Source organism: Daphnia pulicaria, chromosome 1 (assembly GCF_021234035.1).
Source record: "Daphnia pulicaria isolate SC F1-1A chromosome 1, SC_F0-13Bv2, whole genome shotgun sequence".
NCBI lineage: Eukaryota > Metazoa > Arthropoda > Branchiopoda > Diplostraca > Daphniidae > Daphnia > Daphnia pulicaria.
Genome location: NC_060913.1, coordinates 5,730,237 through 5,798,361, shown reverse-complemented (window position 1 = coordinate 5,798,361; position 68,125 = coordinate 5,730,237). Strand labels below are relative to the sequence as shown.

At 39.0% G+C, this 68,125-nt stretch overlaps 8 protein-coding genes and 3 long non-coding RNA genes across 16 annotated transcripts; 4 read left to right on the top strand and 7 right to left on the bottom strand.

Annotated features, from left to right (window-relative positions):
• Positions 1-14,016: 14,016 nt before the first annotated feature.
• On the bottom strand, positions 14,017-15,796 carry LOC124351974 (probable malonyl-CoA-acyl carrier protein transacylase, mitochondrial). Its single transcript, XM_046801980.1, has 5 exons — positions 15,248-15,796; positions 15,027-15,187; positions 14,832-14,970; positions 14,546-14,763; positions 14,017-14,469 (listed from the first exon to the last, which is right to left on the bottom strand). Exons 1-5 carry the CDS (start codon positions 15,669-15,671, stop codon positions 14,074-14,076), a joined length of 1,338 nt encoding a protein of 445 aa, XP_046657936.1. The 5' UTR covers positions 15,672-15,796; the 3' UTR covers positions 14,017-14,073.
• Positions 15,797-15,835: 39 nt separating this feature from the next.
• Positions 15,836-19,437, top strand: LOC124351902 (transcriptional repressor CTCFL-like). 4 transcript variants are annotated; one of them, XM_046801976.1, is made up of 10 exons: positions 15,836-15,921; positions 16,496-16,802; positions 16,865-17,051; positions 17,132-17,363; positions 17,434-17,869; positions 17,936-18,109; positions 18,237-18,597; positions 18,663-18,814; positions 18,880-18,988; positions 19,053-19,437. In XM_046801976.1, the coding sequence occupies exons 2-10, from the start codon at positions 16,509-16,511 to the stop codon at positions 19,205-19,207; spliced, it is 2,100 nt and encodes a 699-aa protein (XP_046657932.1). In that variant the 5' UTR covers positions 15,836-15,921; positions 16,496-16,508; the 3' UTR covers positions 19,208-19,437. The 4 variants fall into 4 exon arrangements, with proteins under 4 accessions (XP_046657932.1, XP_046657929.1, XP_046657931.1 ...); XM_046801973.1 differs by having other exon boundaries at positions 17,129-17,363; XM_046801975.1 differs by lacking the exon at positions 15,836-15,921 and adding an exon at positions 15,937-16,035 and having other exon boundaries at positions 17,129-17,363.
• Positions 19,434-20,433, bottom strand: LOC124352006 (proteasome subunit beta type-3-like). Its single transcript, XM_046801982.1, has 4 exons — positions 20,304-20,433; positions 19,911-20,238; positions 19,603-19,840; positions 19,434-19,542 (listed from the first exon to the last, which is right to left on the bottom strand). Exons 1-4 carry the CDS (start codon positions 20,304-20,306, stop codon positions 19,494-19,496), a joined length of 618 nt encoding a protein of 205 aa, XP_046657938.1. The 5' UTR covers positions 20,307-20,433; the 3' UTR covers positions 19,434-19,493.
• A 238-nt stretch (positions 20,434-20,671) lies between these two features.
• On the top strand, positions 20,672-22,294 carry LOC124351990 (Bardet-Biedl syndrome 4 protein-like). The gene is made up of 6 exons (XM_046801981.1): positions 20,672-20,906; positions 20,981-21,093; positions 21,154-21,411; positions 21,482-21,635; positions 21,705-21,827; positions 21,888-22,294. The coding sequence occupies exons 1-6, from the start codon at positions 20,781-20,783 to the stop codon at positions 22,113-22,115; spliced, it is 1,002 nt and encodes a 333-aa protein (XP_046657937.1). The 5' UTR covers positions 20,672-20,780; the 3' UTR covers positions 22,116-22,294.
• Positions 22,116-25,490, bottom strand: LOC124351948 (cystathionine beta-synthase-like). Of its 2 annotated transcripts, none has more exons than XM_046801978.1 (13): positions 25,337-25,490; positions 24,581-24,749; positions 24,454-24,512; positions 24,331-24,378; positions 24,118-24,252; positions 23,831-24,045; positions 23,615-23,704; positions 23,344-23,536; positions 23,190-23,282; positions 22,946-23,129; positions 22,740-22,874; positions 22,473-22,666; positions 22,116-22,381 (listed from the first exon to the last, which is right to left on the bottom strand). In XM_046801978.1, the coding sequence occupies exons 2-13, from the start codon at positions 24,709-24,711 to the stop codon at positions 22,284-22,286; spliced, it is 1,575 nt and encodes a 524-aa protein (XP_046657934.1). In that variant the 5' UTR covers positions 24,712-24,749; positions 25,337-25,490; the 3' UTR covers positions 22,116-22,283. The 2 variants fall into 2 exon arrangements, with proteins under 2 accessions (XP_046657934.1, XP_046657935.1); XM_046801979.1 differs by having other exon boundaries at positions 22,116-22,378.
• Positions 25,491-26,190: 700 nt separating this feature from the next.
• Positions 26,191-33,368, bottom strand: LOC124320854 (bromodomain adjacent to zinc finger domain protein 1A-like). The gene is made up of 20 exons (XM_046783758.1): positions 33,205-33,368; positions 32,742-32,879; positions 32,431-32,569; positions 32,036-32,371; positions 31,853-31,966; positions 31,461-31,783; positions 31,274-31,400; positions 30,850-31,212; positions 30,199-30,773; positions 29,921-30,130; positions 29,426-29,864; positions 29,057-29,333; positions 28,874-28,972; positions 28,715-28,813; positions 28,486-28,645; positions 28,069-28,421; positions 27,771-28,004; positions 26,967-27,160; positions 26,591-26,754; positions 26,191-26,519 (listed from the first exon to the last, which is right to left on the bottom strand). Exons 2-20 carry the CDS (start codon positions 32,852-32,854, stop codon positions 26,444-26,446), a joined length of 4,395 nt encoding a protein of 1,464 aa, XP_046639714.1. The 5' UTR covers positions 32,855-32,879; positions 33,205-33,368; the 3' UTR covers positions 26,191-26,443.
• Positions 33,369-34,142: 774 nt separating this feature from the next.
• On the bottom strand, positions 34,143-39,810 carry LOC124321228 (carotenoid isomerooxygenase-like). 2 transcript variants are annotated; one of them, XM_046784139.1, is made up of 16 exons: positions 39,581-39,810; positions 39,338-39,459; positions 39,125-39,267; positions 38,890-39,029; positions 37,699-38,828; positions 36,552-36,650; positions 36,255-36,479; positions 36,138-36,180; positions 35,916-36,069; positions 35,711-35,846; positions 35,506-35,645; positions 35,332-35,400; positions 35,126-35,272; positions 34,959-35,057; positions 34,666-34,887; positions 34,143-34,602 (listed from the first exon to the last, which is right to left on the bottom strand). In XM_046784139.1, the coding sequence occupies exons 6-16, from the start codon at positions 36,634-36,636 to the stop codon at positions 34,315-34,317; spliced, it is 1,608 nt and encodes a 535-aa protein (XP_046640095.1). In that variant the 5' UTR covers positions 36,637-36,650; positions 37,699-38,828; positions 38,890-39,029; positions 39,125-39,267; positions 39,338-39,459; positions 39,581-39,810; the 3' UTR covers positions 34,143-34,314. The 2 variants fall into 2 exon arrangements, with proteins under 2 accessions (XP_046640095.1, XP_046640096.1); XM_046784140.1 differs by having other exon boundaries at positions 36,552-36,646.
• Positions 39,811-48,187: 8,377 nt separating this feature from the next.
• LOC124320860 lies at positions 48,188-48,395 on the top strand. Its single transcript, XR_006914051.1, has 2 exons — positions 48,188-48,273; positions 48,344-48,395. It is a non-coding gene; the product is annotated as an uncharacterized LOC124320860 (long non-coding RNA).
• A 1,092-nt stretch (positions 48,396-49,487) lies between these two features.
• Positions 49,488-49,917, top strand: LOC124311340. Its single transcript, XR_006909795.1, has 3 exons — positions 49,488-49,595; positions 49,656-49,721; positions 49,788-49,917. It is a non-coding gene; the product is annotated as an uncharacterized LOC124311340 (long non-coding RNA).
• Positions 49,918-51,552: 1,635 nt separating this feature from the next.
• On the bottom strand, positions 51,553-52,629 carry LOC124329219. Its single transcript, XR_006916602.1, has 3 exons — positions 52,272-52,629; positions 52,132-52,211; positions 51,553-52,062 (listed from the first exon to the last, which is right to left on the bottom strand). It is a non-coding gene; the product is annotated as an uncharacterized LOC124329219 (long non-coding RNA).
• A 7,004-nt stretch (positions 52,630-59,633) lies between these two features.
• LOC124328336 lies at positions 59,634-60,414 on the bottom strand. Its single transcript, XM_046787117.1, has 4 exons — positions 60,194-60,414; positions 60,051-60,129; positions 59,878-59,976; positions 59,634-59,722 (listed from the first exon to the last, which is right to left on the bottom strand). The coding sequence occupies exons 1-4, from the start codon at positions 60,263-60,265 to the stop codon at positions 59,634-59,636; spliced, it is 339 nt and encodes a 112-aa protein (XP_046643073.1). The 5' UTR covers positions 60,266-60,414.
• Between the last annotated feature and the right edge of the window lie 7,711 nt (positions 60,415-68,125).

Genomic DNA, 68,125 nt, shown 5'->3' with positions numbered 1-68,125 from the left:
GCCTACTGTGTACTAATATGTATAATCTTGAGGTCTTTTCCGATTCCTTTGTTTGTGGTCGGCAGCAGTCGGCTTCTTGTTTCATGCAAATGAAATATGTTGAATAATTCACTTTCTTACTTTCTTCTTCTATTTTTTAGATTTTATATTCTCTGGCCACATCTTCTTCTGAATAAGTTAGGACTGTCCCGTATTAGCGCCTGTATTGGGACTACTGATGATGACCGCCGTTTTCTCCCGTATGTAGCCTACATACTATTATCAATCACACACCTTTCGGTGGTAATGAGACGTCATTACAATGATAAACACACGCGGACCGCTAGTTCAGACCGACTTTATCTTTTCCTTTTTTTAAATAAAATTTTCAAATCTCCCGCCATTTTTTTTTTTCAAAAATGCTATGATTTTTCGTTTGTTTGGACAACTAGAACCTGCATTTATTTGGAAAACCTTAAATTTTGAAAGTGTCCCCCGGAATGTGATGAGATGGTCAGAGCCCGTCACAGCGAAAAAAAGAGAAAATACATAAATTTGGTTTTCTTCTTGAAGGGCAAACCAACAAAACCCCGAGCAAAACTGCCAATTTTCCAGCTGTTTGAATTGTGCGCCAAAACCGCGCGACCACTAGCTCCGCGCATCGAAAATCATCGGGGCCTCGACGATTACACACACCGATCAACCATTAATAAAATAAAAAATAACATCAGCGCAAAAATAGCCTCCGGCTTCAAATAATAATTACATCTTTTTCTTTCTTTCAAAAAAATTGTCGGTGAAAACAAACAAATGAATAGCCACCAATTGGCAGCGGGGTCATCCTGTGCAGTTAAAAAAGAAACAAGGAGAGCGTCAAAATTCAGCTTAAGCTTTGCTTATGCGGCGTTGCCTGTCACACGAAATCGTTAATTGCGGAGTTTCAACTAATTTTTAAGTTGACACTTGACGAACTGCAAGTGTTGTTTACCAGCTGTCTAGATGTGAAAAAAGAAAGAAATAGCGAAGAATGACATTGTCTAAAGAGAAACTACAACGAACCCATTCCATCAGAACGACAGAGAAAGCAGCAATACACAGACTTTCGTATAACATGCAACGTAGCATAAGCAAAGCTTAAGCTGAAATTTGACGCCTCCAAGGCCAAATATAATAGTAGCATAACAGAGATCCGGTCGGGATATATACTGAAAAGAAAAAAAGACGTTTCCTATATTATTAATTAGATATTTATCTCCAGCGACTATGTGGACCTCGTGTATTTTTTTTCGCTTCTTTTTTCAATGAAGCTGGTCGTTGCTGTTGTTGCCATTGTGTAGACGTACTGGAGGACTTATTAGAAATCTGATGCGTGAGTTAAGGTGCGTTCACACTGCCACAAACGCAACGTTACGGAGAAAAGCGTAGCGTAGCGCAGCCTGCGTGGTGTGACGGAAGAATGTGTGTAGCGTAAGGGTGTTTTAAGCTCCTCCCCACGCTCGTAAGGGTGTTGAGCGTGGGGAGGAGTTTAAAACGCCCTTTTACGCAACAGTCCATATTCTTCCGTCACACCAGGTGGCGCTTGGCTACGCTTTGCTCCGTAACGTTGCGTTAGTGGCAGTGTGAACGCACCTTTATATATGCCGGCAGCAACTTTCACAAGCATCACTCACGACAACGATGGCGATCAATTTTTATTTCCCGTCTATCGAAATATCGCCTGGGAGGGTCGACTGGTGCTGTCGCTAATTATGTATCGAAAAGATTCTCTCCCCATAAAAATAATTTATAATAAAGATCATTTCGGTCGACGGAGTGAGGAGAAAGGATCGGTCCGTCGTTGGACGTGAAAAAAGCTGCCATCATATCGTTTTTATGCTGCCTTAGCAGCTAATTATTAATTTAATATATAAACCAATTACTAAATTGATTTATAAGTGTTAAATAACCAGTTTCAATGAATTCATAGTCATTAGGCCTATTATCCTCCAGAAACGCCAATTATTTAAAAATAAGCGCCTTGGATACAGCATTGCCGGTATCCAAAACAGCGTTGCCGGTATAAAATAACGACTGAAAGTTCATGAAAAACCCTTGCACACCGACGTCTGGTGCCCCCAAGGGCTCACATATCGACGTCTGTCTATTACCGGGATTACGATAAATCAAATGTTTCTATATTTATTAATGTAAAAATTTGATTTTCTAAACAAAGTTGAAAAAATTTACGGTTTTGTTAATTTTTAAGATGGTCTGTTGACATAATAGTCCCGTAATTTGACGTCTGTCTTGCGGGATTATTGATCAACATAATGTTAGCTTGCTTCCAAGATATAATTTGGGCTTGCTAAACAAAGTTGATTTTTTACGGTCCCCGCCAACTTCGGGATCGCGTCACGCTTGAACGCCCAGGCCGCCAGTCGACAGACTTGGCTTTTCGTGTGTGTCATATCCCCTAACCATATTTTAGCCTCAAACCTTTTGCTAAATAAAAAACATTTTTTGGTCGCCCATCTCCCAGATTATATACTATTCATTTATTCAATGAGGGTTTCTGCCAAATGGTTGGGTTACAGCCGGGCCCCGAGATTATGCAGAAACCGGCCGTTACCGAGTTCTTAAACGGACCGCTCACTTCGGCCGACAGCATCAGCAACCAGTTTCGAGACGTCCTGATGTCTAGTGCCGAAGAGAAACAGATTGATATACTCTACTACAAGAAAAGATGGTAAGTGATGATAAGTAGCCTAACTGGCACTCCTTGTCCTTCTTTTTCTTTTCTCCGCTTTTCTCCTATTTGCGTCTCTCTTCATATGGACGGCACAAAGACCTTCCCAGCTGTACAAACTGTTGAATATTAACTAATATGAGACTCGCGTTTTGTTCACTGTGATTACGTTTCTTTGTATTTGAGATTGCGACACAAGATTAGATCGAGATTAGAACGCACTCAAGTAGCAGACTGAGTTACACACACACAGAATATTCGATGAGAGAGAAGAGAGGGTAGGGAGGGAGTTGCCAGATTTACACAATTTAGGATTGACAACATAAATTCAACATCCCCACTCAAACCAAAATTGGGTGAACTGATATCTTCCTTCGTAAGTCCTGGAAAGCTGGACCAGCAAGCGCCTTCGTTAAGAGATCCGCAAGTTGTTCTTTGGTTCCGACGTGACTAACCACGATACTTCCATCCATTTGTTGCTCACGAACATAATGATAACGTACGTCAATATGTTTCGTGCGGCGATGAAATTCAGGATTGGACACCAATTTGAGTGCTCCTTGATTGTCGCAAAACAATTCCGTTGGCTGCTTCTGGTCGCATCCAATTCCACTCAACAGTCGGCGAGTCCAAACGATGTCTTTTGCGGCTTCGCACATAGCTATGTACTCAGCTTCTGTAGTCGAGAGTGACACACAAGACTGACGCCTGCTTCCCCAAGCTACCGGACCTCCATTGTAGGTTAACAAATATCCAGTAGTTGATCGTCGAGTGTCGGAGTCCCCAGCATAGTCGGAATCTGAAAAAGCAGTGAGAACATGGGGGTGGCTTGTTTCCCCGTAAGTTATTCCACACTTAGATGTTCCCTTTAAATATGCTAGGACTCTCTGAACTGCAGTCCAATGAGCCTGTTTCGGGTTGTGGCTGAATTGTGCTACCTGTCCGACTGAGAAAGCGATGTCCGGGCGCGTACACACCATGAGAAACATTAAACTGCCGACAGCTTCCCGGTATATGGAGTCATCCATGGTTGGTGAATTGGGTCCACCTTCAATTCCATTGATAGTTAATCTCACATATGGATCCGCAGGCTGCATTTTCGGGTTGCACTCCAACATCTCGAATCGGCGAAGAATCCGATTGGTGTATTGCTCTTGAGAAAGATGAATGACACGGCGGGTGCGATCCCTGTCAATTTTTAGGCCAATAAAGAAGTCTGCGTCTCGTGCTGTGATGTCTAGGTGTGTTGATAGTTGACTGATAAGTTCCAATAATTTGGTTTTGTCTGGTCCGCAGAGAAGCCCGTCATCCACCCAGATTGCTAAGATGACAATGCCATCCTCCTCACTTCGACGATAAACACACGGATCAGCCAAACTGCGAACAAATCCAAGAGCACACAGATAGCCATCAAACTTGATATTCCACGACCGAGAGGCTTGTTTAAGGCCATAGAGACTTTTTAGGAGACGGCATGCATGATTGGGAGAGTCACTAGAGATGAAGCCTGATGGCTGATCCATGAAAATTTCTTCATGGAGGTCTCCATGCAAGAAAGCAGTTTTGACGTCCAATTGAATTATCTCGAGGTCATGGGCTGCTGCAGTTGATAGTATAACTCTGACCGACTCATGACGCACAACTGGGGCAAATGTTTCATTAAAATCAATTCCTTCCTTTTGTGAAAAACCCTTTGCTACGAGGCGGGCTTTGAATCTAGTTGGCCGATTAGCAGAATCATACTTTACTGTGTAAACCCACTTGTTCCTTATTTGGCGGCGACCTTCAGGTAGTGGTTGAAGCTGCCATGTCTCGTTTGATCGTAGCGATTCCATCTCCTCCTCCATCGCCGAAATCCATTTTGCAGATTCTGGGCATGAGATCGCCTCCTGGTACGTCTGCGGTTCAAAAATTTCGTCAGGGGCAACGTTCATATCAGTGTGGCTCAGAAAGTTTGGATCTTCAATAAGCCGATTTGGCTTCTTCCGAATGCGAGACGGTCTTTGAGGTGAGTCCACACTGGGTTCGAGATGGTGATCTCCAAGAATCGGCTTTTCTGGCTGTTCAAATCCATGGAAGGGTTCCGCAATGATGTCAGAGTCACTTGCAGGTTGACCACGCTGATCGTTGGACACGGTGGCACGTCCGTTGGATGCCTCGCAGGCATCCCCACCCACTCCAATTACTGAGACAGTTTCTAGGTCAGTGCGAGGGACAGCTACCGGAAGTAGTGAAGGTGCTTGAATACTTTCATTGAAGATGACATCTCTTGAGATTTTAATTTTTCCAGATGATGAATCCCACAGTCGGAAAGCCTTTTGTGTCTCTGAGTACCCAACGAAATAACATTTAACACCCTTTGGATCTAGCTTTGTGCGCTCATCCTTTGGGATGTGGGCATATGCATCACAGCCAAAAACATGAAGATGTGAGACATTCGGTTTCCTACCGTGCCACGCTTGGTAAGGTGTCATCGTCGGGACGGCTTTGCAGGGAACTCGATTCAGCAAGTACACAGCGGTTGCTGAAGCTTCAGCCCAGAGTTTTACGGGCAGTGTCGACGAGTGCAGCATACTCTTCATAGATTCCAAGATGGTACGGTTGTAACGTTCAGCTACACCATTCTGTTCAGGAGTTTTTGGTGTGCTGGTTTGATGAATGATTCCACGTTTAGCCAGCCATTGGATCAAATCCTTGCTCATAAACTCACCACCGTTGTCAGAACGAAAAATGACAATCGATCGTCCTGTTTCAGTTTCAAAACGTGCTATTAGATCTTGAATGTGCTCGTTGGCTTCCGATTTTCTTTTCAGAAAACGAATGAAGCCATAACCAGAATAGTCGTCCCGGAAAGTCAAGAAATAGAGCGATCCATTTGGAGATGGTGTAGGCATAGGTCCACACAGATCACTGTGTATGAGTCCGCCAATTGCTGTCGCTCGAGTACGTCCACTGGTAGGGAAGGGGAGTCGGTGGTGTTTCCCAAACACGCAACCCTCACAGAAAGGTGGTGGACTACATGATTTTTCCATTTTGATGCCATCAACTAAGTTAGACGAATGCATATGATGCACAACGGAGTGGTTCGCATGGCCCAAGCGTTCGTGCCAAAGTTGCAAGGAGTTAGGAACACGATTGGCTACTAGTGCTGCAGTGACGCTTGGCGACGAACAGTTGGTGAAATGCATCAAATAGAGCTTTTTCTGAATCCTCGAGCCAGTAGCGACTATTTTTCCATTTTTCCAGAGCTCCATGCCGTTTTTGTCGAACGTAGCTGTGGCTCCACGCTCCGTTGTGGCTCCAATTGAGAACAGGTTGGCTCCTAGATCTGGGACAAACAAGACGTTACGTAACAAACCATCATGCCATTCGCCATTTACTTTGGTCTTGATGATGACAGTTCCAACTCCAGTTGCATATAATGCTTCGTTGTTCTTTCCCACGCCTTTGATTGCTCGGTCACCACGATTGATGGGGGTGATTGACTGAAAGATGGACTTCTGATCACTCATATGCTCACTGGCACCCGAATCTGCATACCAGCATTCGTTGTTGAGTTGTAGATCTGCTGACTTGAAGGCATAATCATCCTCAAAAACAGGTGCAGGTGTTTTCTCTTTTCTAGGTTGAGCCAGCATTGCTTCTTCACTTCCAGCATCTTGTCTTCCTTTGAGATAGGCCTCTTTTATCCAACAATCTTCTTCACGATGAGATGCTCTACGGTTGAGATTTCGGCAGTGACCACAGATAGGTTTAGGACGACCATGTGAAGAAAAATCTCTTGATTTTGACTCGGAGAAAACGACTTTATTCTTCTTTTTGCCTGCAAAGAATGCTCCATCTGAAGAGTCGACACTCATTTCAGTTAGCTTAAGCATGTTTTCTTCAACTTGAAGTCTGGACGTTAGTAGAGAAAGTGTCTTGATGGCATCATCAGTACTGTTCCATGCAGACATGAAGGACCTATAGTTGCAATTGCCATTTAGTGGCAGAGTAGATGTGATCTTGGCTATGATTTGATCGTTTGAGATTGGTGAATTCACATCACTTAGTTGTGATGCAAGAGATTCAACTGCTGAAACATGAGACATTATGTCGTGGGTAGGGTCATATTGATATGCCATAAACTTGCCCATTAGTAGATGTTTGTTTTCAACAGAAGCCAGCTCATATTGATTTAACAGACGAATCCACATCGAATTTGAAGTCTTACAATTCATAATGGTTCTCATTACCTTCTCTTCCAGAGTAGCAACAATGTAGTTTTGTGCAGCAGTGTCTTTCTTGTCCCATTCATCAATCTGAGTATTTCTGGCGATGACTGCAGCGTTGTTTGAATTATCAGCAAGGAGAACAATGGCCGCGGGTTTTTGTTCATCACCTTCAACAATCTTGAGTAGGGCATGATTCTTCAGTACAAGTTTAAGTTGAAACTTATAGAAGCTAAATTGGTCTCCCTTGAATTTCGTAATGTGCGACACATCTTTTGCAGAGAAAGTTCCAGTGGCCATCTTGGCTCTGTTCTAGAAACAACGTGAGTACTTTTAGCCTATTTTGCAGTTATTACAGTAAGTAGGTAGCAATTGCGAACCTGGGCCCATAACCTGTTGAATATTAACTAATATGAGACTCGCGTTTTGTTCACTGTGATTACGTTTCTTTGTATTTGAGATTGCGACACAAGATTAGATCGAGATTAGAACGCACTCAAGTAGCAGACTGAGTTACACACACACAGAATATTCGATGAGAGAGAAGAGAGGGTAGGGAGGGAGTTGCCAGATTTACACAATTTAGGATTGACAACATAAATTCAACACAAACAAATCAACCAAAACCTATCAAGAACTTAAAGGGAGGCAACTGATTTCGTTGATGAGAAGAATCATATCATGATAGCCAGCGAGGGTGAGAGAGAGCAAAAAGCAAGCAAGCCAAGTGTGTCTATATTATTAGGACAATTCCACGACGATCCTCCCGGCTAATCCCCGATGGATCTTAATGGAAAGCGCGCTATGCCATTTATTTAGATAATCGACAGTGTTGCTGTGGAAACAAATTAAGTGAAGGCGGTGGCCGTGGACGCATGCAGGCAGTCGAGCTGCTTCATTCCATCTGTATATATTATAATATACAGAGTAGGCTGCGGTAGGCTGAGCCAATCAGCCCGACCTTGATGGTGCGTTTGATGTCGCCACCGTTTTGAAAGCGGGCGCACCCGTGCCCTCCTTTTTGCCCCCCTTTCCCTCCTCGATACGTTTCCGCTCAGGATATAGTATTCTTCTCATCCATTCTCATCCGCGTGCTTATTCGTTAAACGCCGGCCTATTTAGCTTCGCATCCCTCTCGGGCCCATCTTACAGCCGCCACCGGAGGTTTCCGACCGCGATTTCGCGTATCAACTCGTCGAGTCTTTTTTGACGACGTTCAAACGAGACCTTTTTTGGCGCCTTCTTGTCGCTCCAACAGAGTATAATGTACTAAAAAATATTCGCCGGAAATAATGTAATCAATAGCCTGCACATATAGCAGACACCCTTTAGAATCGGCGTGGATGTGGGATGGCGTCGTCCGCCTCTGGCCGACGGGGCGGTCACCTCGAGAAAACGTGTGTTCTAGAGGGATCGATCCTAGATGGAAGCTATTTTTAAGTTTGAGGGAGCGGCGACCGTCGATGACCTGATTGACCTCGCAACGAGTGTCGTCCGCTTCGGTCATGATGCTGTGAGCCAAAAATCTAGGAGCGAGAAGAGGCTCCGAGATGGGTCAAATGACCCCGAATAATAGGGAGCAACTGAGGATATATATGAAAAGAGACCAAGCGACGCAACGCAAGCTTTTGTGTATCTATAGGTACGCTCGAAAAGGTAACGGTAGCCCTAGTAGGCCTAGCACGACGAGGGGAAAAGGTATCATGTGTCCGTCTAGTATGTCCAACGCGCATGGTTAAGTGGGCAGGCCAAGTTGGAATTGAAATAATGCATGACGGAACACGAAGCAATTCATCATCAAAAAACATACTTATCCGATTTCAATCTCGGCCGCCGAGCGGGAGCCGACCGAACATTTTTTTTGAATTATGTTTTTATTTTTTTGTTTCTTTTTCCGTCTTGGTCTCTCATTAGCAGCGCATTTGACACAACGTCACCAATAAACCGTAATTCAACAACTGGTGGCGGTAAAATAGTTGACAGTCTACCCTTTCTGTGCTCGGTGTGAAAGTGTGTAACACACGTCACGTCCCAGCAGACTTCCGGATGAACTCTCAGATGTTCACACAACGCCATCGATTGTTTGTTTGTTTTTTTCTTCTTCGCCTCCTGCCTGGAATTTTTTTCGTTGTTGTTTTTCAGATGACACCAGCAGCGACTCTGCCTGTTTGCTGTGTATACCTTTTTCGATGTATATTACAAGCCCAGCCAAAGGAATTTATGGAAAACAGCAGCCACTTTCCGCCTCTTCTTGTCTCTCTCCCAATATTTCCGCTTCTTTGTAGGAGCCAGAAGTCGTGACGACTGTTTTCTCTATACGTGCGTTTAGTAATTTTAATGACTTCGAAGTAGATGCTCACAATGGTCCCTCACAGGTAAACCTCTTGCTACTGTTATATACAAAGTCTGGTCAACATGAAAAACCCGAACGGCATCAATTTACTTATTCGGAAATCGGCTGAAGGTCCTTTTCAAAATTTCATCAACTATCGTTTATTAATTTCTTAATTCTTTTCGACGGATATTCTGTTAGTAAGAGTCTCTTGTATACATATTTTCTTTTTTTTTTCCATTTTTCCTTTATGAGTTGTGTAAATACGCTTATTGAAAAAATTATCAGTGACACATTAAGAAAAGTAGGTTACCAGCAGCAAACCACAAGAACAGCAAATATCCTTGTGTGATAAAAAAAAAATAAAAAGGGTTGTGAGTAAAGCTGGTTGATTGTTTATTTTGGATTGGTAATTCAATTCAAGAGTTCCTCACGGAAGCGCGAAGAAAATCACGGCGTTTTCGGTTTTTCATGGTAGCCTTTGTTGCGTGTGGATTTGACGGGTGTCACGAGTTGGCTTTAGTTTTCTTCGACTTGTGGGACTGCCTCAATTCAATTATGGCTTTCAAGGTAACAAATATCGGTTGTAAGGTTTATGATATTTGTTTCTTACTGGCAAAGATACACATGTTGATCACACATCGTCATGCTGATTGAGATTGCCAAAACCAAACTTCTTGCCATCATCATATCCATTTTCTTCCCTTACCACACACAGAAATTAATTTTTTCATCTGGTCGATTGCCAACCTAATGTAGTGTATTTGGGTACACAGTCAAGTACATACAGGCAGTTTTTTTTTTTTTAACTTTAACTACTAAATAAATTCGCAGCTTGGTAGGCTAGATGGCCGCTGCTTTATTTTGCTGTCTCTTATTAGCGCTCTCACACATACCGATACCAAATCCGACTCTTTTTGTTAGTAGAATAGCATAATCTTCTTCCTCGTCCTTTTATTTTGGCATCTGCATCCTCATATCGGAACACAATCTTTTACTCTTTCATCTTTGCAAAATAAAAAAAGAATTTGGCAAGCTTTTTCCCCTTCCATGAGAATTCAACGAGCCTTTCCTTATCACATTTTAATTTCCAATTCTATTTTTAAATTATTATTTTTCCGCTTCCTATCTTTTTCTGTTCCCAAATGTCTTCTAAATCCCCCCCCCCCTACAACTTCATCCAGAAACAAAAGAATAACTGAAGTAAAGAACACTAAAAGGAAGAAAAGACGAAATAAGGTTGAAAAAAAAAATTACGTGAAAAATATCGTAAAAGATTTACATTAAACAACAGAGCTGTAGGGATGATCGAGGTACATCATACATCGTGAAAGTTGAAACAGTGTGTTTATTTATTTTTAATTTTCTTCTCTTTCTTTGCATCGGGGGTTGCTTTTTTCTACATTATTTTTTAATTTAATTTATAATTTTCTTATGGGTCTGTGGGTCTAGATTTTTTTTTATTTGATTTATTTTTGCCTGTGCACTCTCTCAAAAATTTTCTCCTTTTCAGAATGACATCCATCCTCAGAAGATGGGAGAAAAAGTTGATCAAGTTAGTGAATTTCACTTATCCTTTTTTGGGAATTTTTCTGGGACAAAATTCAGTTGCGCTTATTAAATTCTTCAGAAGTTGTTAATGAGGCCATTTGGCGTCCGAGTTCTGCACGGTCACGTTCATCCGGCGGAACAGTTCGTCTGAGGACGTGATGGCAACATCCACTTCGCTCACGGCAGACGGCCTGCCAATGCTTCCGGAATGACCAGAAGAAGATATCATCCGCTCGCTCTGGTGGTGATGGTGCATGAAACTGGTTTCCGGATGAAGGCATAATCATGTGGCCGCCGGCCATGGAATGATAACCCGAAACTGTCGGAGCCGATCCGGATGACTGATGACCGGATTATGGACTTGCTGCTTGGTGTGGATTTGCGGTGCTTGCCGAAAAGAAAATGGAGCCCAAGCCTTTCAAAAGGAGTCCGGCCGCGTTGGCGTTCTTCTTTTTTATGCTCTTGCGCCTTGCGGCGTCTCGTTCTTGTTGTTCAACATGGGAATTCCGATATCCGATGGAGAGCGTGGCATGCGGTGGCATCATTTCATTCACCTCGACTTCCGACACTTCATCCACTAAAACGCAAAGAGAAAATAAATAGAGAAATTAAAAAAAGAGTGCTGTTCCAGTCTACTAATCCGGAATAAATCCCGAGAGTTTCATGAAATTCGACATTTTTAATCATTAATCGATTCAACATTTCAACGTTCAACGTCTGTAAACGCTTCCGGGTGGCTTACGTGTCTCCATGGGCTCTTTATTGGTGCCGTCAGTTGGCTGGCCCGACTCGTCGTAGCTGCGATTGACAGCCGCTCGGAAACTTTAATTGCAGCCGCGTCCTCGAACCAGACGGATGGCCGTCAGTGTACGCCGTAACTGTAGTGTACTAAAAAAATTCAGAAAAATTCAGGAAAAAAGCACCTGCCAACTAGCCCCCCTCTCCCCCTATACATAATTTAAGTACATAGTTAGCATGGGTCATTTTAGTATGTAATTAACTATGTAGTAAATACAGGTAAATACGTAATAGGCATGCATTAAATACGTAAAAGTTAACACGTATTTAGTATATCGTTAATATGTATTCATGTAAAAGCGAATAACCATAATCGTAATGTAAACTAATAAATGACTATTTAAAATCCCTGTAGGAGATCGCTACATAGAAATTTAATGGTATATAAGGAAAATTTTAAGGTAAAATAGTTAAATAGAAAATAAAAATACTTACCCACCAACGTTCGAACACCTACCTTTAGTATTCTTGAGTAGTGCTTTACTCAAGTGCTACACCACCAACTGATTTCGTAGCTAATGCGATTAAATAAATTGCTCTAAATAAAAGCGCATCACGCGAAAGTTAATCGCAAATACATCGCTAGTGCCACATCGCCGCATGCTTAGATATTAGTGCTAGATCTAGCTTGAAACATTTGAATTAATTATTATTCGCGTAATGAGCTGCCGAAAACAGCGAACTGGCGGGGGCGACAGCACTAAAAAAGCGGACGGATCAGCGATAAGCGCTGAAATAACGGAAGGGCTCGCGTTACTCGTCCGACCCAGTCGCCGCAATGGTTTCCTTCGCGTCGCTTCCTTCAAATTAAATTTAGAGCGATGCGGATTAAGTAGCGTTATTGAAGCGCTTGCGTGTTTTTTAATTTTATGATTAAAGAAAATTCTAAAAATTTAACGCGTCGCGCAAGAATCTCCCGTTTGTATTCAAACTGGCTATTAAAGATGTGGCAAGAAGTTCTTATTTTTAACCGCTAGGTTGCTGCCTTTTTTAACAACTTCCAATTTTATATTGAACTTTTTGGGGGATTTAATATTAAATTTTTTCTTTTTATATTAAACTCTTTTTGGTTTTCAATACTTATACTTTTTACCAGTTTTTGTATTGAATTATTTTAGTTTTATATTGTTTTCAAAATGTTATAAAAATATTTTGAAAAATTTTTAGATTGAAAAAGTAGCGGTTGTGAGCTCCCATAGCCAAGGAGCCAAATATTTAGCCTAGTATTTAGCCAAGTTTGGAGACCAAGTTGTGCAAATCACCCACCCATGACACCAGCCCCCCACTTCATCATCCCCATCTATTGTCTGTAGAGACTACTGTGCTCTACCGGCGCTGACAGAAAAACCCAATTATTCCCAGCAATCATTAGTCATTACGGTCAACAATTTGCCCCATGTATTTTATTTTAAACTTTTAAAAAAGTAGATTTAGATTCAGATTGAAAAGAAAATTTAGATTCAGATTGACAAGAAATTGTTTTTCAAACCTTTAAAAATAATATAAAATTTCAAAATTTTTGAAATTCTCTAAGAGAATACTCGACCGGTGTTATTGCAATAAAACTCAAATCGCAGAAAGCAAAGAAAATTATTCTGCGGTTTCTTCGACTTGACTCGCCGCCACTGGCCGAGTAGACTGAATCGATTACCCATTCGACGAGTCAGTATCCAGTTAGTTGCAGCCACGCCTGTGATGAAATTGGAGCGCACACAGTTGTTGTTAGAGTTAAGACTTAGCACATGGGATTTTCTTTAGTTACTTGTTTCACCTCGATGCTGACAACCAGCTGATATCTTACACTCGTCCACCAGCTCTTAACACGAACAAATGCAAATTAGATTAAATTTCAATCTCTCATAGCGAGGCGATTTTTCTGTATTATTAAGAAACATGAAATTACGACAATCCGATCGCTTTTACCGGACCTGCTGTTTGGACGATATTTTTTAAAACCTCGTTAATGTTTTCGTAGATTTTTTGGTTTTCTAAATATTTGTCGGCTATTTTCGGAAAATAAGCAAATATTTAACATATATTAGAGTCCATGCAAGTGTGCACTAGCCATTGAACCATGTGCAGCCAACCGAAAATGACATTTGTATTTACAACGTTAAGCCAAGGATTAGCTAGAGCCAATCAATCGCCTTCCCCAATATTGCAGCCAGAAATGAAAAAAAAAAAAAAAAGGTGAATAGACCGCATTCGAATGAAAACGGGCGAATTAAATCCACGTTACTTTTTCGGTTTTTAGAGTAACTGCCATTCCAGGATTAGAAATTGCGAGATAAATTCACTTGAAATTTTTTTTTTTAAGATCATACAATTTTGAAAATACTAGTAATATCGAAATATTCAATTCAGTAGAATTATAAGAAAAAGAATTTTCACGTCGTTTGATTTCCTTTAATATACTAGAAAACGTTGAAGATCAGTTTATTCTAAATTGAATCTATAATTACACGTAACATACTTTATCAAACTGAGACAGTCGTACACGTTACAGCTGCTTTGGCATTTACCATTCTTAGGATACTCTTAAGGGAACTCCCTGGCCCACATTCAAAAGACATAGGGTAATGTTGATCTTGGTTCCTTTCATATAGCACGTGCATTGTTTGTTCCCAGCAAACTGGCTTCACTACTTGTTGGGGCAGACGCTTTAAGATCTGATCTGAATTCCGATAGCGCTTCCCGTCAATGTTTGAATGAACTGAAATGGTCGGTTGTTGGATTGGAATTTTCTTCAATGCTTTTCCCACGACCGCAGCTGCCGGCTCCATTAACTTCGTATGGAAGGCTCCGCTTACCGGCAGTCGTTTCAATCGCCTTAATGCGAAAGTGGCTGCGTGTTTTTCAATGAAATCAAGCGCCTAAGATGAATGGAAAAAAAAAATTAATGAAATCATACAAAAATTACCCTTAGACATTATCATGAAAAATTCAAACCTCTTTATTTCCAGCAATTACTTTACATTCTGGGTAAAGATAATTGGCAGTTCTGCATTCAATGTTTTCTAATCCTAATGTTTCACAATGTTTTCTTGCTTCTGCACAAGCAGAATTTAATTTTGAATCTGGACCCAAAAATACGGTCATCATTCCGGATTTTGTCATATCAGAGGCTAATTGCATTGCTTCTGCCCGTACTTTTACTAGCCTTACAGCTTAAAAAAAAATATAGATTATTTTCCAACCATTAATAAAAATACGCAAAGAAAATTAGCCCTAGTACCATTTTCAAATGTCAGAGCTTTGGAAAAAACCAGAGCAGCTATTTCACCAACACTGAAACCAGCAGTAGCTATACAATTATTGATGGCATCTGGATTTGTAGCTTTAAGCTTTTCAAGGCAAGCTAGTGAGGTGACAAACTAATACAAAAATAAATAGAATGAAACCAAACACAATGAAAATAAAAACTACTCACAACTGCTGGTTGGCAAAAAAATGTCTGGTTCAGTGTATCTCTAGGGCCATTTAAGCATAGAGATAACAAATTGTATCCAAGAACTGAGCTTGCCAAATCAAACATTTGTTTTACAAGTGGATACTGTAATAGTTCTTTTCCCATACCAACAAATTGGGTACCTGAGTAAAAAAAAATGAAAAAGGGTTTAGTTAAGCTTTGATTCAACACCTCCCATTTACCTTGACCAGGAAAAAGTATTATGGAAGTTCCTCTAGGGTCCCGATAAGGTCTAATTGAATGTTTGGCTTGGCTTTGTTTCCAGTTGCTGATTTTAGGATATGGGTTAGAATTCCAAATATCTTCTACTCTTTCTTTAGGTTTGTTATGTGATTTTGCCTCTCGGAAAGACGCCGCGTTTTCAAGCAATTGTTTGGGGGATTCACCAAGTGTTCTGGGTGCTCTTTCCATTTGAGATCCATCTGCATCACTAGATTTATTATTGTCTTGTTTTTCTTCACTGTCAACATCATTGGAAAGCCGATCAGTGGGAAAATAACGAGACCCTCTTGCATAAAACCGATTAAATTCAAGAAGCCAATTACATTTTTTATTTGACGCACACTTAACCAGTCTCATGAAATCAAAAGTTAAATTTGAAACCATGATTGAATGTACTAACTTTTTTTAAAATTTTCTAATTTAAATTGGATATAACTCGTACAAGTCACAAAGCATGTGTTGAAAACTTGAAATGTTGGTTAGCAGACGATTCGATTGAAATGTATCGATATATACCATATCGATAAGTGAGTACGGAGAAGGAAGGGGAAAGCTTTTTCGTTTCCCGACGCCACCGCCACACGACGGTTTTTCGTTCCCAACGCGCCCTCAACGATCGACTAATGAACCAACGGTATGTCACTTTAATTCATTCATTTAAATCTCAATATTGTGTTTTGAATTCATGTTCTTGTACTGGAAGCAAGCGGGAGGTGTTTTGCTTCATTTTTATCCTTTGATAGAAGAGGTATGATTTTAATTTTAAGGGAAAAGTCGCTTGCTCCTTTAGCGGCTTGGTGAAAGACATCCCGGTTGCAATGGCCGTCAGCGCCTCACTTGTCAATATGGCGCAATTTTCCCAACTCCAATGCCCCCTGTCTCCTTCTTCATGAAATGACGGTTCTTTTCTGTGACCGCCAGAGAGCGCATCGCACTGAATTTAATCGTTATTTTTCGAATCCGTTCGTGATGATTTTGGCGTCGTGATTTGTTTCCACTAAACGTATCGTTTTGTTACAATTTCCAACTGAAATGGCGACGTGTTTCGACAATATGGCGATGGGTCAGACATAGCATTTCCCGCCCATTCCTCATTGTACAGACCTTTTGCCAAGCCCCCAACTTTCTACAGCTCGATGACGTTCTTCGTCTGCCGTTTTGTCGTGTCACAAAACTAGATTACAATTTTTCGATTTCTTCTTCAATAGTTAAGAGCTAGCCATGGCGGCCTTGAAGCAAGAGGAAGAATCTATTAGTGAGATCCAAAATTATCTCGACACATTCAACAAGGAAATTGAAGATCCCAATCAGATACCTGGTTCCCAGCTAGCTAACAAGGAAGCTGTTGTTTCAAACGAAGTAGAAGCTGCTGATGCACCTGAAGATGGTGGAACCTATTTTGTAGACCAAAGTGGACAGTATTACTATCAAAGTAATGATGTTGATGGAGGAGATGGTACAGCAACGCTTGTCGCCCAAGATGGAGGTACTATGGTATCCATTCCCAATAATGGGGTAAGTTTTAACTATTCTTATTTATCATGCTGCAAACAAATCTTGATGCCTTTCTTTCACAGACTTCAGCCGATGAAGGGGTAGTGCTTGCACAGGGAGAAGGTGGCTACCAAACTGTCACTATATTACCCCCAGAATCATCTTCTGGTGAAGTTAGCTATGTTTTGATTGTCCAGCAGCCTGATGGTGCTGAACAAGCTGTCATTTCATCTGAAGTTCTTGATGGTACTGAAGGTGAAGTTATTCAAGGTAAAATTATAGTTTATAAATTGATCTATTCACATTTTATACACTGCATCTATAAACAACAATTTTAATGGAAATAGAAGATGACGAAGGCGAAGATGACGAGAACTTTGATGGTGATGAGGATAAAGACGAGGACCAAAACCTAGCGGTTTATGATTTCGACGAAGGCGAAGAAGGTGGTAGTGCTGATGGTCAGGATTCCGAAGATGAAGATATTAAGCCAAGGATGAGTAAAGGTGGCTCCAAAAAGGTCACACAGACCGTCTCCCAGGCGCATATGTGTAACTACTGCAACTACACTAGCCCAAAGCGGTAACTTTTGATTCCCTATTGTAAATGGAAGATCAGTTGGAGTTGATCCTTTTCATTGTTATATTTTAAGATATCTGCTGTCTCGACACATGAAGTGTCACTCAGAAGAGCGTCCGCACAAGTGCAGTGTATGTGATCGGGGATTCAAGACGTTGGCTTCGCTACAGAACCATGTCAACACTCACACGGGCACTAAGCCACATCGATGCAAACATTGCCACAGTTCGTTCACAACTTCAGGTGAGCTTGTCCGTCACGTACGTTACCGCCACACACACGAGAAACCACATCGTTGCACCGAGTGCGACTACGCTTCCGTTGAACTAAGCAAGCTCAAGCGTCATATGCGGTGCCATACGGGTGAGCGACCCTACCAGTGCCCTCACTGTACGTATGCCAGCCCGGACACCTTCAAGTTGAAGCGCCACTTGCGCATCCATACTGGCGAAAAACCCTACGAGTGCGATATTTGCCATGCGCGATTCACACAATCCAACAGTCTCAAGGTATGAATAAAATTTTACTTTTAAGTTCACTTGTGATTTGTTAAAATGTACTGTTTTTATTTGCAGGCTCACAAACTCATTCACACAGGCAACAAACCAATTTTCCAGTGTGAACTATGTCCAACCACTTGTGGCCGAAAGACTGACTTACGGATCCACGTTCAGAAATTGCACACCTCTGAAAAGCCTTTAAAATGCAAAAGATGTGGCAAATCGTTCCCCGATCGTTATACTTTCAAAGTATGATTTCTTACATTCAATTTCTGTTTCTTTTTTTTTCTTAATAGCGAATGTTTGTTCTAGAATTAATGTTACATTATTTTTATTGCATGGAATTAATTTTTGTATTCCTTTTGTTCTATTGCAGTTGCACAGCAAAACTCACGAAGGAGAAAAATGCTTCAAGTGCGATCTATGTGCTTACGCGTCGATCTCTCAACGCCATTTGGAATCACATATGCTGATTCACACGGACCAGAAACCTTACCAGTGCGATCAGTGCGATCAGTGCTTCCGGCAAAAGCAGTTGTTACGTCGGCACCAAAACTTGTATCACAATCCCGACTACGTGCCCCCACCGCCTGGAGAGAAACGGCATGAGTGCCCTGAATGTGGAAAACCCTTCCGCCACAAAGGCAATCTGATTCGCCATTTGGCGCTCCACGATCCTGATGCCGCTCAGCAAGAATTGCGAGCATTCCGCGCGGCTCGTAAACAGCGAATTAAGGGTTTGTTTACAGCATTTTTCTCATTTTATGGCGTATTTTTAATCGATTCGATTGATGAAAATTAGATGGCCAGAGTTTAGAAGGTCTTACTGAAGGCGAAGAGACTGATATGGAGGATGAAGACATTAGCCTTGGTCTCAACTCTAATGAAGAGCTGGTCTCGGTACAAGGTCAAGATGGACAGCAGTATGTTGTCCTTGAAGTGATTCAATTAGAGGTAAATAATATTTTTCCCAATCTTTGCATTTTGTACGATATACTATAGCGTATTTAAAAATACAGGGTGAAGGTGGAGACGAAGATGAGGCCACCATGATGGAAGTAGAAGGAGCTACCGAAATGGATGGTTCCCTGATGGAAGGAGAAGGAAATACTATGACCTCCTTGGATGGTAAACTACTAGTTATTACGTTAATCTCGTTAAGTTACTATATCGAATTTTATTTATTCTAAAGATGAAATTGAAGATTCCATGCAAGCCACCCCTCGCGTTCGTCGTAGCTCTCAGGTTGCTAAAGCTCAGGATACTAGCAAGGACGTGGCTAATTGTTTTGGATTCGACGACGATGAAGATGACGAAGAAGATGAGGAGGAGGAAGATGAAAAGTGAAATTCATGTTGCCTATGAACGTCATTAGTGTTTTCGAAAGCATTGTGTAAACTGTTTTTCTGAACGGGAAGTTTTCGGTTGGAAATTTGGACGAAAAAAAGAAAAGTGCGAGTACATTTTTGCCGATAAGTATCTCTTTTTGAAGCGTCTTTGAAAACGTTGGATTCTTCTGTTTTCCTTTTCTGTCCATTGTAATTGGCTTGATGCAAACAATACACACTATAACTGAATTTTTTAAATGGTGTATGATCAGTTCCAAAATACATTGATAATGAAAGTAAAAATTTCAATCCATCCTGGTCTTGAGCATCCTAGTTGTCACTTTGTCTTTTTCACTGTAAAAGAAAACATAGGTTATTAGCACAAAACACAAATTTATGAAAAAATTAACTTACATGATGTGAACAACACCTCCCCATCCAGAAATAGCATCTCTATCAAATGCATTCATTAGTGCCTGGCTGATGGTTTCAAAAAGATCATCAGGTTCTAGGTTTGGTTCCCACAAGGCTTCACACATTCCAAAGAGTTGTTCAGCACATGTTCCAGCTACAACAAAATCTTCAGGCATGTTAGGACAACCAATAAGATCCATAGCAGAAATAAATGGTTCCCAGGTAACCGGATCAAGCCCTGAAACAGACATTCAGTAAAATAAAATATAATTACCACATTTTAACCAAGAGGCCATTAAAGAACTAACCTGCAATGACAGGCTCAACAAAGTAAGGTCCAAAGCGTCTCTCATACAAAAGATTGGACACCATAGCAGAAAATGTTTGTGGTTTGATTTTACGGCTTTCTCTGAGCTCATAGAGATTGAGACGGAAGCGAAGTCTTTCATGGACCGTCAAAGTATCAGTTGCTAAGCCAGGAAGACCAATGTAGAGATGGGGACCCATTTCAAACATTCTCTGAAAATCCATAGCCAATGTAGAAGTTTGGACTCCAAAACGACGATCAGAGGCAATTGCCACGCATCCCTTGCCTTTCATTGCAAGAACGCATCCACCATTGTATGATAGAATAGACTAAGAATAAATTAAGAATGAGACATACATACACATTAAAAACTTGAATAAATAAGTTAATTTACCATGTTGTCAGTTTCAAGGATCAGCTACCGAATGTTTCGTTAGGTAGTAATGAACACAAATTTTTCAATTTTCGCTTGTCACTTCAGTACGACAGCAGCGCGCACAATCCCGAACGGCAAACCGGTAAAATCCATCTATTGACTTTATGAACAACTACATCGATAAAATTTAAAATTAAAAAAAAAATCATTAATAAAAGCAATCAAAGATTTGTGATAACTTTATGAATTTTCTAGATTTACACTTCTTCTTCATTTTGGAGTTTTAATTAACGTTTGTTCTCTTACGTTTCCCCTCCTCCCTCTTAAATTTACCATTAATTGGTAACCATAGAAACACGGAACATAACAAAGAATTCTAGGTTCAGGTTTCGATTTTGGATATGAAAAATAGCTGTTGATATTTTCTTTTTCAGATATATCTCAGAAAATACAATAATTTCACTCAGCTTTTTCTTCAGTGTATTGATAGGTAACATGAAAACAAACTGGCTTCTAGAATTTCATTTTGTGCGTGGGGACTTTATATTGTGTAAGAAAATTATAGAAGATTTGTCAAAAAAGAATGGAAATCGTCCGACCGAGTTCTCTACATATATCCTAGTATAATTTACTTGACATGGTAAGAGACTAAGACTCATTTTTTTAAATGTCTGTTTCTTTAATAAATTATGAAGGCACGAATGTACTATGCGGAGGGAAAAATCCAAGATGCGATTCAACTGTTTCAAACGTGTTATGCTCAAAATCCGAATAATTCCGGAACGCTACAAGAAATCGCAAAATGTTTGTAAGTTTCTGCAAAACCAAGATAACAATTTTGAATTATTTATTTAAAATGTGTTTTTAGAATTGCGCAAGGTCGCTACAAAAAAGCGATTGAAGCACTCACGCATGCGAAACTTTTGGCGAAACAACCCGATTTTTTAATTCTGTATGACTTAGCTTGCTGCAATGCTAACCTCAAGCAATATGATTTGGCTGAAGAAAGTTGCAGAGAAGCCTTAAGAATTTGTAAAAGCAAAGCCGTCTATAAACTGCTTGCCGCTTGCCTTATTCATCAAAACAAAATTGGAGACGCTATTGAAGTTTTTCGCTTATCATTGAGGTCAATATAAAAATTACTTGAGTTATGATATTTATTATATTCACAACAGCTAACGCGAATATGTAAGTAGACTATTTCCCAAGAGCAGTCAACTTTATACCACTTTTGGTAAACTGTGTGCGGATATGAATTTCGACGATGACGCATTAAAAACTCTGAAAGCGGCAATTAAATTAAATAACAACAACGTTGTCGCATTAAACGAACTGGCGGTATTACATCAGGTATTTTCTCATTTATACATTTTTCGCATACGTAACAAGCAATAACAATATCTATTTCTGTCATACTAGAAGCAAGATGAGATCGAGGAGGCCATCAGTTTCTATCGAAATATTCTTAATCGTGATATGGAGTCAGCAAGTATCTACAATAATTTGGGAATGTGCTATTTCTACAAAGATAAATTTGTCCTGGTACTATCGACGTTATGAACAATAACGAGATGACAACATAATTTTTTTTTTTTATTACAGGCACTCACGTGTTTGCTAAAAGCACGCGATGTCGATCCAACGTCAAGTGAAACATTGTTCAACTTGGGACTGGTTTTTGCATCCCTACACCAATACTGCTCAGCCGCTATTCATTGGGAAGCAGCTGCAGTATTTTCAACAAAAACAAACAATTCGGTAGATCAAGAGATATCGAATCTAATATCAGCATGCTTAAGTGTAATTAATGAAGATGGAACCACCACTTAATTGAATGAATCCAAATTTTATTCCCAGTTTCCTCTTGCCGTCTGAAAATTGCATTCATGGATGAAACACAGATTAACAACCGTTTAAACTAATAAATGGTCCGGAATCTATTAGACTTTATGCGATTAAATATAGCCGCATTTTTCCTTTGGTCTTTGGATTAATTCCTTAAATCTGGATATGGTTGGTAATATAGTTTAGAAGATCGATCTGGGTAACAATGCCAACAACCACGGTACGTTCTTCAACAGTGTCACTGGTATCTGCTGGGGAGAAACAAATTAAACGTTATGCTGATAAAATTTAAATGAAAAAAAAAAACAAAAAAAAAAAACAGATTTCAAATGCGTTACGTACAGAGACGTTGATTGTGAACGACCAGACAATAATGGTCGCGATCGAGAATCCTTGAAACCTTGGCAAGCGGAGTGTTGAGCGTGACTCGTTTAAATTGACCATAAAGTACATCTTCCACTGGTGTTTTTGGATCAGCTTTTTTAGCCAGCAATCGAGTCATTAAAGACCCAAGCGTTACCATTCCTTTAATTGATCTAAACAACCAAAAAACAAAAATTTATTTTTTAAAACATACCTTAATATTTTAATTTAAACTTTTTTGTATACCCTTCTTTGTCTACAACGGGGAGTTGATCAAATCCTTCCTTTTTCATGATGTCTATGGCTTCCTGGCATGTAACCGAAGGAACAATTGACAGCGGAGCTTGTAAATTAAGAGCAGACACCAACAAGTTGGACCACCTATCAGTTGAATTTAACATGTTAAATGGAGGTCTACCATCTGAGTCAAACTTGAATACAAGGATTGTTACCAATGATTCTCAGAAACATCTCCTGAGCTGTCAAGCAAGTCGCGTTCCATCATCCACTGATCAGAAAGGAATTTGCTCATGTAGTTCCTCAATCCATCGGGAAGAAGGACGACGCATCGTTGTCCTTCTTTAAGCTCTTGCGCAGCTTTTACAGCAGCTGACATAGCCGCTCCACAGCTGCCACCTAAATAAGACAAATAAAGTAAAGAAAAAAAAATCGCTTTAATTAGTTGATCGTACTGACCGCACAGAAGACCTTCTTCTCGAATGAGCTTTCTCGACATGGTCAATGAATCCTTATCGTTAGATTTGAACCATTTGTCAACTACTGAGCGATCTGTATAAACGAAATTAGAAATGAATAACTTTGCGGACGTAATTTTTGTCTTCAAACAAACCAAGAACAGTAGGAATAAAGTCATATCCTATGCCTTCCACTTCGTAAAATCCGGAATTATCGGTTTTATTAATTTCTTCTGGTTCAGCTAAGATGGAACCCTCCGGATCGACGCCGACTACAATACAATTCGGAAGTTTCTCTTTAATCTTTCGACCAATGCCTGTAGCCGTTCCTCCAGTTCCCGCTGACAACTAATTTTGATAATTAATCAACTATTATCATATTTTTTTCTTTTTTTTTTGTTAGTTTTTTATAAAGCAAAAACTTACGACAATCATATCTAATTTGCCATCGCATTGATCAATAATTTCTTCGGCCGTGATGTCGTAGTGAGCCAAAGGATTGCCAGGGTTACGGTACTGTAATAAAAAAACATTGATTAATTGCGCTATAATTCCTGACTAACGCTAAAAAAACTTTAATAATTTATTTACAATGGCCCAAACCATTCATACTTTTTAATGAATTTAATTCGTTTGCAGTACCTGATCTAGAATCATAGAATTTGGGATATCGCGATTGAGTCGCTGGGCCACCGAAATGTGACTTTCAGGTGAGTCAAAAGTCGCAGACGTTGGTGTTCGCACAATTTCGGCTCCAAGTGCTTTCAAGGTATCAACCTTTTCGTTGGACATTTTTTCCGGTAGGACAATGATGCAACGATAACCTTTCACAGCGGCTGCCAATGCGATTCCGATGCCTGTATAAAAATATATCAATATATAGAATAAAAATAGCTCATGTAAGCTACGCTTTGGGTTAAAATGCGTACCAGTGTTTCCTGAAGTTGGTTCGATAAGCACGTCTCCGGGTTTAATTTTACCAGCTTTTTCGGCATCTTCTACCATCCTCAATCCAATACGATCCTTAACGCTTCCACCAGCGTTGAAAAATTCGCATTTCGCAACTATTTTGTAATTTGAGATTATAAACAATTAAGATGAATTTCTAAATGCTACGATGTACGATCATATAAAATACGTACGAATTTCGCACTTCAAACCGCAGCTTTTTGGTATAGAATTCAATTGAACTGGAAGTGAAAAAATAAATATAGTTAAGGATATAATAAAATTTAACGAATCAATAGTCAACTGTGTATAGATACCAAGTGGGGTATTTCCAATGTTGTCCAAAATTGTTGTCATAATTTTCTTTCGCGGCTGTCTAAAAATAAAATTTAAAAAAAAAATTCATTATGTTGAAAAAAAATAATAAAAAAAAAATTAACTAACGGAGGTTTGAGGGTGTGCGGCGAAGTGGCAGGGTCTGCGTTGCGATGCCACGTGCAACGGCTGGGTAAATCGGGACGAACAAACTCGACAGGAGTTGCCGATTCTGACACGTTGCTATTGATTGAAGCCATGTTGTTTGTCGCGACAACCAAGGTTTCTTATACTCAACCTTGTCAAAAGAAAATATAGTTAAATAAAATATTAACATTTATTATTCAACCAATTCATTTCGATCGCAATTTGCAAATACTATTTTTGACATGTACTGAATATGCACGTTAGTCTATCTTTATGATTTTGTGGTTGACCTCAGCCTATTACTGATATGTGATAGCAAGCGTTCTTGTTTATTGCCTCTCCTGCATTTCAACATCTATTTCCACGATATTCATTATCTTCGTCCTTGAATAGATTTGTTGACTAAAAAAAGTGTCGTTCAGAATACAGCTTTTGCGTATTACGTCTAAAGTTTTTTTTTTTGTTTAAGCAACCATAATCTGGAAGGCCACAAGTTTTCCGTTGTGAGAAAACTGTTGCTTAAACCCTTCACGATACATAAAACGCTTCCGAAAGGCTGTAGTCTGAAAGACTTAACCTTCGACGAATAAACAAACAACTCTAAATAAACGCCCTCTAAGTCCGTAATTTAAAAAAATGTACATTCAATAAATATAATCAAATAAATAGAAATCAAATAGTTGAAATAGAATCTAGTAAGTTGGATTTGCAAGAAAAAAAGCTTAGTTGGCTACTTACGGAAAGAGAAATATATTAGTCCGACGATGCACCAACGCGCCCAGCTCACAGCACACACGGAAGGATACTAAACTCCCGAGCCCATATGCGGTAGGAGGGTAGCTTTCTATAGCTCTTCCCATAGTGCTGGGTGCTGGTTTCACCAACTACATTCAACGCGCCAACTCGTATTCGGGCTTCAGCATATGCGTACTACGTGGACAGTGGACACAACACGGATTCCCGCCATGTCCCCAGCTCCCGATGTCCTTGTGTGGGTTTCGACATCATCGACCCGTCAGCGACGACTCCCCCTTTTCAAAAGTAATCTCAAACCAGTGGATCGACTTGAGTCTCCTACCATTGCAAGCAGTTCCATCTGGAGAGCGATGTCAATGGTTAGTGACCGATAGCAAAATGCTGATATCGCAGTTGTTTTTCATTGGAATATTTCAGGAAATTTCAAATGAGAAATTTACTTAAGATGTTGATAACAGATTTCAGATAACGAAAAAAGCATCCTTTAAATAATTTTATTGGCATGAATGAATAAATTGTTCAATCATTTGAAAATAATTAATAAATAAAAGAACTAATACCAACGGCGTTCGGAAACTTCGGATTGAATTATAGAAATAATTTGACTTTCGACAACATTAACTTTTTCCAACATGAAGGCGATCGTTGAGTTTTGTAGGACTCGCGCAGTTGTTCATTTTCAAGGAAGGAATGAAAAATGTCTAGAGGCTAAAATGTTTAAACTTTCACGGCCTTGACAAGGCTTATATGAAATTTCCAAACAATTCTTTTATTTAAAAAAAAATAAAAATATTTTCTTTTTTAAATGTCAGTAAATGGAACCATTGGGCTGTTGATTAAACTTAAATGAATCTCATTTAGCATTGTTACATATAGCTAATCGATTTCAAGTGTATTTCACTGTTATTCAAATTTCCGAACTTCTTACTGTTTTAATTGGAAACGCAATCGACAACCCATTGACGGTCGCCAGAATTTTAACATAAAAGAGACACGGTTTTATCCAATATTTCCATCGGGGTTGTCGAATGAATGACTTTTTAGGGGGTGGTAGGGAGAGTTGGATTTGTAGGAAAATTGGTTCAAATGTTAATCCGTTGGCATCATCTTGATACCTAGTTTTTCTAACTGCTTCTCAGCGTATCGACTCAGGTTGCGACCACATCTGGTACAGACAAACACATTTGTAAAAGCCAACAATTTAAAAACTGCTGATCAAAAGAAATATTAACTTACTTGTATTCATCGGCAGCGTCGTTATTGTAAGTATAGCAGTTCGTGAATATCAACTGCAAATCCTTGACGAAATCTTCCGCCGTCTTGTACTTTATACTGTTGAGTTTGTACTTCATTGTACCAAGATCCATAGCTTGTTTAATAACATGATGATAGTCCGGAGCCTGAGAAAAATGACACACAAATCAAATTACTGGAATATTTTCAAATTAACGAATATGAAAAATGATACGTAATTATAAATTCTTTGAAACGGTTTCATTTGTTTCAAGTTACAGTCACAATGATCTCAGAAAAAGTCACGTTACGAGAAATACGATAGGGCAAACTCTTGGCGTGAACTATAAAACGGCTATAAATCTTATCAATATTTTACCTCTGCTCTGGTGACAGGTTTGAGGAAAGGCCAACTATCGACATGACTGCTCAGATCGGCCAATAGCTGTAGTAAATCAGCCAAGTCGACAAACCCGGAAGGAGAAGTTGCGGAAGGCAATGGCAATGGACGACTCCTTTTCCGATGTGCTGCTGCATTCCACTTGCTGTTGTTGTCGCTATTACCGCTTTCGTCTAAATAGAAATGAACAATTTAAGATTTGTAACCAGGCGTCAAAACATTCAGTCGTAACAATATTTGTAGGATGGGATTTGGTAATAAGCTATGAATAAGGAAATTTGTGCGGCAAATCTAGTGTCTTGATTAGATTGAATCTACTTGAAATTAAACTGGGTTCCGAACTAAATTTCATTTCGAGCAGTTTTTAGCTAGACGTGAACAGACACCTAAGTTTACTTTGTCGTCAAGGGAAACCTATAATGACATCGCAAGTCCATTGTTTTTGTACGAAGGAAAAAATAAATCAGTCAGGTAAAAGTGGTTGATCCTTTTATTACGAAAAATAGCAGGAAGCGACGAGGCTTCACAACTGACATCTTCCAAAAAATGAAACAAAAAAGTACGTCACAAGGCAGTGTCAAAGTCAAGGCCGAGAGGTTAAGATGATGAGCGGAACAACCTGGGGTAGTGGGGGGAACTGATATAAAGAAAAAGTAGTCGTTGTGCAAGGTAAGATGAAGTAAAAGTAGTCGTTGTGCACGGTAGGAGGAAGCGTGAAACGCGGTAGTAGTGTTCGTTATTTGATTTAAATAGGCGTTTACTTGCGGTAAAGAAATCTCTTACCATCGTTGCTGTCCCCTCTGAGTCGCTTGGAGGATTGAGCAATTTTGTCAACAGCTTCTGCTGCCGAACGGCGTTTGCCTAGGGTCAAGTCAGCGGGTGACTTGGATCGTACAGGCTCGGTTTGCGTACGCTTACGCGCACCAGCATGCCTCCCCATATCCTTCACTTCTTCATCAAAATCGATCGCATGACGGGTTCGTGAGATTCGGGCAGAACCGGTCCGACCGTCAGAATCTGATCAACAGAGAAAAATTATAATAACAGTTTAACATTGAAGAGCACATGAAATAGTTTCTACTTTTTTCTCGTAGTTTGCCTCTTTCCCTATCCTGGGGAGGTGTCTTGCACTGCGGACAAGACCATTTGCCTCTTGGGACCTTTCTCAGAGGCGGGTTGATGCATTCTAAGTGATAGACGGCTGGGCATGTGTCACAGCAAATAACCTCTCCACCTTCTTGGCAAACTGGGCAGATTTCATTATCTACTGATTCTACATCACTTTCACCCTCCTCCGCTTCAACTTCGGCTTCCTCTTCGCCAGCATCCGCTTCTTCTTCTTCAACAGCCTCGTCCTCGGATTCTTCAGAAAAGACGCGACGTGCTTTACGAGGCGTTCGAGGCTTTTCACGGGGTTTGCACTCGGCACAGAACCTTGAATAATAATAAGGTTATTTGAAATGAGTTCAACGAACATGTTAACGCTTATTAAATTTACCAATCTCCTTCTGGTACAACGGTGAGCAAAGGTTTCAAGCAATACATGTGGTGTCCTTTATCACATCCATCGCAGAGCAACATTTTTTCCGGATCTCCTTTACGACGACAAATACGGCATCGAGCATTCAACGCTGAGCGATTCCATGTAATACTGTTATCTATAAATATTCAAAGCATTTTGTAGAATATATATTGCACATAAACACGTAAATATATATTTAACTCACCTAATAGCGCTAAGTGAACGTACAACTGTGACAAACTCGTGCATGCATGTAGAGACAACTCCCATTTTTCTAACGGCGTTCGTACTGTTTTCGGTTCCGCTAGAAATAGTATTAAAATCAGTTATTTTTGTTATGACATGTCATAAGACGTTAACTTACTTTTGGCATCCGTCTTGTGATCCGGCTCCTTGTGGTCTTCCCATTTTTTCATCGCTTCTTCGGCTTTTAGTCGTTTTTTTCTTTCTTTCTCATCTTCTCCTGAAAATAATTTTTCAATTAATCACTTCAACTACTAAGTAAATCTCAACCAAACAAAATCCAGCTAATAAAATATTGACTTACCTAGAGGTTTCTTCAGATACTTGGTTTCGACACTTTGAGCTAACTGAAGTAAGGAACATGCTAGATCCACAACGCACTTTCTGGCAACGGCATTAGCAGTGGTTTCTGCTTCCACCGAAGAGCTTGTTTCGGAGCGGTTATCTTCATCCTCAGCATCATTGTTTTCAAGCTTTGGATGTGTCTTCGTTTCCAGCTTTCCACCCCAAGTTAGAGTTTCAACCTGTGACACAAACTTCCTTTCTTCTAAAGACGTTCTCCATGCGTTTCGGTCTTTGACCTAGTAAAATATTTATATGTAGATGAAATTGGATTTTTTTTTACACACATAAAAATGTTTTTGATTTAAATTAATCATTTAATCTACTATACCTTTAAGGATCCCAAGCCGCCAACAAAAATTTTCTCTTCAGTCTCAAGAACCATATCAACTAGTGTTCGCTCCATGATCTCCTCGACGGGAGTACCGGCAGGAAAGTAAAGGTTGATATCGTATTCTTTCTCCTTTCGTATTTGTCTGGTGGATTTGCGAGTTTCACCTTCGAGTTTAACTTCAGGCCTTGAATTATCCAAACGGTGGACAAAGCACTTTGTGATTCCTTCTACGATTCTTTCCTTTTCTCGAACCATTGCATTCTTCAATACGCTTTCACGTTGCCCTCGTTCATTAAGGCTCAGTAGGATTTGATCAACGAAATCGACATTTTCATAGAATGACCATTTTGTTCGTGAAAGGTAGGTGGCGTGGACAGGGCAGTTCGTCGGATTAGAAGTGCAAACGCCAAAAATTTTGGGCCTAATTTTCAAAGAACTGTTAAAATGATTATACGTAATAATATAAAATGTAAAATGAAATGCAATACTCACTTTTCGCAGACAGGTTCGGTTGAGATATCATTTTCTTTATTCGCTGCTTTAAAAAATTTCCTAATGTCTTCTTTGCATTTGCTGGGATCAATCGGCAATCCGTTTGGTTTTGGCATGGAATAGGGCGTGGGTTCGGGTAAACAAGTCCCAACGTAGTCATCATCATGTTCCACAAACAACCCGGGAAGTGATTCAAAAACCCAAAACCTCCTAAAAAAGAAATGAATATTTAGTTTTTTTATTTGATTAGTCTCATTCCACACCAATGCACTAAATACCTGAAAGCACGATCTTGTCCAAGAGGTGCCAAATGAGTCATGGCTGTCATCCTGAGAATTTGTTGGCGAAGTTGCTGCTCCTTCTTGAGAACCTCCCCTTTTCTTTTGGCAGTTTCTTGTAGCAACCTTTCTAACTCTGTTCCATCTTCGGTGTTACCGTTCTCTTCAGAGCGTAATTTGGCTCGATTAATGATATCTTCTTTTCTCATACGTCTCTCATTGGCATGCAGAGCTTTCAGTTCTTGACGTAAATGGATTAATTTAGTACTCTTTTCTTCGAGTATGTCTCTTATTGATGCATATGTGAGTATTTGATGACAAAGGCATTTGATAACTTTCATTTTATCACCGACGGGCAATTCGTATACCGTGCTGTGAGACAAGGCATGTAGAATATGAGGATCTTCCTGACGCAACTGAACACCAGGATCATCAGCAGCACTATATCCACCTCTTTGTTGATACCGCCACTTTGTACGAAGTTCACTACTACCGCCACCAGACGATATTAAGTGAAGTCGTAATATTTCTGATACGGTTAAGGAATCCATAGACAGCTTCTTAAGAGGAGTACCCTTCAAATAAAAATATGTATATTATAAAAACTTATAGGTTAAAGCCATCAAATGAAATAGTATGCGAGTCACCTACCTGGTAAGTTAATCCGCCTTCGACTTCTGACTCCTGAACACCACTTGTCGTACTTCCAGCTTCTTTAACTTCTTCAGATTCAGCGTCTTGAAATTCGAACAAAGAGCTAAGCAATGTTTGTAAAATATCGCTAAGAGGACCAGACACTTCGTTTTCTACGACGGCGCGTTCTAAGAGTTCAAAAGTAAGCCCTCCTGGAAAAGCATCTTTCAATTGTAATTCTTCGCCGAATCCCAAGAAGAACTCCAACACCATAACGAAGTCTCCAAAGATACCGTTAGGGATGGCACATTGAATAGGAGTGGGCGAAGGCAAATCTTTAAGATCGTCGCATTCTAAATCCTCACGGATTTTGCTCCATTCCTAAAATGGATTAAATTTTTTAAAATAAATTGCCTCTATTTATATTATGTTTCAACCATACTTTGACGTATTCAGCCATAACACGTTTTTCTTCTTTTTTCTTTTCTTTAGCCAGCAACTTCTCGTCGACCTTTTGTTGCTTTCGCTGATCAGCCATTTGCCTAAGAGTTTCGCGTTCTTCACGAATCCTACAATTGAAATTGACATTTTAGTATTAAAGAAACAGAACGAATAAAAATTTCAATTACTTTATGAATTCCTTCGCCAACGCTTCAGCATCTAACTTAGGACTTTTGGTGGCGGATTTTGCATTCCGAACTGCGTCCGGCTGCCCTCTTTTACTTGGGGTACCTTTTACCGGAGTGCCCTTCCCGTTGCTGTCTTTGTCATTGGATGGTGTTTTAGGTGTTCTGGGTGTTTTAGACGCTTTGGGCGTCTCACCTCCCTTACTAGTTGACAAGCTTTTATTGACTTTCTTTGGAGCTCGTTTTTCTTCAAACCTCGGCTTTTCGCCCGTAAAAAATTCAGAGTATTTGATAGAATCCATATTCAATTTGTTCCATGCTTCAGGCTAAGAAAAACAATTTTTAATGAGTGATTAAGATAATTTTCAATATTATCAATCGTAGTCTAAACTGACCTTAACAACCCAGATACCCTCGCATTCATCAAACTGCAAGCAGTATCGCAAGTACAACCGTACCCTTTCTCGAGAGTAAAAGCCTTTTTCTCTTCTAATGCAATCTACTGTGACCTAGAAATGAAAGCGTTGATAATTTAGACGCGCAATGGTATAAAGTTATCATATTAAAATCCGAAATACCGTGTGAATGGGACCAACAGATCCATCTTTGCTGTTGAATTCTTCTTTAACTTCATATTTAAATAATTCAGGTGGAGGCCCATATTGATCTAGCATCAATAGTTTATCCTCTGTGCTGAGCTCATCATCAAGTTCTTGTTTGTACTGTTCAAGTTCTTCAATAGTAGGAGGTACAACCCGTATTACTTGTGCAGGATACCACTTGGAGCGTAGAATTGCTTCCACATGTTCATTTTTGAAATAACGATCTTTCATAAAGTAATAAACATCATCACATGTTTCATTTACTTTTCCTCTGCATGTGAGGGAAGCAATGAGAAGTAGAGGTTGCCTCAACTAGTGATAAAGAAATGTTAATCAGTGATCTGACATAAATACAAAAATTGAATAAGTACCTCTAATGGAATGTCACTAACAGACTGCAGTGCTCGTTTTTCACTTTCAATGGCTTCTTGGTAAGTCAAATTGCTTTTAGCTGTCAATGAACATGACCAAACCAAAGAATTGCAAAGAATGGTCCTCTCAAAAAATGCTCTGAAAGTAAACAAACACAGGGATGATGAAAAACAGCACAAACCGTCTGATAACATAGAATGCTATCAGTAGTAAAGTTGCATTAAAACGGTAACATATAAGATTCACAATATGCAAACATGCATGACTGTGATCACTAACAAGCTTATGTTGGATAAAAGCAAATACATACTCATAGTCTCTGAAGATTTCATTAGTCACAGGGAAATAGAATATTTCCTCTTCTGGACGAATATCAAGTGGAGGTGGCTGAGGAACGAACGGTTGACGACGTAGAAGCGGCATGGCGTTTGATCATACACACTGTGCACTGAAGTTTAGAGGAACCAGTATAAGAGATGAGAACAGAATGCCAAAACAAATCTCAACAACAAATGTCAGTAAGACAAAATGATCATCTTTTGGTAACTTTTAATAAGAAATGTGAAGGAAAAGATCGACTAGTAATAGTCCCAGATGAATGACACAATCCTATACGAGAGACGATCTGATTACGACAGTGCGGGACACAAAGCCAACGTTACCGTTAGAAACGACCACCAAAACGAACCGGGAGAAAACAAGAGCCAAAAAGCCCCATCCAAAAAAGTCGGCTAGCTGGCGCTTTAAGTTTCCGAGTTCTTGAATAAACTTACCTATTTAGCGTATTAGACTGTGGATAAAAATAATTAGTTTAGCAATTCGCAAGATTTTCCTTCTTGCATCGATGGTTATTTTTCTAAATCCTCGTGCATTCAGAATATACAAGAAGAGTACAAGAGCAGGCGACTTAACCCGCGAATCAGCGCCATAGGTTATTAAAAAACAAGTGAAACTCGGAGCGCGAGTCTTTGTTTGAATCACCCCTTAGTCGTATTCGGAGCGGCAAAAGGCGGCAAACCTACGAACTCAATAGGTTGGGTCGGATTTTGATCGGTTCGGCTTGAAACGGAAAATTTGATTCATGGCTTCATGAGTTCATGTAGTTAGTAGTTTGCAGCAGTACTTTATATAATAGTCAAGCACAGTAAAATCAAAGCACATTTTTTATCTCATGTATATATTTCATATTTAATTTCAATTTTTAATTGATTTCGATTGATTTATTAGAAATTTAAATCAATGAAAAAAAAAAACTTTTTTCAACAAATTAAAATAATTTAATAGATTGTTGCCAAACGGACGTACGAGTGCGTACGAACAACCTAGATCCTGGATGTAACAAAAATAAATCGATACCCAATTATCGAAAATATACATAGCGGCCTTTATCGTATATGATGAGTTTTTATCATATGTGGTGAAAAATGAATCGTGCTTCTATTTGCCACTTTCTCAAGGTAATAAACTAAACGTTTGCAATCGGCTCGTCTGAAATGTGGTTTAGGGGGAATTTTTGTTGGCAGTCTGAAAACGAAACACGTTTGCGTCCTGCGACATGTGCGCCATTGGTGATATCACAGACCCAGTTAACCTACGCGGAACACTAGGTAAACTGATTATTCAACAATCCACATTCACTTGTGGTATTTAAAAATCTTTACCAGAAGCGCTATTCACAATTAAAAAATTAAAAAAAATTTAACTGCAGCACAAGTATTTAGATATTGTATTTGCATTTCTTTGTAATTTAAGTGGAATCAATAGTTACAAGCATTTTTTCTTTGGAATTTAAAAGCCCACAAAATTGAAATACCTTAGTTTGATTAGAGAGTACATAATTTGGGAGAAAAATTCCCTTGTGTTTAATAAGAGTTCATTTCATATCAGTAACCATGCAATGCATCGCCAGTTCGAGAGAAAAGGCCATGAAAATCTTTCGTCACTACTCCAGAAGCAACATACTCTACGACAGCTTCTTCTTCAAAGGTAGCTGCATTTAAAATCACAAGTAAAACTTTCTTAACATCAACTTGATGTACTGCAGAAAACAAGATAACTCCGTCATCTTCATCTGTCGATCCAGGGCGTGAAACGTAAACAGGTTCAGATGGACTGAATTCAGTTTTTGCCCATATTTTAACATCTCTGGAATTCACATCAAGTTTCAAGATCTGTGGAAATCAAAAGTAAAATATTTCAAATAATGGAGGGGGAATCTATGCTCGCTAAATTACCTTTTCTGATTCGGCGTAACCGTCCGTTTGCGAGATTCCATAAGCAAATCGATACTCTAATCCATTTCGAGAGTAATTTATTCGTGGAAGTTCCAAACTTAGATCTGACAAACGATCAGGTTCACAAAATATTATCTTGTCTGATATCCAGTAAGAAATGCATTTTGATCCTTCTAATTTTATTAAATTTTCACGTTTCTGAAAATTCTTGTCTACAGGAGGCTACAGAAATATTTGAAAAATATTAAATTAAAACTAAATTATATGAATGAGTTAAATTTAGAACTAGCTACCTCAATTCCCGCTAATGGTAGTACGAAACGAGTGTAATATGTATTGGTAAAATCACCCTTATTTTCGCGCAAGCTTTTCACACTCAAACCAGACATAACCTTGGAACGAAAACAAAAACATATTATTTAAGAAATGAACACTTTAACGAATTCTATAGATAACTTACTGTGTCATCCTTGCAGTGTGAAAGATCCATAACGAGATAACCGTCTTTCTCGTAACAGTTTCCAATATGAAAGGAGAAAAATGGTGGAGTTTCGTAAACAGTTTCGACTAGTTCACCAGTTTTTCTCTCGCAAAGAATGATTCGAGTCTATTAAATACAATTTTAGTTATTAAAAAAATTCTTAACTAATAAAGGTGTTTTTCTACGTGTTCTGTCGGTGACCAGTCCAACGATGAATCAAATGCTTTCTGTCGTAAGTTCAGTGTTAGAAGTTTCTGTGAAATCAGGCGAAAAGAACGGTACCAGGTAAATACATTTTTAGTTCACAATTCCAGCAACGGACATTCAAAATTGTAAGGTAGATAAATTGAATAAATTACTGCAGTATTTGCAATCAGCGGATATTCAATAAAAACAAAGTAGTTTTCTGTAATGCCAAAACTATGGTAGTAGGAATGACTCATCTTCCAACGTGACGGAAAGGTAGCAACAATTTTTGGTCTACAAAATGCTCCATCCCCTTAATAAAAAAAACAAAAATAAAAAAATATTTATTATATTTGTTGAATGCTCTGTTCGACGTACCTGCGGGAAATTCAATCACATTATAAGCGGGTCCTTTTGATCCAACGGAATTCCCCATATTATAAACGGTTCCATCTTTATTCACGTGAGGATGTGCAGTAGCATGATTGACAGCTACAAGTTTACTTATATCGCACTAGAAACAATATTCCAACTACGTTAATAATTGAAGTGTACATATAATTTCACATATCATACTGTATACTTTTTCGCCGATGATATCGAGAGTTTCTGAATCAATTTGGCGTATAAAGGGAGATTCAGTCAGAGCGTATAGTTTATCCCCAAAATAACAGAGATTAACAGAGCAGTTATCTGTTCGTTCAGTTTTGGTAACAGGCTCGAAGCGTGCCGTAAACCTATTCCACCAATCAAGAAAAAAAAATACAAAGGCAATCAATAGCTGCTTAAAAAACAACATGCATACTTTCCCAAAAGAGATTTGCAAGGATCAGGATACGCAAAGGTACCTATTTAGGTAGAAATAAACCAATGAATAACTAACACAGTTTGATGTTTAAAATCAACAGCAATTCAATCTTACCAAACTGATGCACAGTCAGTCGATTAGCAGCTTTCGAATCTTTATATGTATCACTTTTGAGGATACAATTTTGGTAAGTTGCTTTTCCTTCGCCTTGGCCATCAATGGCGAAGCGGTTAATTACTGACAATCCATCGAACAAATGATCCATCTTCGTTTCTCCGATTTCAAATATCCCGCTTCCATTGCGCATTAATGAACCTTGTAACCATTCTGGAATCTTGCCTGAGAGACGCGAAAATAATATTAGGAAAAAGTCTCAGAATGAGAAAAAGAGCTACATAAATGAAATCCCACCAATAATGATTCCATCAACGGGCGATTCAGTTTCTTTGTCAAGGGTTCTTACCCAAGTGCTTGGATGTTCTACTTTTCCCGCCATCTAGTAAACACTACCTGGAAATAGGTCACAAATTGAAAACATTCCGTATTTGATAAGATGTGTGCGTTAGAATAAGAGATACTTTCTAAAAAAAAATAGCAGGTTTTAATTTGCAATACAAAGATAAAAATGACAAAATGCTTGGTGGTAAATTACCAGTTATCAAGAATAAACCATGTTGTCTACAACTTAAAATCGTCGACTTATAGCATGCTTGTAATTTTAGTGTTATACGGAAAATGAAATTTAAGCTTTCTGTTAAGGCTAGCGGAAATAATTGAGCGCAATAAGTAATACAACTAGTTGAATAGCGGAAATAGCGTAATAAAAGCATCATAACATAATTTAACGAATAAAATATCACACTTGCTATCTTTATTGTGTTAGGTTGAGACATGAGTCAGCTTGTATGAGCACTATCAGACTTAAAATTAACCAATCAAGATAAAACTGGCAAGGCGACAAAGGCACACATTTTAAGTTTCGTAATTCTCCCAAAAGTTAGAAACACAGCACGTTATCTGAGCACTCAATTTCGGACTATTATCTTTTTTTAAAGATTGATTTGAAAATATAAGTTCCAAAAGATTCTTACCAACGTTAGCAACAATGTGTCGCCACATGTATTATGACGCATACACGATCGACTCACATGTAGAACAACAGAAGGACAACTTGAAAAATAATACTAGTCCACATAGTCGGTACGGAAATTCATACAAGTCATTTTATAAGCTCTACGTAAACAAAATAATGGCAATGGCAACAATATAACACACCCATAACACTTCAGCCTTGGGCTATAATGGGCGCGGTGATCCAACTTTGACAGAGTGGGATCTTGATTTCATGTTATACCTATACTAAATTACTAATCCACTAATAAAGGGTAATTTGGAAATGCTATATTTCTTGCATCCCTCAATAGAGTAGATTTGATTAAGAACATTTAATTTTACACATAGATGGGTCTTACAACTCAATAGTTGACATTATGGACTCATTGTATTCACACAGTATGAGGTTGACGTGATAGGCTACATTTCAAATATAAAGACTTACGTAAATTATCGCAGTGAAACCGTGTTCGCCTTTAGGTGGAAGTTCAAATCTAACAATATTTTCGCTGTGTGCGGGACTGTGACGCAAACTGCAGTTACTGAACTAAACTCTGGTTGATAGCTTAGACTCCTTCTCCCAAAAGGGTAGCATAAAAGAAGCAAAACGAATTGCCTATGTAAACGGTAGGCTACTACAATACTGGTACTGGCTCCTAGCGACAGAGGCAAGAACTTCGTAAACCTAGCTAAAATGTTTTTTATTTTCCTTCTTGATCGGCCTTATACCGATGATCTGCGTGTCTTATTAAGTTTTCGGTAATAAAACTACAGTTGATGTCATTAAAATTGATGTATAAAAAAAGTGGACAAACGATGAGACCAGTCACTGAAATAAAAAAAAATTCCGCAGGCACTTGTTGAATCCCATCCCACCCCCCCCATCCCACATCCCGTCACAAAATAGATGAGCACAAATTAAGTATAGGGCCTCAGCGTTCCTAATATACAAGATGATTGTTGGATGGCATGAAAAGCAACACTCGCGAATTCAACACGAAATGACGAACGAGAATTGCAAAATGAGTGTTGATGTAAATAAGCGAAACGGAATTTTTCATCGCGACTAGCAGGTTATAACGACGGTTCATACATTTGACGGTCAAGTAAGCCTAAAGTAGCAAGTTTCCTCTCTCTATCGACATTTAGTTCAGCTTCATAATCTAGTTAAACAGCGGTGTGTTTCATATATCCGGGTAACTCGCCGTTTAGATTCAGTGAACGAGTCGAGGGAGGTCGAGGTGCGACGCGAAGTGGACGACCAGAAGGGTACATAACGCTATACATCGAATTCGCGTTCGATACTTTCGCAGACGGTTTTTTGTATCGGGCTCCACTGGGGACCACATTTACCGAATTGGTAGAATACATGATCATATTTTGATCGGAAAACGAATCGTTGTCATCTGAAAAACGATCAACCGATTTACTCCTCCTCACCGGAAGAGTTGAATTTAGACTGTAAGTAGATTTGCTACGGAATGTTTGAACCTTTTCTTGTGCAGACTGCAAGGACCCACGAAATCTTGTTTGGCTGGGGGACGGAATTTCATCGTACAAATAAGGATTCGACATCTGTAAAAGAAGAAGTGTGTCAATTTATCTATAAATTTTTTAGGCGGGTGTATAATTTTACCGCTGGTGTCGGTGAGGAATCACTGCTATATATTATTCTCATGCAAATATAGATGGAACAGGCTGAAGCTATCAGCTGAATACAAGATGTTATTATAATTCCCCAAGAAGCTTGAACAATCCTTGGAGCATTGTGAGGGTCTAGACAAAAAATGTTAAGTTATTTTCTTTCAGATATATAGATTACAGTATACATCAGAGGTTATAATATCTTTAAAATAATCAACACAACTTACTGCAATATCCTGGATAAAATGGTGAGGTTCTGAAGTCCTCTTTGGGACATTTAGAGATAGAGCCTAAATCTACAGCGGCAATAGCTGCTAATGCAACAGTTAGCAGAGCTCCAATGACAGACGACACTAAAAATGATACCACACTACAAATAAAAAGTTTGTGATTAAATCTGTGATTCTTTCAATTGTTGTTGACTTAAAGTTGTTGGTTACCTGCACATTAATACATCACACAAGCAAATGAATCCAAGGACTCCTTGAATGAAGAAAACTGGTCCTGCCCATAGCCCTCCTCCAATGTCGTGGTATAGCGAATTAGCATAGATTAGCATAATCTAATGTAAAATTAATAATTTAAACCTAATGCAGTTTTAAGTTGGGTGTATTAATTAAACTTTTTTGATAACTTAGAAATTCAGGGGGTGAATCATAAAAATAATACAAATAAAAACATACTTGAAAGATGATAACTGCAAGACCAGAGGTTAAATGAATACCAGAAGATATCCCAAGAATGACGTTACGAGTTTTACTTGGCCTGGACGGACTTCGCTTCATGGTTGAAACAATAAACTTAAATCGGCTCTTGAAAACCAGAAAACGTTTTCAAAAACGAAATTATAAGTTCATGCATACACAGGAGATTTTAACAGCGTCAAAAAGGCGTCAAAACAAGAATGTAAATTGTAAAGCAAGATTACTAGGGTTACCATAGCAACCGGCCAGCAAATTTGGTGCTGCTAAATAGAAGATTTTTCGTATGCGCGCCAACACACGAACGCATGAAATGCATTGAAAAATAAATAAGTAATACAGTTTTAAATAAGGCTGTTACCATAGGCTTGCAAAACTTTTGTTCGCAATTTGGGAAAATAGCCGACAAATATTTAAAAAACAAAAAAAAATCTACGAAAACATTAACAAGGTTTTGAAAAAAAAGAGCTGGTGGACGAGTGTCGGATGTCAGCCTGGTTGTCAGCATCGAGGTGAAACAAGAAACTAAAGAAAATCACCATGCTAAGTGCAAAGCCTTAACTCTAATAACTGTGTGCGCTCCAATTTCATCACAGGCGTGACTAACTGGGGGGCCCAAAGTGCTGTTCGTGTCAATCGTGTGTTATGTATATTATATTGACTCGTCGAATGGGTAATCGATTCATTCTACTCGGCCAGTGGCGGCGAGTCAAGTCGAAGAAAGCGCAGAATAATTTTCTTTGCTTTCTGCGATTTGAGTTTCATTGCCAACACCGGTCGAGTATTCTCAGAGAATTCAATTTTTTTTCAAAATACAGTACCTACCAGAAGTTTGGAAACGCGCGATAGAAGCGGAGAGAAGCTTATGTAAAAAGCCGATTTTCGCCGCGTTCCCAAAAAATCGGGTTTTTGACGGAGGGTGTTGAAATTTTTTTTGAAAGTAGCCATAGTAATGGTTGGCTACTTGACCTACTTCCTGAATTTTTTTCAGATTTTTATATCTAAGGGGAGGGTAGCTACAAATGGATCTAAAAATTTGGAAACACGCTGTAGAAGCGTATTAAAAAGTGACTACTTTGCCGCTCTCTAATTAGGAAAAAAAAATAACCCTACAAAGACGCCAAAAAAAGCAAAATAAAGAACTTCGTTAGTTCTATGACAAGTGTCATTTTCAAATTTTTTGAGTTTCATTTAATATAATGAATTTTATATTGAAAGTGAGATTTGTCATTTTTGCCCATTTCTCCCCTTCTATCCCACCCCGCGGTGTTGTCGCGATTTCTCCTTTGTTTCATTTTCGGAGGTGGGAAATTTTCGCCTTTGCTCTAGTAGGCGATATTTACCCTTCCTCCGAAAATGAAATCTCGGATACTCCGAGATGTCTTGCGCCGCTATCAAGACGCTTTTCGTCCGTGGTAGATGGGAAGAGATGAAATTCCCGGACGGATTATCGTTGATTGTTGCGGCGATCTCAGCCAGCACATTCATGCTGTCCAAGATCATCTTGTTATAAGCGGGATTGGTCTGATGAAGGTAATCAAAATACCGAATATAAATTTTCGCTTCTATGGGGTAGGGGAGACTGGAGTAAAACGGGACGGTTTTCGTTTGCCCCCTATATCTCCCCAACTAATCATTTAATTTTGTTAAAATTTTTTTTTATGTATTCCCTATTGTAATGTACCCCCCATATTTTTTTTATAATTTTATAATAAACCATTTCCCCATAAAAGACCTTTAAAGTTTACTCAGATTTATGGGAGGAGCCTATTTTTGGGGGTAAGTGAGGACACTGGGGTGGATGGTAAGGGACGTCCTCCGTTTTCGCCTTAAAATTCATTAATAAAATTTAAAAAAATTTAAAAAGTGTTCCACTGCATAGACTCTTTGAGTTTATAAATGTTTCAATTAAATTATTGTGTTAATGAACCTTTTTTCTTATATAAACCCTTATGGAGCAGTAGGGCATCCTGCGTTGCTAGGTCAGGAAATCGAGCCTCTTAAAAATGCTGTACGCTGATTGGTCCGTAACTGTCCCATTTTAGGCAAAAACAGCTGTCCCGATTTCCCGATTACGACTCTTTTTTTAAAAAGTTCATACTGTCTAAATGAATTGATCTAAAATTATAATTTTTGTTTTAAACGATCAAGAAATGAATCAGCTTCATTTCCATATTAAATTTACATGCCATTAGGGTTTATTTCTTTCTATAAACATAAAATGGCGGAGACAAAAATTTCTAAAAAAAACCGTTTTTTTAGTTTTGTCAATAACTCATGCAGTTATTGACAAAAATCAACCAAATTTCATGCCAAAGTAGATTATACAGATTTACATAACATACTAAAAAATTTTAAAATTTTATTAACATCTACTATTTCCCCCCCCCCCCACTGTCCCTTTTGACCCGGTGTCCCGTTTTACTCCAGTCTCCCCTACCATGTATTGTTACGGTACCATAGGGCTTGTCGTGGAAGTTGACAAACCCTGTCGTCAAATAGCAAGGAGCGAACGGCACTAGCTCCCGTCCATCCCATTTGATAGTAAAGTTTTTATATTTTGGTTGTGGCCCGCAAGCCGGCAGTTCAACACTGAAATCTACTTCCGTCGCTTTGCACGAAATGGCTAAAACAGTTTTTCCATATGCAGTTAGTTTTGTAGATTTGGGTAGGCGAACCAATGACGCGGCCAGCCACCCGTTGTACTGCGTGGTTGAAATGAACCTTTCGTGCATTGCTTTTTGAGAATCGCATTGCAAAGTTGGAATAGTCGATCAGCTGATCTTTAATAAACGGTATGTTTGCGATAACGTCGACGTTCCCAACTGGTTTAAACAGTTGGGGAGATTTGAAGACAGTGCAAGAAGATTGATTTGCACTAGTAGTCGCTTTCACTATCACAAACAACTAAGACATCACGTCATACGAGTCCACTTTTTTTATAGCACTCGATTTTAGGAAGGAGGCATCGTTGTGTTTTCATTAGGTGGAATTCTAACTCTTTTTCCTCGTCCTGAAGATTTTCCTCATGAACCGAGCGAAAATATAGTTCCGACACCAGATTCTAGCAGGCGTGACATTGGATTTGACTTCTGCGTAAATGATTTATCCCAAACCAAAGTGATGTGTTGTATAATAAACTTCCAGCAGCTGCAGAATCTGTGCCAATAGGGTAGGAAAGGTGTCCCCTTCTGTTTCATGAAACAGCTGAATTTTGTCCACTACAGAGTTAACAGTTTATAGCACCACAGTGCTAAGCCACCAACCATTTTCTGTCGGTTCTTGATTGAACACAAGTTTGTTTTTGGTGATTTCCATCGGCTGTTCATTGCAGCAAAGACTTTCATACATGGTCCAGCACTCCATCAGCGACGTATCCAACCCCACCTTATCTGGAACGATCACTTTTTGGTCGAAGAAGCTCATCGTAATATGTTTTTGCTGTTTCCAGCGCGCAAACACGAATCCGGGAAACTTGGTTTCCGCACGAATTTCGGTGTAAACTGAGTACTCCACTGGCTGAAGATCCGCCTGTTTTTTATCAGGACTTCGGTGTACACCGAGTAGTCTTCCGGTTTAAAGATCCGATTGTTTTTTTTTCAGGACGGCAATCTTCGGTCAAACATTGCGAATGTCGCATTGGCAAAATTTTGTGGCTCTTTAGAAGATTTGTTGTTGTTTTTTGTTTTTTTTACAAAATTTTGGTATTTACAGGGGTTTTAGGTTGTTTTGGGTGGCAGTCTAGGCAGTTTTAGGCCTTTGAGGGGCAGGCTCTTCAGAAGTGAGTTGAATTCTAGGAATTTCGGCTTTTTCTTCTATTCAAAGAGATGCAGGATCGATTCCCGCAATAATATATAGGTAATTAATGTCAAGATTGTTAAAGTATTCATACAGATTAAATTTTTTTTCCTTTATGGTTATAATTTTGAAATGAATATACCTTTACTAAAAACATACATCACGCCACCAGAAGTTAACTTCACAATGAATTTCAAATCGCAGAAAGGTCGAAGGCACTCAAGCCACCATAGCTATTAGATGGGGGATGGTATCATGGTTCGGGGCGAAATTCTAGAAACAATCTTGAATAGATTGACGAACCTTGAGGCAAATGATGCTGGTACACTAAGGATAAAAAAAGAAAGTGATTTTAAAAACCCTCTGAAGACTTACACAATCCAAAAGTTTTGAAGCTGCATATGGATGATGACGATATAGGTAATAATTGGAAACTGAGATCCACAACATGCAAGACTGTATAGCTCAAGACTTGCCCAAGCATCAGCACAGTTATATTTATTCCTGGCAAAATTGCAAGTGAATTAATGAGGAATGGCGTGAAGGTGTTCAGCAACACCGTGAGATGCCTGTAAATATGAGAAAAGTGACATTTTAAAATTATACAAATGAAATGGAATAAAAAATACCCACCAGTTGTTTTGACTGTTGGCTGGGAATAATTAGCCCGTTATGTGAATTTTAAAAATTTGCCAATGTTTCGTCACCAATGTGTCCTCGAAAAGTGTCTGCAAAGAATTCCATAAGTTGACTGTACTGCCGAGGTCTAGATTCCTAGTTTTTTTCAGCTAAGCAAGGGCGTTTTTTTTGTGAACACCTCCATGGTGCTTCCTTATTCGCCTTTTAAGAATTCAGTCATGTAAACCCCTGGCCGACGCTTTACGTATTGCTGCATCTTCTTTCTCACCGAAAATGTCAACCAAGGTCCTTGCAGCTCTGGGTGAACGAACTCACATTAAAAGCATCCCTCCACAGTGTGCCGAGTGGTGTCTGTAAGCTGCCTCAATAAATCAAGCATGAATGAAAATTCAAAGGACTCAGGATAATGTTGCTATAAATCACTTTCCATGCATGTCAGATGTGACGAAATCTCAGGGTCACGGGTTCACGAGGTGACTCTCAGCTAAGATTGACCAAAGGACTGACCAAAACACTGCCTCTATTCTTCATTCGCGAAAAACTCTGAAATGAAGAACATGGCAAGCTCAACAGAAGTCTTCATTTTCAGATTTTTCGCTTCATATTTATTCTAGTCAATTGTGAATTGAAAATAGTTTTTATTTTATTGCCCGTGTTTGTCCCTTTCTTTCCCCTCATTTCCACCCCGCGCTTCTCTGTTAAACAGAGAAATCGCGCGCTTATCAGGGGGTGACAACCCGGCGTGGGTGGGAATGGACGGGGAAGAAAGGGACAAAAACGGGCAATAAAATAAAAACTGTTTTCAATTCACAATTGACTAGGTAAAATATGAAGCGAAAACCTTTTTTTTTTTTCTTTATTTCCTTTTGGTTTTGTTGTTTTTCGATACAATTTCAGAAAGGCCATATATTATCGTTTTTGATTAGGTTAAAACTCCTCAGAAACATTTTAAATATGAATCACCTTTCAATATGATTATTGCTCAACAATGATTATTTTATCTGATTTTTGCACACAGAGTCGTATCCCTTGATATTCTTGAATGGTCACAACTAAAAAGAATAATCTATTTCAAAACCAGGTCACTATTAATTAAAACATTTACCAATAATATGTGGCATCGGAGACTCACAACTTTAATTTAAAACTTTTTCTCCATCGTAAATAAACCTTCCATTGGTTTTCCCCATGTCATCTCCCATCCCATGTTTCATAGTCGTTACGAAATTTTTACTGTCGCTTTCAAAAAGATTGGAATAAGTTTTTAGGCTACTTCTAAAACGAGAACTAAATAAAAAAAAACTAAAAGCTAAAACTAGAACCCAAAATCAAATATTTTGACGGATTTTCGTTTGAACGGAATGGTATGGGTAAAAAAAGTTACACCACAAGAGTATAGCTCAGACTTGCCTGGGAACGTTCGTGACGTCCGCCTTAGATATCAAACCTCAAACAGAGAAAATGAATTCAAAATGATCTATGGATGTTCGTGCACTTTGATTGATGGACAAAAATGTCCGTGACATTATAAGAAAAGTCTAAGGCGGTGGCAAAAGAGATATTATCGGTGACGGCTTAGGCAAATTTGTGGGAAAGACTGTGGGCGCGGCTGTGGGGAGTCTGTGGCTAAGGATGTGTCCGAGGATATGTCTATAGTTGCAACTGATACCGTGGATGAAACCGTGGCCGATGTTTTGAGTGACGTGAATTACGTCGTGGAAGACTTGGGGATAAAGTTATGGATAAACTTTTCATTTCCCTTAATAACTCCCACAGTGGTGGTCGAACCGTGAGTTCAATTTCTTCTGGTCATCAATATGAAGTTTGCACTTTTCTCTCAGCTCACCGCAGATGAACTGAGAAAATTTAACACATTGAATAAACACTTGAAAGGCAAAATTCGCTAAAAAATATGTTATTGTAATAACGACGAAGTAACGTGATAAAATGTTTCAAATGAAAAAAGAAATATCATAAATATGATGATATCATAAATATTTATTATATATTTTTCATTTCATGAAATATTACAAAATTTAAATTATTCAAATGATAGAATGAACGCTAGCGTTAAGGGATGTATACTTAGTTTTTTTTCCTTTGGATTCTTTTAAATGAGGTGCAGTGGGAAATCCTTCAACAGGAAGTCCAATGTTTGATTGAAACGTTTTTCACTTTTAAGCATTTTTAATACGAGAACGGAAGCTTCTACTTTATTTTTGCTAATTTCTGAGAGCCATTTTCGCTTCGTTTTGCATTTGGATCGCTAATTGCAAAAAGTAGTTGAGATCATACTCTTCCGAAACCAGTTCCGAAGCTATTTAATTGATTATTTCTGGAATATAATTTCTAGATTGGTTGTCTGTTGATGAACTATTGCTTGCAACTTCAGCTTCGTTTTCGTCTGGTAGATCCATATATAGCTTAATTATTGCTATAGCAACAGTAATCAAGACTCCGAAAATTGAACGCAATAAAAATGTTCCACACTAAAAAGGACTTAATATGATACGTTTGTAGTTTTTTATACGGTTCAACTCTTGTTCTGACATTTTATCCATATCTTCTTCCTATAATTTAAATTTTTAAATTTTAATTAACTTTGAATATTTGTATTTAATGTACGCGTATACCGATCTCCCTGAACCACCATCTTTGTTCACTGATTCCCCAGATCGTGGTTGAAGTATTGAACACGTTAAATAACGAAAATTGATACACTTCTACACGAAAACTTTTTAATATACTGCAATAATTCACTTACACTAACAATATCTGGTTGGTTATTATCGTCTGACTCCTCGTGATCGTAATTAGAATCTACAGTTAATGGCTTTTCCAAAAATGAATTAATACGAGTAAAATAATGAATATATATAAGACATCCTCACTACTATGGTGTTGATAGATGGATTCCAGTGTAAATTTTGGGTGAACGAACGAATTTCTATAAACTATATGTAACAAGTGTGTGCAAGACTAACACACAAAAACTAAAGAAAACTACGGAATTTGGTATTTCAGACAGATAAACCGTCTTGTCGCTTTCCTTACCACAAAATCAATGAGGGTGAAATTATACTTTGAATCACATACTGAATATGATAGGCCTACTAAAAAATTACTTGTAGTTATATTAGTCAAAAACTGATTGGGCCTGACTCTTAATAGCAACAATCAGTTGCTCCTGAACAATTTGGAAAATTCCAGTCTTTAATGTGCAGATTGTAGTATAATGTGAGAACCTTTTCTCACAGGGAAGCTGCACTCTTCGTTTGATGGTATATTCCCGTACAACGTCAACATAATTTTAAATAACAAGACGATACATGCCTCAAAGGGTTGGAGGCATACACACAGCCGTAGCCGTGTAGCCAGCGTCAAGCATAAGAAAACACAAATGCAACAAGTTAAAAACGGGGAACGAGCAGGTCAGTAGCAGGTCGAATTAACGGCTTGACACTTGACTCGCGAAAGGGTGAATCAACACTAGACTGGGTGAACAGCCCAGCGTTGACTGAAGAAAGAACTACAATCGATGGGGTTTTATATGACAAACAAAGTCAACGCGATCACCAACGCAAGGTGAGCGTAATTAAAGGATGGAAAGGAAAATGACTTGTTTCAAGAAAAGAGGAAGAGGATATTTTTCCAAGAAAAAGTGAGCTGATGCATTCCTTACAATAAGTACCTTATACGTTACGTACCGGATACGTTGTATACAGCCTTGTCAGTGCAAGGTTGTATAAAATTATCTTTTGCCAACACTTAGTATAATGTTTTGCTTGTTTGGCACTATTTCTTGAGCAGAAAATTAAGTCATATTTTACTTGTGTGAGATCCTACACTATCTCGGACAAATATCAAACTAATTCAATGACAATGAGCCTTCGTATGCTACAGAATTTTTTACATGTTGCATGCTTCACTAATTGAAACCTGAGAACCACAAACACACACTAACTTTAAAACTTTGGTAAATAACGTATATAAAAAAAATTATGAAAATATAAATATGACTGGCAGTAAATATCAGTTAAAATTTTAAAATTAAAACATTTGTTTTAACTAAGAATTATTTCAAAATTAGAAAACACAGTATACTATAGTATCAGAACATAGTAGCTAGTTGAATTAAAATGGAAGGTGTTACAGAAACAAAGTTAATGAATTTAACAAAAAAACAACTAGTGAAACGATATTTGGCGTATAAAAGGACTATTAACGTTGAAGTTAATGTAAGTTTTAATTTTAATCTTATACCATTACTTTTTTAATTACATTAATCGTATTGACGTGTCTTTACAGAAATTCAAATCAGATTGTGCTTAATTTAAAGCAGAATTATTAGCAGAAAGGGTAAAAGCCGTTTGATTGCACTTATATATTTTGAGGATAGGGGAGACTGGAGTAAAACGGGACACCGGGTCAAAAGGGACAGTGGGGGGAAAAATAGTAGATGTTAATAAAACTGTAAAATTTTTTAGTATGTTATGTAAATCTGTATAATCTAATTTGGCATGAAATTTGGTTGGTTTTTGTCAATAACTGCATGAGTTATTGACAAAACAAAAAAAACGGTTTTTTTTTAGAAATTTTTGTCTCCGCCATTTTATGTTTGAAGAAACAAATAAACGCTAATGGCATGTAAATTTAATATGGAAATGAAGCTGATTCATTTCTTGATCGTTTAAAACAGAAATTATAATTTTAGATCGATTAGTTTAGACAGTATGAACTTTAAAAAAAAAGTGTCTAAACCGGGAAATCGGGACAGCTGTTTTTGGCTAATTTGGGACAGTTACGGACCAATCAGCGTACAGCATTTTTAAGAGGCTCGATTTCGTTACCTAGCAACGCAGGATGTCCTACTGCTCCATAAGGGTTTTTGTATTTATAAGAAAAAAGGTTCATTAACACAATAATCAATTTGAAACATTTATAAACTCAAAGAGTATATGCAGTGGAACACTTTTTCAATTTTTTTTAATTTTATTGATGAATTTGAAGGCGAAAACGGAGGACGTCCCTCATCACCCACCCCAGTGTCCTCAATTACCCCCCAAAACAGGCCCCTCCCACAAATCTGAGGAAACTTTAAAGGTATTTTATGGGGAAATGGTTCATTATAAAATTATATAAAAAATATGGGGGGTTCATTACAATATGGAATACATAAAAACAAAATTTTAAAGAAATTCAATAATTAGTTTGGGAGATATAGGGGGGAAACAAAAACCGTCCCGTTTTACTCCAGTCTCCCCTACTATATTTTGGTTTTTGTGAAGGAAAAAAACAAAACCTTAATTGAGGAAATGCTAAACCCCAAACTCAGGCTAGGCGATCATGATCAATTTACAAATCAAGACTCAACGAGACCAGTAATACCAATAAATATTATTATACTAAACCTATATTTTGATAACATCTTTCTAAATATTTATAGGAAAGTTCAATGAGCTCAAGTACCGTTGAAAATGTTAATTTAAAAGTATTGGTGGCAAGTGATAGTTCTTTTTCAGATGAGGGAGTAATGGGAGATGACGGTGAAACAACATGGGTAATAAATGAGTAATAAAAATTACATAATACAGATTTTAAAATTCTTTTAAAAATATAGTCAAGTGAAACAATCAATAACCAATCCAAAGATAAAGACAGCGATGATGAAAGCAACATTGAAGAGGTAATAAATTGAATATAAATATCAAAATAAAAATAAGCATGCATAATCTTTTTATTTCCATAACAGTCATGTATGACATCATAATAGACTTTAACCAAAATATAATACATGCACATGCACATGCATGTATTACATGTATGACTGATAATATGATTCAACGTAACAGATCATGAATCACAACTTTGCCGGAACTTTTCTTATCAGTCAATTAAAAAAAATGCTATGTTTTTAATGATTTATATTTTTCTACTTCCCACCGGAAGTTTTCTTGTCATATTTTACATTTCTTATCAAAATCTCCTTAAGGAAGCTTTTGTTTTGTACTGAAAAGGCAAACATGTTGGTAACTAACTTGTTATTATTTTTCTTTGAGATCAGATGATTGTGTTCTTTTGAAAAGGTAAGATTTTTTGGGAGATGACTTTGGGAACTTAGTTGGTGAAAGCTTATGAAAAGCAATTGGATAAATGTCGGAGAGAAGGCGGATAAAATAACATATGGTTGCCGAAGGTCTTACTCTGGACGAAACGGTGACAGACATCGTTAATGATACCGTTGACCAAAAAATACACCAGTCGAAGCAATACTTTTTAGCTTTTAAACCGACCACATTTAGAGAATGTCCACCACACGGCACATATTTCGCTTTTTCATTTAACGCTTTGATGCGAGCTTGCAGACCGTTGTACTGGCCAGACATATCGGAAGCATTGTAATACGACATTCCATTACATAAATTTCATAGGTCTCTAAAAATTTAAAGACAATCGGCCAGATATTCGCCAGTGTGACGAGCAATCAGAAAAAATTAACAAATCTCCCAACTTGTCCATTATGTTTCATGGACATAACATTTTATATTTGAATTCTCTTTACATGTTGAAACAGTTTGAGATTGCACACTCAAATACATTTTGCATATTCATAAATTTTATGTTATTCAGAGATCAGTTATTCAAATTGGCCAACATACGTCTTCAAAGATACCAAGATCACGGTCGAAGGTTGGAATTTGCCTCCTTCATGGAAATTTGGCCAAAATTAGATTCCCGATCTCGGAGAAAAAAAGAATATGTTGACCATGGATGAAAGGAGAAATTTTTTTCCCTGGAAAAAGTCTCATCAGTGGTACAACCTAGTGCAATTTATTTATTTGTTAAAAAATTTGGATCAATAAGGAACTTATTGATTTCGAAACCTAAGAGAGTAAAAAAAAATTCACTGAAAAACTATTTTCTTGGAGTACGAGAGGCCAAAAGATGTGGCTAGTTTTTTTTATCGTTGTGAATTGAACGAAATGAATTAGTTTCAGGCTAGGATAAGGGGATTCATTGTTTTCCACGTCATTAAAGGGGATTCTCCAGATAATTTCTTTTTGAAGTTCTTCGAGTCCAACACGGTTCCAAAATTCTCGCTCATAAATGATATGTCACGTTCTTTTGTTGTTCAGGTGATCGCCAGATTGCTTCAAATCACCTGAACCTTGCATATAGAAATTTTATTGTATCAAAAATCCAGATTTTAATACTTTCAATTTGTGACATCACACCTCGCATGAAGTGTAGACGATACGGAAACGATGGCTGATGAGATGACTCTGGGAACGTAGTCGGTAAAAGCTAGGAGAAAGCCATCGGAGAAAATGTCGGAGAGAAGGCGGGTAAAAAAAACGTCAGATATTAGGAATACATTACCGTTGGCCAAGTTCTTAATGACGCTGATTCTCAAGTACGTTAAATCTATGATAAGTGTGTTGCTAAAAGTACTTGTTCTGTAAACATACTTAATTTCATTTTATAAACATACTTATTTTTTGTAAGCATGTTACACTTCGAAGAAGCATGAAATTTTGCTTTTCAGTTTGTTTATAATTCTTACCAAAAAGCGTAACGTGTTAAGTAATCTTAAAGTGCTAAAATAGGACTAAAATAAGCATCCTACCGAGCTGCTGTGTAGCTTTTAACTGTCGGTCAACAGTATCAAAATAATGTTTTACCTGTCTGACAAGAAAAGACTTCAAATAAGGATAACTAGGAAATTATGTTGGATCGTGTCGGATTCATGCGGGGTTTTTTTTTTTGCAAGATTTTTGCGGGATTTTGAAGAAAATCGTGCAAGATAAAGTGCAGGATTTTTCAAAAAAAAAAAACGGATTTTCGGGACTTTTTAGGCAACCCTGCACGACTTTGCTATTTCAGAAGTGGCAGCACTGCTGGTTATGGAACAACGATCATCTCGTTCGTGGTTTGCGTATTGACGTCCATGTTGCCATGGACCACACGCTGAGTACTGTCGTCGTTGAGTACAGTGAACCAGGTCTCTCCATCACTGGAATAACGGACTTGAAACAAGCAAAATTTAGTTAAATTTTTCAGTCCAAATAATCATCCATGAGAGTCTGAAACAATACCAGCGTATGACTCGATCCAATGAACACAAACAATGTCGACTGATTCTCAGCAGGGCAAGGGGATTTTGGTTGTACCGTTGCTGCACAATGAACAAAAGTTTTAGTCTTGATTATTAATATGTAAAAATGTAACAACTTACTCGAAAAATCTCAGAAACAACCTTGAAGATTAATTTTTGTTAGAAAAAATTCTTCTGTGGTTAAAATCTGGGCCTTGGACTCAAGTTCTTGGATCAGGGAACCCAAAACAGACGCAGCAGACTGTTCATGTTGAGGATTGTATGGGTCAACATCACTCCTGAAAACAGAATCGTTTAATAGAACTGAAAACACCATTTAAATAATGAAAGCGAATTAGTATTTTGAGGCTTTCGTCTAGTACGAAATCGGCAATGGCCGATAGCTGTCATAAACAACTACTGGCCAGACGAAGCCTTTTCTGACGCGGAAAGATGGATTTGTCGTCGAATCAGATCGCTCCAAATTCAAAGTGTTCTATGGCCAAAGAACATTTTCAGAATTTCCTGAAAAAGACAAAGGAAGACAAAGAAGCACATTAGTTTTTGTTCTGGTCGCGAAAAAGAACGTCGTTTTTACCATGGCTTCCAAATTTCATTGCAATTTTGAATTAGAACTTGCAGATGATTTCATAGAAATTACAGATACACTGACCGCAGTAGTTGGAGATAATGTAAGTGCCCTTTACCTTTTGCTCTATTTATATATCAATGTTGTATGATGAATGTACATGTAGGACTATGGCAAACTTTCACACATACACATACACACTCTCACACACTCAATGATGAATATCCAAGTTGGAATATTAACAAACTTTCAAACACACTTTGTGTGTGTCACACACACAACCTTGTCCACACACACTTGTCTACACTTGTCCACTTGTCACTTGTCCACACACACTTGAAAAATTGAAATTGCGACACAAATCACCAACCCAACGGCACTGCTGATTCAGATCGAAGAATATCAATGTTGGAATATTAGCCAACTTTCGCACACACTTTTTCGCTAAAATAAATAATCTCACAAAATCGGTCACAATTCACAGTCACAATTGGTCACACACATGATTTTATCACAACAAACACAGTTTGTTCACTAGTTTTCACACTTCGAGTCTTGATCTTTCTCTGATTTTTTTCGTCTGCATTTTGGACGTTGCCAGATTTACGTTGACAACCCATCGGGAGGATGGAGCGGAGGCATCGGAGTCCAAGGCGAGAGTTGCCAATACAATGCTGTTCGACAGCCCGATGTTTACGTCCAGGACCGTCATCTATTGCTCGACTCTGGTGAAACGAACATTAATCCAGGCAATCTAGCTTCAACGCAACAACCATCTCTCCAAAATGTCGACGCACAAGTAAGGAAAACCACATATCCACTTTATTGGTGTGTTTTTGTATACTCTGGAAGACGTCCAAGATAAGCAACATGACGACCACGTTAGTCACGATGCCTAGAACGGCGATCAGATAGAGTAGGCTGGCTTCGATTGAACTGCTTGTCGGACAGTTGAAAGTCCTCCTTCAATTTTTCGTATCGCAGCTGCCACCAAATCGCAAATTAGAACCGATAATCATTTTCTTCTTTTTCTTCGGAAATTTCTGGTTTCACCCCCTGGTTTTTTTTGTTGTTTTGTTTTTTTTCGAGCTCATAGTTGCAATCAATCAATCACGTTCACTCTATTTGTTGGGTGACCTTGTTTTTTTGTTTGGTGGGGTGGGAGGGTTATCTCTACCACCACCGCTCGTTAGTTGCTTGTAATGTATGTAGAGTTTTTACACACTCTAATGGACAGAGACGCGTTAGGACTTGGGTTGGTGGTGGCGATCCGGCTGTAAAAGAACCAACACACATGCACACACACACGCAAAGTTTCCAGCTCCAGCAGAATGGGAGAGAGAGAGAGACCGAGGGAGAGAAAAGGGGACGAGCGCAAATGGTCAAGTTTTGTCTAGTGGCTGGATGGATGGAGGGGGAACACTGTCGGATCGTTTCTGTTGATCCTGAATAGAACGTTTGTGGACGACTAACGCAGTACACGCAGACAGATAGAGCGAGGTGAGTTTTGAGCCAGAATCACGTTGGCTAGGAGTTGGTGCAGGCGCATGTGCTCATAGTGTTGGAGGATCTGCGACTCATCCATCCATCGCGATTCCGCGCGCGCGCTCCGATCATCCGCCTCTCTGGCTCTTTTTGCCTCTTCTTAAAAAGTTGCGGTACTTTGCGGCTGCGAGAAAAGGAGGGAACCCCGACAGTCGCTTCTCGATTTGACGTCTCTTGTGTGAAATTTTGTAATAAGCAGAAGGCGGAAGAGAGGAGGGAAATGCTTTTCTTTTTAGCCCCCAACTCATTGCTGTTAATGACATGTAAAGACATGTAAGTGCCGCCGCCGCTTCCGGAAGGAATCCCGTGAAGGAGGAAGGTGGGAGGATTTATGTCCGCTTTATTTGCGCTTTTGCCTTTTCCCCATTCGGAGGAGTGGCCGTCTCTTTTCTGCCTCTGTTTCCGCTTTGCCATATGAAGTGCACAATAGCGTGATGTATTCGATTGCAATTTCAATCTTCAATAAACCGAAAGACCAAAACTTTATTTTCTGTAAGTATTCCAAAATGATGTTTCCAATACGTAGAAGGCGGGAGGTGGGTGGAATGCATAAGAGAAAGGAATCATACTAAGCTACTACGGTCAATGCCGGAGTGTGAACATGATGGATCTCGTAATGGGGAGCCACTGGAACTGGGACAAGGAAAGCGTATGGCGTTGCCACTTGTACTTGGACAGCAACTTTGTCGATGTTGACTTTTGTAAGATGCTGGACGGTCACCTGGGTAGTCACTTCGGAGATGGCACGGACTGGTGCAAGGACCTTTTCCTGCAGGGGCCGCCGCTTTGGTTGGCGATTGGGTGGACGGTTGGACCGTCATGCGGACGTGCTGGATTGGAGTTTCTTTCATTTCTTCCGGTCGCTTGCGAATGGCCAGCGGAGACAGTGCCGATGTCCCCCCAACGGAAGAACTTCTGATGGCTCCGTTGATCTGACTGGCCTGCGGCAATGCAGTCGGCATCATCCGCATGTTGATGGCCGGTTTCTGCTCTTCCGGCTGAGGCAATTTGCTGGCGATTCGAGATCGAGATTCGAGATTCGGCTTTAATGGCCGCCTTGTGGATGGCGATCTGCAACGTTTCCCCGGGGTGAACAAAACGGCCGAAGGATCCATTTTCAAATCAGAACTCGTCTGGCAATCCTCTTATGGCACCGACGATGCGGATGGTTCAGGAGCCTTGACCTGTTCGGCCTCTTTGGCTCCTAAATTCAAAACGCCAAGCGTCACCACTTCCTCCACTTCCTCCTCATATTCTACCTCCTCGCTCTCCTCCGGCTCCTTAGGAACTAACTTCTCTTCAGCTTTGACCTGCTGGACCAGTTTCTCCACTTGCTTCTCTTCCGCCTGGATTGGTTGTTGCACTTTGGGGCTGTCAGCAGCGGCTGTTTGGGAGGGCTTCATGGAGAGGACCCAACTGAGTCCCGATTTGCTGGGCATGAGACCGGCCGCCATGACGACAGGTGACGGCGGATCAGGTGAGAGCGGAGTCTGCGGTGCGGATGACAAATCGATGGATCCGATCCGGTCGACCGACGAGCTGCGGCTGCTGCAGTTCCAGTTGAATTTCCTCAGCGAACTCAACTTGATTTCCGGCGTGTTGAACGGAGATGATCCAGCGGCGCCGATGCTTTCACTCCGCATAAAAGGTTTCAGCAACCTGGGCGCGTATAATTCGCCCAGCGATTTTTGTTTCAGCAGCGGATAGGACGACGGCTCCGACATTTTCAATTTGAATGAAGCCGGCGGCGATTTGTGCCATCCGCTTCCGCTCGGATGTCTTCCATCGATTTTCGGATTCCCGCCGACAGGCGGATGAATTTCCTCAAATCGACGCTGACTTGTTCGTCCATTCCGGTCGTCGTTTGAGATCGTTCCACTTTCTTTTTAGCCAATTTCACCTTCCAGGGAACGTTGGAATTGTTGTTGTTCTTATTCCGGCTGCTGTTGCTGAGACTGCTGGAAGAATCCGAATTCTTGATTTCTTCCGGCTGCTTTTCCATTACCTTTTCCGGTTGTTTCTGTTTTTCCACCGGCCGTTCGACTGGCCGTTCAACCGGTTTTTGTTGTTTGTCAACTGGCCGTTCTGGTTGTTTCAACTGGACAACGGGCCGTTCGGGTTGTTGTTGTTGTTTCTGCACTGGCCGCTCTGATTGAACTTGTTTCTGCACAGGCCGTTCGGGTTGTTTCTGTTTCTGTAGAGGCCGTGCCGGCTGCTGGAGAGTCAAGGCCGTTACCTTGGCAGTAGGAGGCGTTTGAGGCGTCTGCGGTCGTGAGTTTTGATGCGACGGTGGCGAGGCCGGCAGCTGGACTTTGTTCAACGAGAAGGAAGGCAACCGGACGGCCAGCCTGGCGGGAATTTTAGGCGTGACGAGAGGAGCTGGATTCAATTCCGGTTGGACAAATCGACCGCGAATGCTATTATGAGCTATTACGTTAATGGAACGGCCTTTTCCGTGGGTTCTTCTTTCTTGGCCACGGGAATAACATCAGGATCGGCGACAGTCTCATCTGCTTTTTTGGTCTCGACGCCGACATAGTCGTCCGAGGGACCGACGACGACTGCTATTAAAGCGGCCAGAGGAGCGACGACGAATGGAGTCAAATTCAGTTTCAGGATTGTGGCAGAATGGCCGACCACGACGGGAGTGTCAGCGTAGTGAACTCTGGTCTCAACGGTTGGAATAGCGTGAACGACATGTAGGCCTACCGGAGATGGATAGGCTGCTGGAAACGGAAATGTGTGCGGGTAGACCAGATGTAGCGGTGCGGATAGGCCGGTGGCATCCACCAAAGAGAAAATAGTGATCTGCAACGCAACAAACAAAAAGGATCTTTAATATTATTTGATTCCGAAATAGTTTTTACCCTTTTAAAATACAAATAAATTTAAAAAAATAAAATAAATTAAAATAAATTTTGCCTTAACAGATGGAAATCCTTCTAGAACAATATAAAAAGACGAGAAGTGAAATAGAACTTATATTGAAACAAATAAATTCTATTGTCGCTTTTACCCCTATTGGGTGTGCAGAAACGCTATGTGAAACATTTGGATTCTTTTTCTACAATTCAAATACCATGTCAAGAGGTTTTCGCAAAGAATATGAGGTATATGATTAGGAATTTCTCTAAAATACAGTAACTGTTATTTTTTTAAAATTAAGAATATTGAACCAAAAGCGCAAATTTGTTTCGAAAAATTGGCTTTTGCAAGCGCGGTAGATGCCTTTTATAGGAAAAAAGTGAAATTTCTACAATTGGAAGGAAAAGTAAAAATTGCTGAAGGAATCCTTGGTAATTTTTAAATTTAATCAAACATAATTATAACCATTAATAAAAATTTTTCATAATAGAAAACATCACGAAAATTAATCCAGATGAATTTCATTCTGGTGGGCAAGTCGTTCATCACAAAATCTATGACAGTTTTAACCATTTCCAGAAATCGTACTGTCAATTCTGTGATAATTATTTCGATGGCTCTTCACCTTGAAGTAGACACATCAAAAGCCAACACCCGATGGAATTTGTAAAAGCTGTTACACAATACTATTCCATTGCGACCAAATTGGCTACTCCAAACGTCCAAGCTGCTTTGCGCTTGATGAAAACTAGCGTTTTTGGATTAGACCAATTAGAACTCTTATTGGATCCAGTATTGCTGGTATAACTATTAATTTTTATTTTTATAAAGAAAATATTAACGCTTTTTTCCTAGAACATCCTTGATCAACACGTTCGTATAATCGCGGAGCACAACGACACCGAGTGCCACGGCGCCCAGCGCACCTCGTCGGCGCCCAACGATGGCCAACAGAACCTGACAGCGCGCTACTCGACTGAGTTCAACGGCGCCAATCGCACATCGTCTGCGTCCAATCAACTGAACTTGGCATCCAGCAGCTCGACTGAGCGCAACGGCGCCCAGCGCACTTCGTCTGCGCCCAATCAACTGAACTTTACATCCAGCAGCTCGAATGAGCGCAACGGCGCCCAGCGCACTTCGTCTGCGCCCAATCAACTGAACTTTACATCTAGCAGCTTGAATGAGCGCAACGGCGCCAATCGCACCTCGTCTGCGTCCAATCAACTGAACTTGGCATCCGGCAGCTCGACTGAGCGCAACGGCGCCAATCGCACATCGTCTGCGTCCAATCAACTGAACTTTACATCCAGCAGCTCGACTGAGCGCAACGGCGCCCAGCGCACTTCGTCTGCGCCCAATCAACTGAACTTTACATCCAGCAGCTTGACTGAGCGCAACGGCGCCAATCGCACATCGTCTGCGTCCAATCAACTGAACTTGGCATCCCGCTCACAACAGAAAATTACGTCGTTTTTTTATAAATCAAATTCGGCAAATCTTGCGGAGCCCGGTGGTTGTGGGAGCAGCGGAGGAGGAAATGAATATCGTCCACCCCAACCCAGTGGTGGAGCTGATTGTCGTGATGATCCCAACGGAGACAGACGTCCAGCGGCACCTTCTGCATCCAGCGCGGATGAAGCGACACGAGTACGAAGATTGGAAGAGCCCAAAGCGCCCGTAAGTTTCCCATCTTTTCTATTACACTGTTTGTTAATCTGACAAAATTAATTTCTTTCAAGATGTTTGAGAATAGCAACGCGTTTGCCTACCAGCCGCCCAGTTTTCAAGCTTCTGGTTACTCGCAGTTAAACGAGAGGGTTACTTTCCTAGAACGCCAATTGGTACAAGAAAAACGCTTGCGTTTGGAACTCGAAGATAATTTCAGAAAAAATCAGATTCAAGTTCAAAACAAACGATTGGAAGTGGTACGTGGAACAAATGTCAACATCAACGACTACCTAAAACGATCGAAGGAACAAGTAGATTTCCAATAATATCTAACAGATAGGAGAGGAAATTTACTTTGCCAGTGCCACGGAAACCCGCCTGCTTTGTTTGTTGAAAACAAAAATTACTGGATGTGCTCAAAGAGGACCAGACAAGCCGGAAAATGTTGTTTATTTATCCCTAATGCGCTGTTTTAATTCGATGATTCGGCTGAGCCTGGCAAAAGTCGTCATTCTTCTTCTTCTTTTTCCCTACCGTTTGATCGTATTTCTTCTCCCTCCCTGTCTGTAAAATTTGTCTCCACCCAGCTATTATTGTACGCCATGTGTCAGGTCATGTTCAGCCGTGATATTACTCTGCCAGTCTATATAGCTACCACCGATCTATAGTAAACGCCGTCCTCCACCAGAAAACAATCATTCTACATAATTTTGGCGGATCAGCAGTAGGGTAGTATTCTGGAGTCTTGGTGTAGTAACTGAGAGTCGCATAAGCGGCGCTGATGTAGTATGGCGCTAGTGTGGTGTAGTAAGACAAGCCCATTGACCCATCTTCTATGTTCGCGACCGAGAAGGGAGTTGAAATGTTGCTGCTAGCACTGAAAGTGCATGACGTGGCACGTTGACGTGCATGACGTTGGTCACTAATGCAGGTTTATCCACATGAATGTCGTGAACAACGACACCAGAGCGTATTTCAAAAGGGGCAGAAGGAAGGCGGATCAAAAAGAGAGCATACTACGGTACGAGAGAGAATCTATTACTAAGTAGAGGACTAATATTGAAGAGGAATGCCTACCTCGAGATGCTGCACCGCTAAATGAATTGTTAGCCTTGGGTTGTGTTCCTGATGGTCCGGCAACATTGTCTCCCATTCGCGTGTCTGATGTAGAGGGGCCTTGGAATAAAAAAAGAATACATTTTTAAACATAGGTGTGTGTTAGAAACTATGACTGGTAGTTTATATATTACCAAAGGTAATTTCACGGGTCGAGTTGGGTACAATGGATATCATGCCGTTGTCAGATGTGCTCCAGTCGTCGTCACACTCCTGGGATTTTTCAAAATTGAAATTAACATTACTAAGAAAAGTTCTGCCACTCTTTATCACATACCCGTGATGCCCATTCTGGTCCGTTATTATCTAGTTGGTCTTCCATTTGGTCAGAGTCTAATTCCGATTCCATTTTTGTATCAACTACAACAAAGAGGTCATCTGAGTCTGTGTTCGCTGGATGTGTAGGAGATTCCGATGGTACAACATGAGCTTTCTTGGGAGGAGGCGGATTTGGTCTAGAGGATGATTGGTTCTGAGAAGGAGTGTGTGAAATGTTGTCATTTTATGGTTGTTGAGAATTGCGGGGAGTCGATACAACTGACCAATACAAATTGCCATCAGCATCTACGAAAATAATATTTAGCTTACCTCAAAGTAGTTGCTACAAGCGCAAACACTAGTCGGTGAACTCTAACATATTGATGGTCAGCGGCAAGAGTCACATCACACATAGATTCCTTTTCCAAACAATAACTAAAACATGGTGATGGTTGTTCCACCGCAAACAGAATTCTTCTGCATCCATGTCTGGAAATGTGACCTATTTATGTAGAAAAGCACGATAAAAAGAATGAAGTTGTATGACATTCAGAAGCCATGCTAAACCTTTTTCCTTTATCTGGTTTGAACAGTGAAACAAACGGATAAGTCAAACACCTTCTTTCGACAAATTAACCAGTGAAGTTAACCAACAATTTTCTAACAATTCAATAAAAAAAAGCCAAGACATCCAGAAAAGGTTATCCCTGAGGTATATTTATATACGAAGGTCCTTAACAATATAGGGTGTGGGGTATAGGGGGTAGGGTAGTAGTAGCTAGTAGTGAAATTCAGAGGGTTTAATGTCCATTTAGTTATCCTTTATACGTTTCTTCCCTGAATGACCAATCGTCACCAAATTTTGTACATAATTCTGTCAAAATTTGATACATGTCCTAACGGGGTTTCATTTGTTTTCATTACTGTTTTAAAATCTTAATTTGCGTACTTGTTACCTAGCTGGTTGCCGAATCCTAGGCAGTGAATTCGCTTTTTTTGCGTAACCTTCCAACTGTCAGTGCATGCTCAGCAGTGTAAACAAAAAGAAACAAAAAGTTTGGATCTTCCCTAGCAAGACAAGTTTTCTGCTATGGGAGGGGAGAGTATTAATTATTTGATTTGGTTTTTATGTTCGATTTCGATTTTGTCTTTATTCTTCTTTTTACTTTGTATTTTCCCACTTTTATTTTTTTAACCCTTTTTGTTTTATTATTAACTCTTTTTGTTTACTATTTTTTATCTTGATTTTTTAAATAAATTTGGTTGTCAGTAAAATTTCTATGCCTCCTTTTTTAACAGTTAGTCATCAACCAAGAAGTTGAGGAACATTTTAAAAATGTTAGATTATATTCATTTTGAAGCTCTGGGTCATCTCTCCCTTCTTCCTCTGTCCTCTCCTCGGTCATCAAGATCTTCTTGCGGTCGTGAAGAGTTACCACCGATCTTCCACTTCCATTTACCTCCGAAAGCTTATTAAGATGAATTTTTCAAAAATTACAAACTTAGTAAACTTTTCCGACTTGATCGAGATTCGAACCGCGAACCATGCGAATGGCAGTCTGGGTTGATGACCATTAGACCATCATTGTTACATTAATAGAAGGGAAAAAATGGGTACGGGAGACTGGAGTATTCTGGGACACCGGGTCAAGAGGGACAGTGAGGGGAAAAATCGAAAATATCAATTAATTGGAAATTTTTTTTAGTGTAACATGTAAAAACATGTTATCTAATCGGGGTTGAAGTTTGGTGTGATTTTGTCAATAACTGTGGGAGTTATTGACAAAATAAAAAAAACAGCTTTTTGATGTAAAAATTTTTCGCCGCCATAAAAGGTATTCCGGAAAAAATACAAAAAAATACATAATATATTTATATGGGAAGAAACTTTGTTCATTTCTTTATCGTTTAAGAAAAAAATTGGAATTTTAGGCCCATTATTTTAGGAAATATGGACATTTTAAAAAAAGAGAGATTATCGGGAATTTGGGACAGCAAATTTTACTGCAGTTGAGATAGGCAGGGAGCTCCGCCCTCAAATCGGGCGTAGCTAAGCTATTTTTTTCATAAAATTTAAATCTCAATTTACACGATAATTCTTCAATTTTTTTTACAGACATATAGAATTGATATAGGGAAACATGAATTCAATTTTTTTTTTAATTTTTAACAAATTTTAAGGCTTATAACTCAAATGTCCCACCCCACCCACCCTAGTGTCCTCATTTATCCCCCAAAATAGGCACCTCCCACAAATTTTTGAAAACTTTAGCCGTTTCCTACGGGTAAACGGTTTACTCTAAAATTAAATAAAAAATATGGGGGGTACCTCTATATGTTAAATATATAAAAATGTAAAAACAAATAAAATAGGATGATTATATAGGGAGATATGGGGGAGAAACGAAAACCGTCCCGTCTTACTCCAGTCTCCCCTATGATGGTAGTTCGCTATCTATTAGCCAAGACTCATGTAATGCAACATGTGACCGCATGATATAATTGTATTGTTACTATAGTAATAAGTGTTACTTTAACTTAATCTAAACATGAAGTGTGACGTGGGGTGGCGGGGCGAAGCCTCCGCCACACCTAAGTCGCACCACTCATAATAATATGAGAGGTGCGACTTCGAATATTACGAATATTATGATAATATTGACAGATTATTAGTCAATTAGTTAATAAGAATCAATTAATTTAAGAGAATAAAGGGAAACAAAATTTTCCAAACATAATAGTATGTATTTATCTACTATTTAACCTTGATTTTCTGTCTCTTTAACGATTACTTACTTTAATTATTAGATAGAAAAGCAAGCTTATCAGCTCGCCGCGAAGGGATAATCGTAAGCCAGTTGAAAACTGTCTTAAATAACAAATTCAGGGCCTATTGTTAAGTCGGATTTTTTGCTAAATGCCATCCTAATTTTTCAGAATTTTTCTGTAAATTATGTTTTTTCTCTGAAATTTTCTGGAAAAAAATTCTATCGCGATATTTTGTTTTGTCTGAGTCATGGTTAACAATTGGCATGGGGTCAAAACAATATTTTTATTCTAAAAAAAGTAAATCTATAATTAGACTTGAACCATGGCCCTCTTCATTATCATGCCAGTGTCATAACCACAAATCTATTTTTCTTTTTTTAATTCGATCCATTATCAAAGTAAATAAAATTATTCTTGTTCTGGCAGCACCGCATATTTTTTGTGTAATTTTTAAGACAAAAAAGTCTGAAATCTGTTGTGAATCTGTTATTCACACTTTTCTTCACAGACTTTTTTGTCTTAAAACAGGATTTTTCTGTCACAGTTCAATATTCTTGCAAGGTATTAACGTTTGGTTTCCTCAACTCATATGTTCCTATTTTTACACATCAAGTTCAATAATTGAATTTAAAAAATAACCATCGTTTAGTCAAATAACTCCAAACATAAATGCAAATCTGGTTATTGCGTCATGGTTGTGTCATCAAAGATTGCGTCATCAAGGCGATGCTATGGGCATCTGGTGGTTTTAAATCATGTTTAACCATCCATAGCGAATATATTTCAATAAAAAATATTCGACAAGAAAGAATTAATTTTAAACTTAACACGTTATTTTAAACTTAACACGTTAAGTAAATGACAACCACGTTAAGAAGGGAAAGTGGAATTTAAACCTAAGGTGAAAAAGTTGTAGTCGCCACCGCAAGATGTCACCAGTCGTTAAACAATTATTTTAGCAGTTTTTCATTATTTATGGGAGAACTAATTAAGTAAAAAAAATTATTTTTGTTCTGGTCGCACCGAATATTTTTTGTGTAATTTTTAAGACCAAAAAGTCCGAAATCTGTCGTAAAACGCCCGAGCTATGGAGCGGGACATACATACATACATACAAAGTGACATGGCTTTTTTTTTTCTGCGTATGCGATTATTAGCTTCGCCCTTCGGGCTCGCAATTAGTCAATTAGTTAATAAGAATCAATTAATTTAAGAGAATAAAGGGAAACAAAATTTTCCAAACATAATAGTATGTATTTATCTACTATTTAACCTTGATTTTCTGTCTCTTTAACGTTTAAAAACATTCCCGAAGGACATTACCGAAGGAATCTTGTCTAGAATAGAATGCATGGAGGGGAAAAAGTTGTTTTTACATAATGGATGATTCAATTGAAGTTTTCTTAGAGAATTGATGACCCACCTTTAGAATCACTTATTTCGAACCAAATTATATTCCTCCTTGTTGAACTCAACTTGATTCACACAAATTTTCATACGAGTGTGTAAACAACAATAATTTTGGACAAGTGTCATAGCAGACGTCTATGAAAAAGTGCCCTTTTGAAATTAATGGCGACTACCCTCATACCTACCTTCTCCCTATAGTTGGTGACGCTGCCGCATGGGAGCGCTATCTTGATATTCCCTTTCCAGTTTTAATCTTCTGTGTTTTGCTCACGTGGGTTTGTCTACATTCATTCAAAAATGTTTGATTGTCCACATTTCGTCAAATGTTAAAAAACATTTGAAACAAAAGTGAAACAGTCCAATCACTACAAAAATTGTTTGGTTGACAGGATATGTGATCGTTGTCCTTCGAAACCAGTGTTCAAGAGTGAATCTGGATTTCGTTATCATGCAAAAATGCACAAGGTAGGCCTATTGGTTTTTTTTAAATTCATTTCTTCTTTCTTTAATATTTATATAATAATTTTTTTTTTTTTTACTTAAGGGTCCAACATGTGCTACTGTTGTGCGATATGGTGTAGGATCTCCAGATCCACCACAACCCTCGATCGACAATTTTCTGCCTCGAGAGAGCATACCGGCAGAATGTGGTGATGGGGGCAGATTTGTCACCGACATCGTTGAAGAAGTGGAAGAGGTGGAAACCGAGGAATCAATATACCTCAAGCAACAGTTAGCAAATCTGGTATGTAAAAAAGTCATTTTTTGTCTAATTTTGGAGCGGGGTAATTTTAAAATGCTGAGGTAAATTTTGATTTCCCCTCATTTTTTGCGAGCGAGTTTTTGGGGGCTTGAGGGAAATCAGCACGAGCCACAGCAGCAGGGACCCACCTCCGTGTGTCTTTGCCAAAAAATTTCTTTTTTTCTTTTCGGGTGACTTGCAAAAAAAAATAATAAAAATGGACATGTCGACGGTGTGGTGGATGGGCTCGGGACCTTTTCTCACAACGTCGAGCACAACTGCCTTTACACGACGCCATATCACAGGGTCACTTTTGATTTGTCTGGGGGATGGCCCTTCTCTTGGGTCTAGTCTTATTCGTTTTTCTTTTTCTTCCGCCCCACAAATGTATAAAAAGGTCAGTCCAATAATTTTATTTTTTTCCCGTTTTTTCAAGTCATGTGTGTAGACACGATTTTACACGCCGACGACCGAAACTTTTGAATACGAATTGTATAAACTTTGATTTCTGGCTAGAATTTTGTCCACATTCAACTGATTCGCGGGCTTTTTCTGGAATATTGTGATTAGATTAGCCGTCCGTGAAATCCATCCATCGGCAGAGTCTGAAACAATCACGAGTATTTTTTTGGGTGGGATCATCGCAAAGTGATGGGTTAGGTAAGTTAGGTTAGGTTAAGGTGACCAGTCGGGTCCAATTGAACCTTTGCTTTACGCCCTATATACAGTTATATACGTAATGATTCTTCTTCTGTTTCTCTCTTTGTTTATTTATTAATGACAAATTAAGAGGATTCACTTGACGTCACACTTGACGTCACACCCACTCCTGCTGTCGATAGCGAAAGCTGAAAAAATAAACGACCGGAAGAGGAGGAGGTAGAGTCTGCACGGCTTTTATTATCGGACTGCTGCCGACCCGCGAGAAAATGTTGTATAGATTCCAATTTTCTTGGACTAGATAATCCAATCATTTGGCAAAGACGAGTCTTCCAATATAGATGTGTAGCATTTGACATTTCCGCCCGCCTATTTACACCATCGTATAGAGATTGATTTCCTGTTAACCCAATTTTTTCGGACGGAAATGTTTAGTGAAATTGAACGATGCAATATTATCAAAGAGAAAATCTGTTTTTAAAAAAATAGGGGGGCCGGTATCACATCCAACGGGACTGATTTCTGACTAGCGTGTGCTAGATAAACGTGCCGTGAATAAGTGTACGACTTATTCAGTCATAGACATAGACTATCAAATACGTTCCGCAACATTTATATTTGCTTCTCCTATTTTTTCATGTGGCACGGTGCATTAGCCCTTTTCACGGTGGGTCTGCCAGGACTCTATCAACACTGAGGGAATGGGGGGGGGGAATGAACCGACAGACTGCACACCTTTGTGAATCGTTTTTTGAAGAGATGATTGAAAATTGTGCTTCGTCTGTTCCACTTCTTGCAGATGGATGTATATGTCTCTATATGATGTATCGAATGTGGTACCTTGTCGTCCTTTTTCTATTTGCTTTGACTTTTGTTGGATGGAAATTGGTTCCGCTAGACACAGGGAATATAGCGGCCGCCTTTTCAATGAATGCCACGCCCTTTCAAGGGCGTGTGCCGTAGTCATCCATTGGTCTCGCCATTATTATTTTTCTTTATTCCCCTTTTTCTGACTGAAATGGTCAAACGTGTAAAAAAACGTTTTCACGAAATGGATCAACATTAAAAAAATACAATGCCATCACTTTTTTTTACAGATAGTAAAGAGGACCCTCACCTTGTTCTCTAACCATCTTTCTTTTTAATCTAAACTTTTTGCAGGTACCACTTGCTAAGAAAAGGCTGAAATTAAGAAATCATTGCTTTTATCATCTGATTATTGCTAAATTGACAATACATTTTGTAATGTTACAACAAACTTAAAAACTATAATTGTGAATTCCTGTATACTGTTCTGTTCTGGCTACCCAACTTTAAAAAAAAAATTTATATAATTAGTTTCAGCTTTTTTGTTCCTTGGTATGAACAAAAGTAGACTATAGTATTGTTGAGCTCTTTTTCAAATATATGAGACCATGGATATATAGACCTCATTACCCTCGATGAGACTTAATAAAGGAGTTATATGTCAAGATCTGTGAGCTCATTACTCGATCATTCTGAGAATCAACTGTGGTGTAGTGTAGTTTGCAGACGAAATATACAGCATTGCCAGTAAATGCATTGCGCAAACTATTTCAAATATCTCCAGATTTGAAATAATTTGCGCGTTTCTTTTTTTATTCCTCACTTCTTTTTTTCTCAGTATTTTTTATCCCCGCTATGCTTAAAAAATGTAAAAATTTGCTAGCCTACCAATAACGTATTTTTAGTTTGTGACAAAGCTCTTGTGTCCGACAAAGTCAAACAAAACAAGGCGCAATGCCTTAGACTCTTCTAGCAGGCGGAAAATTACTTCAACTGCATGCTCCGTTGCAATGTAAACAACTGTTTAAAAAATTTCAAACAGCCCTTTAGCGACTGAACACTCAAAATTTTCTTGATTAACTCGGGCTCGATATTTGAATTGTTTATTTTGAGACATGAAAGCAGAATAGGTGATATCAAAACTATAGAGTCAGTCTCAATATTTCCTCAAAATTGTTTAAAAATTGTCCGGATAACAGAAACTTTTCTATAAAAAATTACTTTACTCAATTACTGATTCCAATATAATCGAGATTTGAATTCTAGTCTATAAATGTCATAGTTTAGACTGCTATCTATTACGCTAAAAAGTGACACTGAACATCATTGACACTGAACATCAAGTGAACTGCCACAACTGAATTTTTTTGAAAACTTAGACCCGATGGTTTAGCAAGAAGGCATCTAGTAGACAGTTTTAGGACAACTATAGGACTAGGAAATACTGCAAAAAGGAATGATCCTAATGAGGTTCTATGCTTGAACCCGGCTGTTTATAATGAGCAGCTTTGAAACTAGAATTCTCATTTTATCTTTATACTATGATGATTTACATTTGAATTC

Bases quoted from the DNA above. Each gene is read 5' to 3' on its own strand.
- LOC124352006 (XM_046801982.1), bottom strand. The intron at 19,841-19,910 runs GTTAGTTCTTTA...TGTCTGTTTCAG, and splicing joins TGTTGAGCCTGTCATTGCAG to GGCTTGATCCGGTTACCTGG. The intron at 19,543-19,602 runs GTAAGTTAATTT...TTTCTTTTACAG, and splicing joins GGAGGTGTTGTTCACATCAT to TGAAAAAGACAAAGTGACAA.
- LOC124321228 (XM_046784139.1), bottom strand. From the start codon at position 36,636: ATGGCGGGAAAAGTAGAACATCCAAGCACTTGGGTAAGAACCCTTGAC. The intron at 36,181-36,254 runs GTAAGATTGAAT...CTACCTAAATAG, and splicing joins ACTGACTGTGCATCAGTTTG to GTACCTTTGCGTATCCTGAT. The intron at 34,888-34,958 runs GTAGCTAGTTCT...ATATTTCTGTAG, and splicing joins TACCATTAGCGGGAATTGAG to CCTCCTGTAGACAAGAATTT.
- LOC124351974 (XM_046801980.1), bottom strand. From the start codon at position 15,671: ATGGTTTCAAATTTAACTTTTGATTTCATGAGACTGGTTAAGTGTGCG. The intron at 15,188-15,247 runs GTAAATGGGAGG...TTTTTTACTCAG, and splicing joins AATACTTTTTCCTGGTCAAG to GTACCCAATTTGTTGGTATG. The intron at 14,470-14,545 runs GTTTGAATTTTT...CATTCATCTTAG, and splicing joins TAATTGCTGGAAATAAAGAG to GCGCTTGATTTCATTGAAAA.
- LOC124351902 (XM_046801973.1), top strand. From the start codon at position 16,509: ATGGCGGCCTTGAAGCAAGAGGAAGAATCTATTAGTGAGATCCAAAAT. The intron at 17,364-17,433 runs GTAACTTTTGAT...TTATATTTTAAG, and splicing joins AACTACACTAGCCCAAAGCG to ATATCTGCTGTCTCGACACA. The intron at 18,110-18,236 runs GTATGATTTCTT...GTTCTATTGCAG, and splicing joins CCGATCGTTATACTTTCAAA to TTGCACAGCAAAACTCACGA.
- LOC124351990 (XM_046801981.1), top strand. From the start codon at position 20,781: ATGAAAACAAACTGGCTTCTAGAATTTCATTTTGTGCGTGGGGACTTT. The intron at 21,094-21,153 runs GTAAGTTTCTGC...ATGTGTTTTTAG, and splicing joins CAAGAAATCGCAAAATGTTT to AATTGCGCAAGGTCGCTACA. The intron at 21,636-21,704 runs GTATTTTCTCAT...CTGTCATACTAG, and splicing joins AACTGGCGGTATTACATCAG to AAGCAAGATGAGATCGAGGA.
- LOC124320854 (XM_046783758.1), bottom strand. From the start codon at position 32,854: ATGCCGCTTCTACGTCGTCAACCGTTCGTTCCTCAGCCACCTCCACTT. The intron at 32,372-32,430 runs GTACTTATTCAA...CTTTATCACTAG, and splicing joins TTAGTGACATTCCATTAGAG to TTGAGGCAACCTCTACTTCT. The intron at 31,967-32,035 runs GTATTTCGGATT...TTTCATTTCTAG, and splicing joins CTGTTGGTCCCATTCACACG to GTCACAGTAGATTGCATTAG.
- LOC124328336 (XM_046787117.1), bottom strand. From the start codon at position 60,265: ATGGAATCGGAATTAGACTCTGACCAAATGGAAGACCAACTAGATAAT. The intron at 59,977-60,050 runs GTAATATATAAA...TTTTATTCCAAG, and splicing joins GACCCGTGAAATTACCTTTG to GCCCCTCTACATCAGACACG. The intron at 59,723-59,877 runs GTAGGCATTCCT...AACCTGCATTAG, and splicing joins TAGCGGTGCAGCATCTCGAG to TGACCAACGTCATGCACGTC.
- LOC124351948 (XM_046801978.1), bottom strand. From the start codon at position 24,711: ATGGCTTCAATCAATAGCAACGTGTCAGAATCGGCAACTCCTGTCGAG. The intron at 22,875-22,945 runs GTAACAATCCTT...TTCAACTGATAG, and splicing joins GATGTTTCTGAGAATCATTG to GTGGTCCAACTTGTTGGTGT. The intron at 22,382-22,472 runs GTACGTAACGCA...GTTTCTCCCCAG, and splicing joins CGTTCACAATCAACGTCTCT to CAGATACCAGTGACACTGTT.